General features: G+C 35.8%; 1 protein-coding gene across 1 annotated transcript; it reads right to left on the bottom strand.

Moving 5' to 3' along the window:
* Positions 1-19,913: 19,913 nt before the first annotated feature.
* On the bottom strand, positions 19,914-54,790 carry LOC131078548 (ER lumen protein-retaining receptor). The gene is made up of 6 exons (XM_058016271.2): positions 54,455-54,790; positions 27,770-28,035; positions 26,990-27,105; positions 20,856-20,929; positions 20,642-20,705; positions 19,914-20,331 (listed from the first exon to the last, which is right to left on the bottom strand). The coding sequence occupies exons 1-6, from the start codon at positions 54,543-54,545 to the stop codon at positions 20,295-20,297; spliced, it is 648 nt and encodes a 215-aa protein (XP_057872254.1). The 5' UTR covers positions 54,546-54,790; the 3' UTR covers positions 19,914-20,294.
* Positions 54,791-72,089: the final 17,299 nt, after the last annotated feature.

A 72,089-nucleotide genomic window follows, 5' to 3' on the forward strand; every position in this document is an offset into this window, starting at 1 on the left:
TATTGTAAAACAAATATGATGTGTACATTGTTTGGTTCATACTTCTTTTCTTTGTGGGTAGAAAGTAGAATTTTAATTAATTAATGAGGTTCTCCACTAGCCCATACAGGTCAACTCATATCCCCACTATAGAACCCCACTCCACTATCGAGCCCTCTCCCTATCACCCACCACAATTTTTAGATGTGAGCTTTAAAGTAATCAAACTCATTTCTAAGGTACATTTTAGGATATTCAAATAATAGTGTCTTACTTTGCCCTATTTTTATCATGAGTTTTGAAGTAACATTTTAGGGAATCGCTTTGGAAGAGTAAACCCTATTTATATTACATGATAATGAACTCATTTCAAAATTTAAAAGATGACATGGCGCATTCTATATTTCTAGATTGAACACCTCTTTGTAAGTGACTACCATATAGGGTTTCATCTCACATAACTATTTGTAGAGGAAGTTAGAGGACTCCATATGTGAGCTAACTAAAGTTATGTAAGTGAGAGAAGTGTTACAGAGGATTAGGAAATCATTAAATCAATTTGTAGTCACAAGAATATGAAATAAAATTACATTGGATGATCATAGAAACAAATTAAATGTCCTCAAATTTGTCATAAATGTAATATGTGTGAGCCTACATGAAAATAATTAAATGATGTTTCAAAGGGAGAAAGCATCCTTGCAAGATATTTTTGACTTAAAGAATGTGTTTGGATACCTTTCAAAATCTCATAGGTTTAAAGTTCTCATTTTTTAACTAAAATTTTAATTATATGCATCATATCTTGATACCCCAAAAGATTTGCATCCAAACAAAGAAATTTTTGTGTCATGTTGTTCAAACCAAAAAACCAAGATACTAACATGGGATGCTAATTAGAGACATCAAACATCAAACCCGACCTAAAATTAATAACATATTTGAACCCTTTGAACCCTCAAACAAACCACCCACTATAAGCATAAAGATTGGGAATGATGAGACTCGGACTGATCTAGGAGAAATGAGCAACAAAAGGAGGGGTAATTGGGGCATGTGTGTAAGGAACAACAACATTTTAATTTATTATTTATTATTTATTAGTTATTATTTATTATTTATTATTTATTATTTAAGATCTAAACTTTATACTAAACTAATATATGATATAATATTCCAACATTCCCCCTTTATTACATTGATCTAAATAGAGGATAAAATAGTGTAAGGACTGAATACAGTAGCTCTTCTAGAAACTTTGATAAAGTGTCAAGTTACCCATTCTCCTCACTCACCGAAGGAACACCAAACTAAATCCATCATCGAATCTCTTGATTGTCAAACTTACGAATCTTTTTTATCATTTGAGAGAACATAATCGCACCCTTCATGCACAATGAGAGAATAAATCTTCTTTCAAAGTCCAAAACTCCTCCAAGTGTGTCAAAATCATTCCTCTAGTACTACATATGAGAGAACAACACTCGAGAGTTCAGTTTCCTCTTAAAAGTTCCAAAATCCCTCTTATATAGAACAAACCTATTTGAAGAGTCCACTTTCCTCCAAAAGTGTCATTATTGTTAGAGTATTCGGGTATTTACTTGATTAATTAAACAATATTTATTTAATTATTTAAGTTCCCTTTATCTCTTTTACACTTAAGCTAACTTTAGGTGCATAATAATTAATTCTTTTATTAATTATTATGTGCAAACCTAGGTTTTCCTTTTTAGGGCTTCTTGACCTATTAAAGGTTAAGTTCTTTCTTTTCTTTGTAACAAGAAGAAGGTTTTAGCATATTTTTTGTGTATTTCTTTCTTCTATGATTTGTTTCCTTGCTTCTCCTTGTAGCAGGTTTTTCAGCTTGCAGAGATCATTTGGACTCTTGTGGTGTTGTATTTTCTCAACTCCAACATGGTATCAGAGCTTCAGATATGCAACTATCTGTTCTTGTTTTGAGATTTTCTGCATTGGAAGCAGATCTTGGGTTTCAGAAAGTTTTTTATGCACCTAGGGATAGGCCTTTTTTTCTAAGCACTTTGGGCCTAAATGGACCTCACCATCATGCTCAAAAGGCCCAAAAACCCTTATGGTCATATAAAATTTGACCTTTTTTTGCTTCCTGAGCCTCTAGGAGTACTTTTTTCTCAGATCCAGGCGATACAGCCTTGGCACACAAATCGAGAAAAAAAATTTCAAAAAAAATTTTTTTTTTGCCTTTTTACGACATGCAAACCAAAATTTGATTTTTTTGTTAAAAAAAAGGCGATTGTTTTTTCTGCAAAAAAAAAAAAAAAAATTTTGGGGGTTCCCACGGTACGTAGGGTACCGTGGGGCCCCTACACGTGTCAGTATGGGAGCCCTGATGCTACCCCTGTATCGGGCCCTGCATCGCCATCTTTTGGCCCATTGTAGGCACCGGCCCCTCACCGGCTTTGGCCCCGTCGTCGGCCTCCATGCAACCCCTATTGGCTTCGGCCTCCCACCAGTCTCGATGCGGCCCCCACTGCCTGCTGGCCTCCGTCGGCCCTCGCCAGCAGCTTCGCTTCCCGCCACCAAAACTCCCGTCGCTGCTCCGCCAGCCTCCCCGCCGCCTGGAAAAGTCGCCACCGCCGCTGCTCCCTGCAGCCCCGCCGCCGCCCGGCTCCCTGCAGCTTCGCACAAGTTGCTCCACCAGCGGCTCCCCGCAGCTCCACCCAGGTTGCTCCACCAGCGGCTCCAGCCAACTCTCGGCCCCGTCGGCTACCACCGCCGTCGCCAGAAACCGCCCTAGCCAGTAGTGCCTAGCCACCGGAGCTCCACGAGCCTGCCACCGGAGCGCCGCTCCTTGGCCACCTCCACTTGCCAGAGCCACCATACTACCCCTTCCTCTTGTTTTGAAGGGGGGTTTGGTTTTTTGGTCATATCTTGGGCATACGAAGTCATTTTTTCAAAAATGAATAGGTGTCGAAAAGCTGGTTCCGAGCCGGACCTCTTCATTTAGTAATTTTTTCCAATTTTTCTGTTTGACTATTTTTTTTTCTAGTCAAAGTGAGGTCTATTTTTTGCACTCCGGGAGCCATAGAATGAGCATCCAACCTCCGTTTTTCAAAAAGTTTATATTTTTGGAAAGCATGTGTTGTGTACTTTCCAGCCATATGAGTTTTATTTCCAGATTCTTCTCCATGCATATTTTATTCAATTTTTTTCTTTTCATCACTCTAGTGGATATCTTGGTTGTTTCAGGTCCTGGGATCTCTTCTCTAGGTAGGATGCCTCTATTTTGGTTCTCGTTTCTATTTCTAGTTTTCTTATCATTGTAGCTTGTATTTATGCAAACGCACTGAGATAAAGTGCCATCATGCATTGTTTACTTGGGATCATGCACATCTTGTGCCTTGTTGTACATGCACTATTGATAAAGTGCCATGAGGGGGTTGATGTTTGCCTGTTGTTTGCCATCTTCCTTTGTCCAGTGAATGTTCCTTCCACAACATTTGCCTCATGATGTGTGTCAAGTGAGTGTTCCTTCCACGACACCATGTACTTTTATCAGCACCTTTGATGTTCCCGGTTCTCCGTCATGCAGTTCTTCTTGGTTGTTCTTTTTCAGTGTTCTTGTCTCTCTCCCTCTTCAGCATTATGGGGAGGTTTGTCATGTTGGTTCTAATGCTTCCGTGGTTCGATTGATCACCTCTTCAGTCTTTGGTATTTTCATACCATATGTATCTTCGATTTCAGTTGTTTGCCTTCTGATTTGAGTAGTGTCATTTGAGGGCACTCATACAAATTATAGTCTTCTCTACTTGGTCATGTTCTATTTCAGTGGAGGTTCTTCAGCTCAGCAGTTATTCTTCGACAGAGTTTACAGGTTCTTCATGCTTCAGTGGTATTCTTTTCCATCTCTTTTTGGAGTAGAGTTTTTTCCAAAGTCGTTTTCTCTATTTCTCCAGTTCATAGAGATTTCATTGTATTTGGGTACCTAATCAGGCCTTGTTGTCGGGACCCATCTTTCCTGCTTTCTATAGCTGTTCTAGGTTTTAGCTTCTCCCTAAGTCTAGCTTAAGGGGGGGTGTTAGAGTATTCAGGTATTTACTTGATTAATTAAACAATATTTGTTTAATTATTTAAGTTCCCTTTATCTCTTTTACACATAAGCTAACTTTAGGTGCATAATAATTAATTCTTTTATTAATTATTATGTGCAAACCTAGGTTTTCCTTTTTAGGGCTTCTTGACCTATTAAAGGTTAAGTTCTTTCTTTTCTTTGTAACAAGAAGAAGGTTTTTTACATTACACATTTTGTGAATATTGAACTCTCTCTTTTTGAGCATATTTTCTGTGTATTTCTTTCTTCTGTGATTTGCTTCCTTGCTTCTCCTTGTAACAGGTTTTTCAGCTTGCAGAGATCATTTGGGCTCCTATGGTGTTGTATTTTCTCAACTCCAACAATTATCCCTCCTCTAATGTACAAAAGGAAATGCACCAAGGTATATACAACAATACAAAGGAATCCACAAAAATTATGTTTATGTATGTCATAATAATAGATCAACCATCTCAATATATTAGCATCTCAGTCACTAGCCATGCAATCAACAAATATCATGCCAATCTTCTATGTCCACTCTAAGTTTGATGAGACTGCACCATTATGCAATATTGAATCCTCACCAATGGTTGCAATTTCATTAATTTCAACAAACTCTAATTGAGTTCTTCTTCTCCATGACCAATAATCGCTCTTCTACCATCTTAAAAATGGTATAGCATATGAAGATAACTAAATGTAAAATCTAAACCTAAATAATTGTTATAGAAATATAACACAAAATAATATGAATTTAATATTTTATTTTTAGATAATTTACAACATATTATGCATATGCTTATAAAGCATTGCAGTCCAATGTACAACCACCTTAAAATTCCTTATAGAAATAACTTCCAACTAACTTATTTAAACTATAAACTATTATCCAACCTATTATTATTAGTCGCATAATAATAATTTATAGAAATAACTTCTAGCTAACTTATAGAAATAATTATTTATATTTGATAACTATTATCTAACTTAGCTTTTATTTATAAATCAAGATCTACATGTTAATTTAATAATTATGGTTTAATATAGACTATATACTAAACTAAAATATGATGTAATATCCAACATTATATGCCTGTAATGTGGATGTTTTGTGCCTGCATTCTCCTGTCACCCTTTCGAGGGGAGTTGTTGGTGTTGACTCCATGGTTTTTGGTGATGCGTCTCAGCAGGCTACTCTTGATGCTATTGGTGCTAAGGTTATGCCCAAAACTTCTTTTGCTGGCAGACACAGTTTTTCTCGTGTGGCCAGACCAACTACCCAACCCTCCAAGGGGATTCGTCCTCTTCCCTGTGCCAAATCCTCCCCTATGGTGGTTTGTGGACAAGATGTGTTGGACAACAATGGGTTCTACCAACGTTGTGCTCTAGTGTGCAGATTTTCTAGGCTTTGGACTTCACTACTGGACCTCCATCGTTGGGTGAATGACTCTTGGAGGCCCTTGGTGGCTCACAATATTGAGCTTTTTCCTTGTGCCAAGGGATTTTTGTTGCCTCATTTACATCTTCGGTTGATAGAGATTTGGTTTTGGGAAAATTATGGGCTTGGAGAGTTCACTCCCTCTCTGTTAAGCCTTGGACAACCTCCTTTAACCCTCTCACTGAACCGCTTAATGTGCATCCAGTTTGGGTTCACCTCCCAAATCTCCCTCTTTATTTTTGGGAGCACTCCTGCTATGAGGCTATCAATAACTCTATTGGTCAATTCTTGAAGGTCAATGATGCTACATCTTTTATGGACCATACTACCTTTTCCCGCATCCTTGTGGACATTGACGTCTCTTTGCCTCTCTCGAGAGATGTGGTTCTTATGGTGGGGAATAGACCTTGGTCACAGCTATTGGATTTTGAGGGCCTCCCCTTTCGTTGTCAAAAATGCTTCTCTACGAGTCATCTTGCTTCGGCAAAGGTGTTGCCACTTGGTGGAAGGATGCTACTGCTGACCACTTGACTATCCATGTTGTTGATCTTGATTCGAATGGCTCCTCTCAGGAGGATGAGGTGCCTCATTCTGTTGTTGATGCTACTATTGATTCCACGGTTCCTCTGGTGGACTCTTCTTCCACACCTGTGGTTTCTACTCTGATCACTCCAGGTTCGCTGCCACGATCTACTCCTGTTCGATCTGCTTATGTTTTTGTTGCTCTGCAGCAGCCCCTTGTTGTTCTATTGCAGCACTCTGTTGACACTTCTGAGTGTAACCCTACGGGCTCCCTCCCGTTTGATCTCTCTTTTGATGGTCCTAATGATAGCATTGAATGGACTTTTGTTTCTCGCAAGTGGAAGGGGAAGTCTTCTCCCCTCCCCCAACCCCCTCTTTGTCCGGATTTGGGTGTCTCTCCCATTCCTTGATTGGGGCTTTGGGTGTTTTTTGGTTTGACAGGGTCCTCTTTGGTTGGTCCGACTGTGTTTTGTTTTTTGCCTTCGGGTTGTAGTTCGTGTTGCCAACATCATGACTTTTGATGTTGTTTGTCTGTGGTTGATAGTTTTTGACTATGTTAAGGGTCAGCGCCCTAGTTAACGTTGCTTTACTAATCAAAAACATTATATGCATTCTCTCTCATTATCTCATTCAATAATTACAAATAAGATCATCAAGGATCAAATCACTGACAAAGACATTATTACATGATGCAAAATTATTTGACCAGAATATTTCCAAAGTAAGGTTCGTTCAAATTTCTATAATGATTTTTTGATATTAAAAATCTTCATCACACATAACCTTGTGAAAGATTCGAATTGAATCTTTCCTTAAAATTCAGTAAATGGGAATATTCAATATTTAACATAATTTACCACCAAAGATGTGTTAGAATGAAATCTCATATCAAGTCAACCTAGAGAAAGGGTCCATGAGATTCTCACTCTTGTGGTAGAAGAAACATTCAAATGCTACTAGCAAAGTAATCCTAGTGTCCTAGAGAAAAAATTTAAGGATTCATTTAGAATAAACAACACATCTCACATTAATTGAATTTAGAAACTAACCTTTTCACCCTTTAATTGGATGGACTTAAAGTAGTGTTGAATAGTATCTTTTTCATGTCAATTTCATATATGTTAATATAGATTTTCTATGAGAAAAAAAAAAGAGAAACTTGGAATTTATAAGAATCATCCTCAGTTATATTTAATCTAAATTCAAAAATCTCTGCAATTTTCATATTTGTGTCAATTTTTTGTTGACAAAACTAAAGTATACCACAATAACATGATATTGTCAAACTCTTAGTTAGTTTCAAGCCTCTCCATGGAATATGTTCAAGCTAGGTTGTAGAATCCAAGTACATGTTTTTTATATTAAAAGTAGAAAAACAAGGGTGTTGACCCTATACAAAGACATGTCAAAAAGGCCACAAACAACTCGTCAAGAACAAACCTCTAACAACAGAGGTCAAAACAGACCACTTACAGCTAGTAACCCACGTCAAAGGTGGGTAGAACAAACACCCACAACCTGGGGGAGAGTTTAGGGAGAGGGGGAAGAATGAACTTTCCTCCTTTGACTAACAACAGTCCAAGCAATACTATCATTTGGAGCACCATCACAAGAATGTATGTTCATCCAATGAAAGATGAAAAATATCAAGGCAAAGGTACTTATTAACAAGAGAAAAAAAAAATGCATCTCATTTTTCAAATAAAAATGTGAATTTTGTGGGATATTTGGTTATAATTATATAGATTGTCATTCTGGATCAAGAAAAAAAAGCTCTAAAATAAAGGGAGAGAATCCATCTCTTCATTACTCATTTCTCTTTATGATTCATATCCTAAATAATAGTTGATTGGTTTTAGAGTTAAATGACCAAGCAAAAAAAACGTTCTTGTAAACTATTAGGGCCTTGACCACAGTGAAAAGATCACTATTAGATATCATTCAGGTCCCATTACTTTTGGAAGGGATGATATATTTTAGAGATGCTCAAGCCATGAAAGTATTTTGTTTTTTAGATATGGGTCCAAATGTATTAGTTTTCTATAATATTACTCATACCAAATATGTCATCAAATATATCAATGCCCAATAACATATTTGATTTTTCCATAGTCCATCTAAATGAATTAGTAAGGCTTCTAGAAATAATTGTGTAAAAGGTTTTCATAATTTCTTTATCATAGATTCAACATTATTGCTATATAAGGTATTATGATGAATTAGATCAACTCTATAAGATGTGGATCCATGGTCTAGATATTAATCTACTTGATCTATTACTTTGGTTGCTAAGGCAAATTGTACCAACACTCTGTAGAATCCTTGATTGGTCATATAAACCATGGGTAATGCACCATATAGTAAATAAAATAATGGACGATAAATTTACCCATATATGACCTCCTAGTAGTGTATGTGAAAGTAGTATACTTGGGAAACATCATCAAGAAGAGTTTCCAAAAATGAAACTTATCATGTGTCACAAGCTTAAGATCGCATTAATATAAACATTTATGAACTTAAGAAGAAACTACCTTAAGGTGGGTGAAATAATATGTTACTTTGGTTGTTAATTTTTCTTAAGTTTTATGGATCTTTTGCCTCAAGCACAAGGATCAAGCCTTACCCTAGTGAGAAGGAACTTAAAACACTCATTAGCCTAGCCAATATGACTGATTTATCAAGTATCTTCATTTAAATTGGGGAGGTGCATAGGTTAGCAAAGAATTTCAAAGGTATCTAATAGATAATGGCATTTAATAGTAACAAATGGTCTACTAAACTCTAAAATAAAATCAGGTGGCAAAACAAAAGTATCAAACCATTATGGATATGTCTTATCATATGATTCATTCGAATGGGATGGATCTTAGTTTCTAAGTTGAAGTAATTATTTACACTAGTCATATCATCAACTAATCTCCCTCTCAAACTCCCAATGGTAAGATTCCTTATGAAAGACTCATCGAATATGAACTAAATATTTCTTATATTTATATATTTGAAATGACAGTTAAACTAATATTTATCACAAATAGAGTCAAAAAGTTAGGAACATGTCATTCTTGAATGCAATGAATAATTAAAGACATGTTAACTCTACAACCCCACATCTAAAGATATGATAATTGATTGTGACATTATCTTCCATTTCCTCAATTCTTTTTTGGAAGATGTTCCTCCCTCTTCCACACAAATCTTTCAAACTATTTTCTTCCTCCTGCTTCCCCTCTACCTTCAAATAATCATTTGATTATATATTCCTTGTATTCTTCTAAAGAGAGTTCGATGGATTCTACCTACTATTGGGTAGGGACGGGCTATTACTGTAATGAATCGTTTCTTTCTAACTATGATGGAGTGATCACCGAGCATTACAGTCTCTCATGGATGGATAATATCTTTATCCCCATCCTTTTCCGCCACCCCACGTTCAGCCATTAGTGGTGGGTTCAGTCGATTATGACAGTGATTCGATTGATAATATGATTTCTTCACTCTTGGAAAACTTTGGGTAAGTTATCTTAAGTCACAAGCAATGTTCATCCACTCTCAAAGATGTAGAATCTATCGTTATGAATCTGATAAAGTTCATTCAAAATCCAATATGGTTTTCATTCAAAATCCCTATAAGCAAGCCCACAAGCATCTACATTGGGAGAAGGCTATGAAATTAGAGTATGGAGCTCTCATGAAGGATAATTATGAGTATTTTTCTCCTTTTAAGAGATTAAATATTATTGGTCACATATGGGTGTAAAATAGAGAGTTATATTAAATGGTTGTTAAAGGTATTTTTCTAGAAAGAATGTATTTTCTAATTATATGAATTGATATTGTTTAGTTGGTTATTTCTTTGAAATCAACTTTGAAGGAGAAGGTTCATTAGATTGATGAGAATAGTGCAATTTTTTTTTTTAAAGCTTTATGTGATGTTGAGGATAGTAGGATTTATGTATCCTTTATCAAGGTAATAATCTTTTAATCATAGTTCTCTATGTTGCTAACATGATTATTATTGGGGATAATGAATTCATCTAAGATTCAGGTGATGAGCTTCATGTTTCCTTTGAGATCTCTAGTAGGGACAACTTCATCATTTCTTGAGGGAACTCTCTTGGACTAGTCCATCGTCGTCTGGGTGTTGCTCATTTCCAACACCAACACCCCCCTTAAGCCACACCTCTCATGTGCTTGGGGCTCCTAGCCTGGACTTGGCTCTGATACCATGTTGAGACATGGACCAGCTAGGACTCGAATCGAAGACCTTCCATACGTTGTTGGAGTGCTCTACCACTGAGCTACTGACCCCTCTTGGACTAGTCCATCGTCGGTCCGGGTGTGACTTATTTCCAACACCAACACTAGAAAGGTTTTTTTCAATAGACGTCTTTGTTATATTTATGCTTTTTATATTTGATATTACTTATATTTGCCCATCCATTTTATAAATCTAGTTTATCTTCGTACATCTATTAATTTTCCTAGGATATATCCCTTCATTTATTTTCACTTTACAAATTCATTCTTGCGTGTTTCATGATATTTTATCTTACGTTACTGTTTTCGCATGTTTGTTCCGCTTTTTAACTCTCTCGTTTAATTTTTCGTTGAATGATCACAGTTTTCGGTGTCGTGGCAATGGCAGAGCCTTAAGTGTCACGTCAACTACTTTCCACACGTTTTTTTTTGAAATATATCTCTTCCGCTAACGATGTCATTGGAGTCGTCTGTACAGCATTCCCTGCATTCTTTGTCATGCTGCTCTCCAAATTTGTCAATCGATAAAGCTTTATTCCAATTGAAGAAGTTCATGATTTAAAACCCATCTATTTAAACTTTTTTCAAAACAATAAATCATTAATAAATATATGTAGAGGAGAATAGTATGTAACTTGGGGAGAGAATAAAAGTATTTGTAAATTTAATTATATAATAATTATTAATATTAAAATAGAAAATAAAATTATATATATTAAAAAGATTTATTTTGAAACTTATTTTATTTATTGAAGTACTTTAATGAAATTATAAATAATAATTAAAAATTATAATTAATTTAATTGATTTATCTTATTAAAATTTTATTTATTATGAAATAATTATATTTTGAATTTATATAAAAAAATAAAAAATTGATGAATATAAAGGTGTTTTTTGTAATTAATTGTCTAATAGGTTTTAGTATTAAAATAGAAAATAAAAATTTACTTGTATAATAATTTTAATATTAAATGAAAAATGGAATTTATATAAATTAAAAAATTATGTTTGAAATTTATTTTAATTATTTGTCCTTTTATGAAACTGAAAAATAATAATTACAAATTATTAGAATTAATTTAATTTATAATTATTTATCTCTCTCTATCTATATATTTTCCTCCTTAAGTGTGCAATGGGTACATTGAAGAGGTCTTAGAAGTGAATTATTATATACCCAATCAAATAACATACAACCTTAAGCTTACTTGCTCGAGGACATGCTATTCTTAGATTGTTGGCACAAAATGACTTGTCAAAAGTCAATTTATCTCTCTCATTTTCTCTCCCCATATGTTTCTATCTCTCCCTCTTTCTCTCTACTCTATTTCCACCTATTTCTGCCTCTCTATTTGTCTATTTGTACTTATGTTTATCTCTCTTACTCTCCCCCTCTTTGTATTTCCTTATATCCATATCTCTCTATCACTCTATTTCACCATCTATATCTCCCTCTCTCCATCTTTCCCTCTTCCTTTTTTTCTATATCTCTCTATCTCTTCCTCCCTATCTATCTCTCTATATCTCCTTATCTCTCTTTATCTTTGCTTCTCCATCTACCTCTCTTTATATTTCTATCTATTTATCTACCTCTCCCTCTCTCAGTCTATCTTCATCTCTACCTCCATTTTTCTCTCCCCCCTCTATCTCTAGACATGTCTCCCTCTCTCTATCTATCCATCTCTTTCCCTCTCTTCCCACATTCCCTCCTCCTAGACCTCTCTCCCTCCTTATCTACGTATCATTTTCCTTTGCTTGAACAAGCATGCGACTCTTGGTAATGAGCATCTCGATAGTGGATACATAGTTGATTTGAAGCTATCACTTCTCCATTGAGACTTTTGTTGCACAAACAAAATCATTTTCTAAATAGCTTATCAATTGACCTCATGTATTGCACAAATGTAGGCAAAAAATAGACCAATTTTTTTCCTAATTGACAATCCACACCGTTTTGACGTACCCATTGCACACTAAGGTGCAATTGCTAGTAGAATAAGGTCACCTTTCAAGAACAAGAGATACAAGCATAAGATTACATGAAAATAAATAGCTCAATATAGTACGTATTAATCAAAAGCGCACAAAAGATGAATGAAAATGCAAGGTGAGTAGGTAAATAGATAGAAAATTGGGGCAAATACAACTAATGAGGTATGTAGCTCCAATTATTGAAAAATAGGCAAGAGTTGCCTCTATGTGTGCTTGGTCCACTAACAAGTGACTAGCTTTTGTAAAATTTAAATGGTTCTTTATTTGTCTCAAAAAATGATAGATAGCCATCTAAACTTCATACCAAAACTCGATGAGAATATTTTGAGTCTGAATAGACTTAGTGGCTACATTCATAACACCCTAACACTCAACCTCATTGAAAGATAAAGCAATAAAATGCAAATTTTTATTGACCAATATGTAAGACCTAAACCATGTGAAAATTTGTTGCCCAAAATGGACTGGTGATCCTAATAATCACTTACCTAATCTCAATGAGCATACCTAATAAAGTCAATGTCTATTGCATAATAAATCTCATATAATTATGAGTACCCTACATATAATGGATAATTTTCTTGGCTAGCTTCTAGTGTAGCTCATGGGGCTCCTACATAAAAGGAGAGATGATGCCAATGGAGATAAATTTCAAATTTTGTATGAGTCAAGTATTTGAGGCTACCAATAAGATATAAATACAAAGTAGTATTAATAAAGCGTGAAAAACATTGTGCCTCAAATTTGACTCCTAAAAGAAATGGAAGAAAAGTAGGATTATAGTTAGTCATGTGGAACCATGAGAGTAAATAAAGTGCACACTTGGATTGTGCAATGGTAATCTCATAAGTAGATTAAAATACTTCAATCCTGAAAAATATTGCAACAAGGCCAAGTTGATATTAGAAAATCTATCATGAAGAGTAGTTTTCACTATTGCAATCGAGGATGAAGAACTCCCCATGATTTGTAAGTCATAAACATACAAAACTAAAAGTAGGAAAATCATTTGGTTTCAATATGTATACTTTGGATTAGATTGACATTCAAATAACACATATGTAATAGTGAAGGAATCTATGTTGGTGTACCAAGCCCAAGGGGCTTGTTTCAAGCTATATATAAATTTTGGAAGTTATAAATCTTGGAAGAATCATGTAGAAACCCTTTTATTTTCTTTATATATATCTTCTTCTCAAAGTCTCCATGGAGAAAAACACTCTTTCTGGTCATTTAATGAGCCTTCCAATAATATCTTGCAGTAATAGCAAGTGTGAATCAAATAGAGTTCATATTTGCAATTCAAGCAAAGGTCTCAATGAAGTCAATAATAAGAACCTATAAACCTCCTTTGTGATCAATTATTATTTAAACATATCAAGTTACCCATCTACTAAATATTTTATTTGATTTATCCACTTACATTAAATAGGATTCGTTCCCTTAGGAAGGGGGCCAAATTCTAAGCATGCCTCCTCACTCATGATTGTCAAATCCCTCTCAAAAAGGTTGTAGATCAATATTAGAGGAAATGAAAATGTGTGCATGTACCCATAACAATGATCGCATCTACCTAGTGTCTAAAGGATCCTCAACCTATTAATTTGTAAACTATACATAATGTCTAGGCCAAAGTGCAAGAAAAGTTAGATACCCATGAGAGGATTTCTCAACCTTAAAATGATGACTAGGAGAAAAAGGTTGGTCCTCACCACCATTCTTATCAATTGAAGTAGAGAAAAAATATTCCTTATAATAAAAAATGTTCCTAGGTGGATCTAAATCATCATAATCGTTGTCATCAACCAAAAGTGAATCCGCTATGATTGTGGATAGTGAAGTGTTAAGAGTACAACTTAAAGAGCCCTCCTCAAATTGAACACCCCTTGTAGTTTATATTTCATGTGTGGTAAGGTGGATGAGGTGATATCCCTTAATACTATCTAGTTATCCTATGAAGATGTAAGGCTTACTCTATGGATATGCAACCTTATATTTCTTTACTAGAATATGGCCACATACTAGAGATTCAAGAACCTTAAGTGTTTCACTATAAGTATTTTACTAATATAAGCTTTGAAAGGAGTGACATCCTTCAAGGATTTATGAGGAATGTGGTTAGTAGTGTTAGTAGTGTTAGTAGTGTTAGTAGTGATATTGCCACAAGATGAAAGAGGAAAATTAGTAGTTGTGAAAAGCAAATCGTAGTTGCAAATATGTTGAGTGTGCAAGTAAGGGATGCAGCAATGTCTTCCATTGTCAAACTGTTTTATGCACATGCCATCCGGTTTCATGTGACTCATTCATCTTATTTAAAGCAAATGATCAAAGATGTAACCTCTATTGGCCACTCATTTATACCCCCTAGAAATCATAAACTACACACTACCCTCCTAGAGAATATTGTAAGATTAATTTGCTAATGGAGGAAATGAGACAAACTCGAATCATAATGGATTGTTCTATTGTGATGGATGGGTCGACCGATATTAAACATCAATATCATAGTTGCATGCCAGACTAGCTCTTATTTTCTTAGAGTTGAAAATTGTTCAAGGAAGAGTAAGGATGCAAACTTCTACTTTAGCATTTTGAAAGAGGCCATAGAGGAGATTTGGATCTCAAATGTTGTAGAAGCGATCAATGATTTAGCACGTGTGTGCAAATTGGCTGATATGATGGTAGAGAGTTCTTACAAGCACATCTTTTGGACCCCATGTGTTCATGCATTGAAATACATAAAGAAAATAGAGTGGATGAATCAAGTGGTGGCAACAACTAGAGATATTCAAATGTTCATTTGCAATCACCACACCTCATTTGCTATCTTCATGAGATTTTCAAAGGAGTTCCTTAAACTTGTTGAGACAAGATATGTCAGTTACTTCATTTTGTTATAACAAATGATTGAGGTTCATCACGTGGGCTTGATTTAGTGAACCTGGGTTATATCATGTGCGTTCATGGCATACTAAAGAATCCCCTTATTTTCAAAAAATATTGCCCTACACTCCTTTATTATCACCCCCTCCCAATACACAACGTAAATTAAAAGCCCCCCTATTTTCACCAAATATTCCATTTTTCTTAGCTTGAATTAAAAAAAAAAAACCATGTTCATTGATAAGCAATATATTGTACCCTCATTTTGGGATATTAAACCCCCCAATATGAATGCACATGATATAATATTGCCTAATCAGTGAAGCCCCCATGAGGTGCATGAGCCCCTATAGTTGATAATGGTGAATTTGAAGTAGAGTATGTGGCCTAATTCAAACTCTATTGAAAGAAAATCCATCAAACAAAGGATCATTGATGATAATTGGTGATCCACTACGAGGTAAGATATTTTTTAATTTATTATTTATAAATTGTTTCTTTTATTAAATAATTAATTTTTATTTTAATATTTAAATTTTATTGTTCAATGTTTCAACTTTCAAAGTTTCTAACTCATCAATTAGTTCTTTTGAGCTTTTTATTTGTATTTTGCAAATATGTTTTCTCTTTCATCTCACATGTTATATGTGTCATTAGATGCTATACGAACTCTCCTAATCTTGGAGAGATATATGAGACATTTGACAACATGCTTGAAAAGATAAAACAAACAATTTTGGTAAGGATCTTATTTGGGATTATACAAGCAACATATAAAGCCCATTGTGATACTAAGGTGGAACGCAATGAACACCTTGCTTCATATGGCAATGTTTGCTTTAAATCTCAAAAGTTCAATGCTAGTAGATTTCCACAATCCATCTGATTGATATGAGTAGCTTCTGGATTCAATTGTGTGAATGTTTTTTTTCCATCAACGTTTTGAATCACACTTCATGATTCATCATTAGCTCTTTGCATCCTGATGATGAATCACAAAGTGTGATTCGAAACGTTGATAGAAAAAAAACTTTCACACTATAGAATCCAGAAGCTACTCATATCATCTCAAAAGGTATGCACCAAAGGGTGGAAAGTTGCTTCCTTGTGATGACGAAGAGGTGAAAGAAGACCTAATGAAAGCCTTTAGAAATATGTATTTAGATGAGTAGTCTAAAATACTTCACACATGATTGCTTGCCTTCACAAATCTTCGTAGTCCGACATCCAATAAGTCTAAGGCGAGAATAGATAGACCTACATTAGCTCAAATTAAGCCTATTAGATGGTGGACATGGCATAAGGGTACACCACAATTAAGGATGCTTACCATTCACCTCCTTTCATAGGTTGCTAATTCATCTACTGCATAAAGGAATTAGTCCACATATGACTTTATCCATTCCATCAAGAAGAATAAACTTACCTCTAAATGAGCAAAGAAGCTAGTGGTTGTGCATAGTGCTCTTCAACTTTAGGATCGTCAAACTCCAAAGTATTGACAGACTCCAACTTTACGACAAGTTGTTGATCTCTATTAATTTGAAAAAAAAAAAATTGGCAAATTTTTTTTAAATCACAAATTTCTGATAGAAAATATTGGCGAATCTTAAACAATAATAGGAAAATGCATTAATCACTATGGTGAATCCTTCCATTTTTAAAAAATTAAATTCTTATAGAAAAACATTGGCCTAAAGGTGCAAATCATTGATGGGTTTAAGGGGTAGACTATAATATTTAGTTGTTACCGTTAATTTTAATTATAGTCTAAAAACCCTCATTTGTATTCTATGAGACAAATGTACCTATATTGTGTAATTCTAAAGGGGTCAAAAATTTCTTCAAGCCAAAAGAAATTTTGACCACATAAGTATTACAAATCAAATAGGTACATTTTTACATCGTGGAATACAATGAGGATCATTAGATTATATTTTAAATCAATGGTGACAACTAAAGATTGGTGATATGGCCCTAAAATAACTAATAATAATGATATATTAGTGATAAATTATAAGATCAGTGATATGGCCCTACAGTAACTCATAATAATGAAATATTATTGACAAATTAATTTAGACTTCAACAAGAACTTATAAATTTTAGGTGAATCTAATCTAATCATGTAACAAATATTGTCGTGAATCTTTGAGTTATTTTTTTAATAAAATAATTATTTGGCGATTTAAATAGTACAAAAATAAAATTTTATAAAATTGTGGCCATTTAGGTTGCCTTAAATCTTGAATTATTAGCCAAATTTGAGTTCCCAAATTTCAATTATTAGCCAACTGGCAAATATTAGCCAATAAAAAAGTATTGCTTTTATATAGTCATCCAAAAACTTCGAGTAACGTAGATGTATAGCCATTACGTTGGCTCCAATTTTATAAATTATCAAACAAAGAGGACAACTATATAAAAAGTGGGAAAAATTTTAAATTATATAGAATTATTTTAATTATTCATATGATACACACACTATCAATGATATCATATGAGTAATCAAGAAAATTCTATATATTTTAAATTTTTCCTACTTTTTATATAGTTGTCCTCCTTGTCATCCCCACCCTAAATACTTCAAGTAACATAGATGTGCAGCCATTATGTTGGCTCCTCTTTTTTAGATTATCAAACAAAGGATCCTCGACGATCTATTGTGAGGTAAAATATTGCTGATTTTATTATTTATAAATTGTTGCTTTTATTAAATATAAAATAGTAAAGATTAAATAATTTATTTTCATAATATTTTTTTATTTTAATTTTATCGTTTGATGTTTCAACAAAATGTATGCACCAAAAGTGGTAGGTTGAAAGGTTGCCTCTTGTGATGACAGAGAGGTGAAAGAAAAGCTAATGAAGGCCTTTTGAAAGATTTATTCACTTGAGTCAAAAATACTTCACACACAATGGCTTGCCTTCACTAATCTTCATGTTCCAACATTCAATAAGCCAAAGGCAATGATAGATAGAGCTACATTAGCTCAAACTAAACTTAGATGGTGGACATGGCACAAAAAGGGAACACCATAGTCAATGATGCCTACCATTCACTTCCTTTCATAGGTTGTCAATTTCTCTAGTGCATAGAGGAATTAGCCCACATATGGACTTATGCACTCCATCAATAGGAATAAACTTAACTCTAAACAAGTGGAGAAGCTAATGGTTGTGCATAGTGCTCTTCCAACTTTAAGATTGTCAAACTCCAGAGTATTGACAAACAACTTTACAATGGCATGTTGATCCTAAAAATGTTGCCTAGGTTAATGAGAAGGCACCAAAGGTATTGGTTGGGATTCTATTGTATGAGGCAAACCCTCACAATACCAGTGACTTGGAGGAAGAGATTTTGATGCAATGTTGCAAGATGTAGATCAAGAGCACAACACGCATTTTTTTGCATTTTCATATTGTAATTAAAGTGAAATTTGTAGTTGTTGGTATTTTGTTGTAACTTGTATACTAATTTTTATAATATGCATATTGACAATGAACTATGAAAGCAATTTGAATTAAGTTTTGGCATTATCACATTTACTAATTTGTCTGACTTTGACTCTCATGTGAACTCTCAATCAGCACAAATATTATGTATTAAAGTTCTATAATGTATATATGGATGCTTTATCAATGTTATCATATGATGATTTTAAAAAATTCTATATATATATATATTTTTTTAAATATATATATATAGTCGTCCTCTTTGCTGTCCCCATTCCCAAAGCTTTGGGTTAACATAGATATATAGCCATTTATTTTTTAAATTATCAATTCATGAAGTGCAGAAAAATTCAAACCAACCTAAGAACTTCACATTATTCTAGACTGCAAAATGTAGCATTACTAATATCTAATTTTGTCGACTTAAAGAATTTGATAACTTAGTCTAACAACTCCTTATTGCCTACACATTATGTATTGTGTCAACAACGAAGGCTAACTAACTAATCAGCTGATTTATCAAAACAGTTGTTCATGCACCTTGTTTACTTAAACAAACGTAACTCCTAACAACTGGATAATATCACAGCTGTCTTTTATAGTTCGAATATTCACTTCTGTCCACAATTACTGGAAAAACTCCTAATCACAAATGAGCATAAATTATTTAATGTGTCTTCAAGGCCAAGACTGTTGTGAAGAATTTGAGCGAGCAATTCTTAGGATAAAAACATTAACATATAGGACGAAATTCAAACAAACTATTGTAAAATTGTAAAAAATAATTGAGATATCCCCCAGGGTACGTCTTTGAGATCAAACTGCAGCTGCTTTCTAATATTTGCTACTAAAAAGTTGAAACTTGCGCTTATCACATCTTACCATTTGAGTGACCTCTGAGACTCAATATTTAATTGAACCTTCCATTAGAGAGATGCATGCTTCGAAAATTTTGAAATATTCGATATAAATAATATTTCATGTTTGTCTTTTCTTTGCTACTAATAAGTTAAACTTTTTTATCACATCTCTTACCATTTGAGTAAACTCTAAGACTCGCATTTAATCAAACCTTCCATTACAGAAATGCTTCAGAAATTTCACAAGACCTTTATCTTATACTGCCATTACCCATAAACTTCCTCCACAATGAAAGATCACAAATTTTACTTGAGACTTACTTCCTCCCAATTATACCAGTTTTGTTAAATATACAAGGAATCTAACTTATTTAGGTAGCATATATTTAAGTACAGAGATAATTAACTGATCACTGTAAAATTCCGAAAACTTAAAGCCTGCAAGCAAAAGTAATCCATAAAGCATATTCCTTATATTATAACCTGGAAGTAGCACAATGGAAATAGAGCAATATTTTAAAGAGATTAAGGATATCTTTGGAATCTACCCCCCATAGCATTGCTCCTCGAAGGAGCTCACCATGATAAGGGAGACAACCTCAGGTACAAAATTTTCCTGACTTGACAACTATATGATAATCTATAACCAAAATTGATTAACAATAAAAGCTTGAAGCACTTATCACATGCTAATTTGCATATTTTGGTCATTTGTGTCCTAATTTGAAAGAGAACGGGAGAAGACTAATAAATATATGAATGAGTGTATTTCTCTTGTGCATATGCCACAAATATTTTAGTGGCACTGTTCTCAGTATGCCCAAACAGGAATTTACGAGGGCAACTTCAGTTTTTCATTGTTTTTCCAACTGCAAAAGACAAAGGTTGTACTCAAATTATCAGCTTTACGAATCTGCATTATAGTAATTTGTCCCTACAGTAAGAAAAAAAAAAAATTCCTGGACAATGCAAAAGTTACACCACAGAACCAATTTTATTATTGTTTTAAACTTCAAATTGGTATCTTTACATCAGTACATAGTGATGATCAGTTTATATCTTGAAGCTATTTTAATAAAAACATATCTGAAGTTGGAGAGAAGAGGATAGAAAAAATGAAGAGGAATAACGTATCGTAGAACAACAAAATTGGTTGGAAATTTCTATTTAAGGTCATACCTCTTAATATAGTAATAGAAGAAGTCGGCATAGAGAGCTGTCTGGACTAAACCAGATATCCAAGCTGCAAATCATAAATACAAACCCAACAAAAAGATAAATCTGAGACATCATCTTATATCTGACAGACTGTGTAAGCTTAACCACGTCAAAAGACTCTGCATTAGCATTCAAATAAAAGCCAAACTATAAACATGATAAAATGCAGACTTACGTATCCATCGAAAACCATGGGTTTCAGTCATGTAACGGTATATCCAGTTGCAGAGATAGAGCGCCCTATATGCCCTGCAAAACCACATCTATTTACTATCAATACATGCAACATGTTAGCCTGGGGTGATAAGTAATACAGATGCTAAAAGGTGGCAAAAGTAACAGGGAAGGGGGTGGAGAAGAACTGGGGTTGAGATGGGCTGATTTTCTTGAGCGTCGGTGCAGGTCCTTAACAGGCTGCAAGGGGGCAGAGTAGTTACAGTAGTGCTAGCTCCGCATGGGATTGTGATGTGGGTATGGATGAACCATAATGCGTGTCTGATCTGGCCCGTGTTAACCTGAAAAGCGGTAGCAATCTAGCCCAGTTTGTGGTTTTGAGGGTGAGTATACATTTACGGTGTGCATTAAAATGCATGCTTAACGTAATTATCGTTTGGTAATATAGCTCTATCTGGAGGTTGTAATTTGAACCAACTCTGGTTCTTTTCGATATGTAAGGGCTCCAATAGATCCCTTGTTATGAAAAACAAGAAAAAACATGCAACATATTACCATACAACTTCTGTTTCCATCGTTCTCTTATTTCCTACATTAGTGAATCGGTAGTAATCCAGGATGATTCTGGGTACAAAACAACCAGAAATCGAATTTTGAAACAATGCACTTGACGGTTCAGGCAGTGTTCGCAAATTTCCCGACGAAATCAGTTGAAAAACGGCAGCAGAGTAGTTATGGTAGTGCTAGCTCCGCATGAGATTGTGATGTGGGTATGGATGAACCATAATGCGTGTCTGATCTGGCCCGTGTTAACCTGAGAAGTGCTACCCCAGTTTGTGGTTTTGAGGTGAGTATAAACTTACGGTGTACGAAAAAAATGCATGCTTAATGTAATTATCGTTTGATAATATGGCTCTATCTGGAGTTTGTATTTTGAACCAACTCTGGTCTTTTTCGATATGTAAGGACCCCAATAGATCTCTTGTTATGAAAAACAAGAAAAAAACATGCAACATGTTACTATACAACTTCTGTTTACATCGTTCTCTTATTTCCTACATTAGTGAATCGGTAGTAATCCAGGATGATTCTGGGTACAAAACAAACAGAAATCGAATTTTGAAACGATGCACTTGAGGATTCAGGCAGCGTTCGCAAATTTACCGATGAAATTAGTTGAAAACGGCAGCTAACATATCCGAGGAATTCCATGTCAGACGTGGTTATTCCATTACGTTTCCATCGCAATTGCAGAGGCCGGCGTGAATTTCAATGGGTTTTTTGACCAGCAGAAAACCCTAAACCACAGCATTTCATTCATTCGGGAGTTTTACGCTCCGCAGCAACAGTAAACAGCGGGAACGAACAGGATACAAACTGGAAACTCAATTAACATTTTCGACAAATTTCCTTTGGTTCACAGCCAAAAGCAAACAACAAAGGAGTAACAAGCAACTAGCAAAAGAGTCGCAGCAAACAAAGAAGATTTTCTGCGTGCATCTATCTGCTGCTTAAACCAGACTTATCCATATCAGCTGGTCAAATCACCCACTGTTTGAATTATCTGCTACGTCCCTAATAAATTGTTTGTTTTAGGATTGCATTATACAATTGTTTAAATTCCAAGGGTTATATTTGTATTACTTTTTTATTAATCTGAAATTGAATATTACAATGCCCTTTATAACATTCATGATTTTAGTATGATATTTAGAGATGTTCTAATTATGTATAAATATTTATAATTTTATTTATATTATAATAATTTAATTTTATGTCAGTATAGCTATTATTATTTTTATTAAAATATATTCAAATAGATATTTTTAATTGTATAGAATATTTTATAAATAAAATAATATTAATTTATCATATTTTAACATATTAATATTGAATTCGTCAGATTTCCAGAGTCAACAGTTCGTGATGTTTATTGTGTTTGCATTATCTGAATATTACCATATAAATAATGGCTTTTATATATTTTTTATAAGGATGTTGCAAACGGTATACCGCACCCATACACGATTCCTATTTGGTAAGTTACATCTCAAGCCTTTTTCCTGCTTCTAAGAATTTTCGGTCTCACTAAAACATTCTACAAAATAAATTGGCATTTACACATCAGAACCAAGCAAAATAAGATCTATAAAGGGCTGAATACTAGTATACCAATAACAGATTTTTTAAATCATCACCAGCTTAAATACTAAAACCAATAACTTGAAACTAATACGATTAAGAACAGAACTAAATCAGCTAAACTTCGAGTCCAAAACTTTGTATCTTGAAAAAATGAACTGAAATGGATCATATCCATGATATTTAGACTAGAGATGTTACGAATGGAAATGAGAAACCTAGCAGATAAATAGGCAAAATTAGACTGGAGATGTTACGAATGGAAATGAGAACCCTAGCAGATAAACAGGCAAAATAAAATACATTGGGCCAAAAAACTAGTACTGCACTATACATCTTTATAGTGCCCATCTATAAAGTTCTAAAATATACTCAAGGTGCATCACAGCAAGCTCCAGAGGCAACACAACTATTAAGTGAGACAATACAAAACTTGTAATAAAACCATCCTCATGCAGAAGATAGTTTCAGTAAGTCCCCAGTGATTGGATTAGTTGGCTAATAGATCACTGGATTCTCCATGCCTCGCTAAGAGCAGGGTCCTTGAGACTTCTTCTGTTGGCCATCTACCTTTAAATGATTACCATATTCGATGAAGCACTTAGGTACTTATGGGCAGCTTAGGCCTCTTGAATGCTTGAGAAGAATAAGGCAGTTTAGTTTATAGCACTTAGAGTGTGTTTAGCTAAGACCTTGAGCTCATCCTTCTTGACTGCTTCATCTAGAACTTTCAACAGAACCTACTGATGCTGGCCCTAAGTTTGGCTCAGGCATCAAATAGGTTCTTGAATGGACCTGCTTTCCATAGCCCAAGTATCTAATTTATTACGGAAATTCTTAATGTGCACTTCCCAATGCTGGATGACACGGCAAGGATTAGATCCAGGCAGTACTGAATAGGCAGAGATTGGAAGATTCTCGAGTGAGAACGGGATTTGATTGTTGAGAGTTTCTAGTTCTACAATCCACCTTTGTCAGATAAACATCTCAGTCGTGAATGTTGGCAGGATGGGTTTGTTTGTTGGTTTAGGTGACCAATGGATTAGGTGACCAAATTAACATCATGCCAGGAATAACTAGCTGCAGTGTAATACCCAGATTGTTAAAGAGTCCCTGGATCAGATGTATGAAAGGATTGCTTTTTCCTGAGCTTGAGATAACACACAGGACGGGCCAACAGCATAGTTACCACACATGAAGAATTTGATTTGTTCACAAGGCAAAAAAAATGGTAAAATTTATATAGGAATTGAAGAGTCTGAACCTGAGTGACCGGGTTTGGCTGTTCCAAGCCCAGTGCCCAGACCGGGTCCATGCAGGTTCGGGTCCACGCCTGGGTACGCACCGGGTGCAGCCCAGGTACGCCCCAGGGGCCCTGTCTGTGGGTCCGTGTACGCAGACCCACAGAGAACGCGGGGCCCCTAGGTTGCACCAGGGCCACACCTGGGTGAACCTGGTAGCCTTGCCGGCAGTCACTCAAAAAGTGACTTAAAAAACATTAAAAACTACCTTTCTTGCCCTTTTTTTAATAAAACTCTAATATTGTATATTTCTTTAAATTTTTGCATATCTATATATATATACGAACAAACCCAACCCACGAACCCAAAGGGCAAAATAAATTTTGCCCAAACCCGAACCGGTAACTTAGGTCTGAACCAAATTGGACAAACATGACTACTCCAAAAAATCCAGATCCAGATGGATTTGAACCAGATCTGGCCAGACTTGGAACTATGCCTAACAGGGGAAGAGAAAAGAGAATCTTCCAAAATGGAACCTCCATTACAGTTGTGCATAGAGGAGTTGTTCTGAAGCTCGGAATAAGACTGGAAGTTTAAGACAAAAATGGTAAAGACCAAAGATGGAGAAGCAGATGCAGAGGGTTGGATTGCAAGTGCTTTCTTAGGAGATTTCTCAGGAAGTACAATAGAATGTCCTCTCCTAATGACATGAACGACCTCCTGGCTGATGCAATCTTTCAAAAGGTATTAGCATTGGATGAACTGAAGAGATTTTCAGACTCCTTTAGCAAAAATTTTAATTCCCAATTTTTAGAATTCTTCTGCTAACACTGAACAAGCATTTAGTCTGGGCATTGCAATTTACAGAAGATTTGGAACCTATTTAAAGTGTTTCAGAAGGCATTAGCTGCAGCAAGGAGTAAATGAAGAAATTGCCATGATGAATTTGCATAAGGCAAAATCAAGCAAAATCAAAGGCTCCTCAGTCCACAGCAAACAAAACTGAATTTGATGAGTGTCTAGGACTAGAGATTTTTCAATTGAAATTTCTGACAATCAAAAAGTGCAGTGAGGGTGCAATGCGGGAATAATAATGAGCCAGGAGAATGATAAAGTATTCAGGTCTTTAATCCACTTTAATGAAACCCTACGCTTTAATTGATCAGACAGAATATAAAATCACCATCCACATTAACTTCCAGTTATCAGGGATTAAATGTTTATGGCTCTTCAGCAAACGATGACTTTTGGATGCAAATATTTTGCTAGATCCCTTTAATATGGCTGTCCTCCTGTAATACCCTTTTGGGGTATACCTGATTTTTGCCCAAAATCAACAATTCCAACAATACAACTTATTTTCAAAGAGTATTCTATAACTAGATTACATAATAGCTATTGAACTTAAAAGAGAAATAATCAATTCATCCCTTAAATGCTAGCCTTGCTAGGTTACTGGGTTCGGGCCCTGGAGCCTAGATGCGGATCCTGGTCCGCTTCGGGTCACCCTCTTGTCGCCAGGAAAATGTAGACATCCCTTGACCATCCCGAGGATAGCAGAATGTCCTCTACATCCATAAAAAATGATTCATGTTAATTTAAAATATTTAAACCAAACCTAAAACCCTGAGCTTCAAGGGATGCCTACCAAAGCCCCCAACCCTAAAAAACCTATAAATATGTTACCATATATTCTATTGCAATTGCCAGAAGAGGATGACAGGAAGAGAGCGTCTCCTACCAACTGTAAAAAAACAGCTATTTTGCATTAAAAAATATATATGAAATAACAAAAAGGGCAGAGGCGCCATAAGGTCCTTCCTTGTGGCCTTGAAGGCTTTAGTTTGGGCAGTCCCTCAACACTGTTAGAGGATGTCATTCCTAGACCCCTATTTTGGTTTTAAAAACAAAAAATATAAATTGTTTTGCACTGAACCAGATTAAATGAATTCCATTTATCCTTTTGGTTTGCCAAGTCAATCTTGATTCCAAGTGATGCTCATATACTTATAGTCGAATGATTTTGAAAGTATGATTCGTGATCTTAGTGAAGATGCTTTTGGTTTGCCAAGTCAATCTTGATTCCAAGTGATGCTCGTATATTTATAGTCAAATGATTTTGAAAGTATGATTCATGATCTTAGTGAAGATGCTTGGATTTCTAGGACGTGCAGTAATACTGCAACTTATTGTGAACCTCTTTTTCAAATTCTATTCTCTAGTGAATCTCTTGGTAACATGTTAAACCTCACGATCCATTGAAGATTTGGTTGGCACTTATGTATCTATTTTTATTGTTTGATGAATAATGTTGTAGCTTGGTACTCTTTTTATATAGTAAGACTGGTGTACCTACTCAAGATAAGACATATTAATCTGTTGTCTCTGATGCTAAATGTTGTACAACAATATTACTTTGTATAAATTTCAACTTTTACTACTCACATTGTTTACAGAAATAATAAACTGCAACTCCTTTTTCTATTTTCGGTAATAGAAATTTTTTTAATATTAATTTTTATATATTATTTTGATAGCCGTCCCCAAAATCTGGAAAAGAATTTGCCATCCACAAAACCCACCCCTTCCATCCAGTAAACACAGAGAAACACAAGAACAAAATGAGTATTTAGGTAAATGTGTGGACTGTTTGTTTCTACATGTTATGTGCAGACTTGTCAATAACATACAAAATAACTTTTTAAAATTAATTTTAATCAACAGTTAAAACTGAAACAGAGTAACATACCCAAGAAAGAAGACATAGTTCCCAGTCAGGTTATCAATATTCCGTGATCTCTGTAGTAATACAAGCTGGGGAAGAATAGCCACTGCTTCAAGATATAATGAAAATGTCCATAAAACCTACGACAATGGTTACACTCTGTTAGTTCAAGGAATAATCATTGACGATTTATGAAAATGAGATCTGTACTATTCTATGAGTTTTAATTTTGCAGGAAGATGATTTCCAACACAATTCATCTATTCAGAAACACAGAATTTCTATCGATGAAGACCAAATTGCTAACTATCCTCCAGAGTCCACATTATTGAGTCATACTCGGTGTTTGATTAGACAACTGAAAACAGCAGTGCAACTGACAACGTAAAGTTTTGCATTCTCTTATAAAGAGAAACCTCTAACATTGTATGGTTCGATCTTCTTAACTGCATGATCTGTCCAACTCATATACAGATTCTTTCATATCCCCAAAGCAGGCAAAGCTTGAAAACTAAAATTTACTAAATGCAATCATGGACTTGGATTTTTGCAAAACTAACAAAATATAAATAAAATGACTAACATGATGTATTCTGTAAGAACTGAAGTCTAACCAATAATCTATTGTGGACAAATGACTAGAGAAACCTTTCCAGAATTCACAATACTGGCATATCCTCCATGTGGTGCTTCTTTGCAAAAATTCAGTTTTTTAACCATTTCGCATGAATAAATGTCAATCAAGAGAATTGCTGGACTAAGAAGAATTGCTGGACTAAGAAAGGAAGACAAGCAAAGTCGCACCTCCTGTACAGTAAAATTACGGTGGATCAGAAGCGCCAGCACAAAGCATGGTATGACCAGAAGATAATGTCGAAAAGTATCTTGATCTTTGTTATATGTCTGTCGAACAACCTTATGAAACCTCATATACCACAAAATCGAGAAGGATGTAACCAAGAAAACAATCTTCATGATTGTATTGTATAAGGAATAATAATTTGTGAAAATGTCCAGATATCGCGTAGCAAAGACAAGAGCATATAGTTCTTGTGTTTTCAGTGAGATTCCTGATAGACAAGAAAACCATAACACAATGTTCTCAGAAAATTAAAATTGGAAAGCAAGTATAGACTTCACTTTTTTGTTATAAATTTCTCAAGTAAAAACAGTTTTCACTACAACATAAGAAGTTCCTACAGTATCTCAGTTACAGTAATCTTGATTGAATGTAGCCATAAGACGTTCACACTTCACAGTAATGCATATTAATGGCTATTAATCAAACTAACATTTTTATAAGGAATGTATTTCCATTTACTTTTACACCAAACAACATGAAAGTTTCAGCTCAGTAACATTATCAAACTCTGAATTGCATAATCAAGGATGACTCTAATGACCCTCAACTACCAATCATCTATCCAACTTCTAATGCGGACTAGAGATCTCAATTGTATATCTTAAGAACTGTTTTAATATATTTATTTCTATATATTCTTACACTTTCTTAGGATTCCTGGGTTTATATTTTCTTGTTAACCTCACTTTTACGTTTATTTTCTGCTGATGGTGGTGCTTTAGGCACCTCCTTCTGTTTCTTCTGCTAGCTGCACTTTCAGTCCCATTGACTTGAGTCGCTTATGAACATCAACGTTATAGTATTTCATTTCATTTCTCTTATCTCTATCCTCCACCTGGATAGGAGATAGTGCTCTGCATGTATCAGGGATTCTAAGATAGCACTTCTTCTATAAGAATTTTTTAGAAACTCACCAAATAACATCATTAAAATTCGATTCAACCCAAGTTTAGATGCATGTTTGGCTTCAGCGGCTGACCATACAAAACTTCCCAGGTTTCGTACAGCTTAAGTCTGGACACACACAAATATATATAATTTGAACAAATGTACATACTTAAATACAAAACAATGCTGATGATTTAAAACTCAATGTTGATTGTCAAATGTTAAAGCTAAATCAAAGTGCTTTATATATGTAAAACTGCACAAGAAAAATCAAAACTGTTGAACACATCACAAGACTGAGAGGGGGTAGTGAATCAGTCCCGACCTTCAAACACTTAAATTCTGGTTTTCAATCTTTAAATCACAAACATATAATCCCAGCAATAGCAAACCATGAAAGTATGAAACACAACAAACACATGAACTCCAAAATACATGGAAAACCCAATCAAGGAAAAACCACGGTGAGAATCAAACTCACAATATAAATATAATCTGTTACAATATTGCCTCCAGAACACCCTGCTCCTAAGAGGACTTGCAAAACTAAGGTGCACAACCTTAGGGCAAGATAAAAGTGACTTGCAAGACTGAAACTCACTGTTTCAAGGCAAGATACAGAAAGCTGCCAAGAGACTCACTATCTTCTGGCAGAGAACAAATAGCTGAATTGGAATGAACAATATCTCCAGATCATGAACTTAATCTTGAACCACTATGTCAAGCAAATCAATATCATAGCAAACTCTTCAACTTTCAATATACAATCTCTGAACTCTGTCACATTGAGGATATTATCATCAAAGCTCTTCACAACAATCTTTCACACATCTCCAATTCGAAATCTGCTTGTAAATCATTCACACCTTCGACAAATCAATTCACATCCATTCCACACTCACTAATGCATTAGCACTCCTTTATATACAAGATTAATCATCAAAACCTTTTACTAGGTCAACCACAGATAGAATATACTTATTACATAAATTCGGCCATCCGGACCTAAAATAATAAAGGTGGTCCACCTTAGGAGATAGAGAGGACCCAAAAACATTGCAATACAATATTTCCAAACGATTCCAAAGAACCACAAACACTAGCTCATCCTCCAAGGTTAGTATCAAATGAAACGTCTAGATGAATAATGAAGCACACCAACCAGTCGACCTAAAACATTCTCCAATGCATGAAAATCAATGCAGATCTACACACACAATGGTCAGACCCCAAACATTAGCCACACACATCTTCCAAAGCGAACCCGGACCATAGGAATATGATCCAAGTAGAATACAACATCACAATCAGTCAGAGACCAAAATAGCTAACACCTAGAACTAAGAATGGTGAGACCCAAAACATTAGCCATACACATCTTCCAAAGCGAACCCAGACCATAGGAATATGATCCAAGTAAAATACAACATCACAGTCAGTCGGAGACCAAAATAGCTAACACCTAGAAATAAGAACATTGTAACTTCACTTGCCAACTGAACTGGAACACTGCACAAACCACATGAACACATCCTTCAAACTGCAGTACCTAAATCCACATATCCGGAAGCCACCAAACCTTTTCCGGACCTATCCTAACAAACAGCCTTACTATCAGAAACAACAGTAATCAACTTAGCCAACTGAGCCATAGAGCAACTGCAAACCTAATAGAGTAATACACATAGAACATAAGCATTATATTCTGAACCATAGCACATAGTCTTCACAATTCGGAGGAATGCAAGACATTCTTCCACTAAGACATTCAATATCCTACATAAAGAAACTTCCACTATACCAAACTTCTGGGAACACCACATCTTCATCAATAGCAAAATACTCAACACTGATCATAAGTACTTTATCCTGCATATAGAAACTTTTGTTAAATTTTGATCAGATTATAAAAGGTAGGCAATTAGGTAATTTTAAATTTTAACTTTGATCTCAGTTTGATATTAATTCAACCTATGTAAGATTCAAATTCAATCTGCAGAATATAGATTGAATTTAATGTGAGTAAACTCTCAAACTCATATGTATATGAGTCACACTTGAATGTGATTCTATCTGTTGTAATCACTCAAACTATAGATCACGCACTGTTGTAATCACACAAACTATAGTATATAATCATGAACTGTGTCGAACTGTATATCTATATTCACCAACTGCAGAATATTATCACGCACTAGTACATTGAGTCGAACTGTATCTCTATATTTCTTATTGTATTGCTATCACTGTCTGCTTGTTATATCTCCGCCTTATCGTATCCTATATATATCGGTGTCTGTAGTGGGCATTGTCATTTCTCTTAACACTATGACTGGGTATAATATATTTTTCTGATGACTCATACAAATGCAATATATATATCAAACTTCTGATTTGAAAGGTTGTATGATATAGGATACCCAAGGTCGTGACTCTACACGTAGGGATATGATACTTTGGAGGCAAACCGATACATTAATGTAATTGGTATTTATAACTAAACTAATTTAAACATAATCAGTTATGTGCAATAACACACATCACCGATAATTAGACAATATGGTGATAATAAAGATCGATAATGTAATATAAATATCGATAGTCGATTATACATATCGACAACAATCATTTGCTATTGTTTTTCATATCGATTATATATAGAGACATTAACTAATATCGACTTTAATATTGTTTAACATATTAGGCATATAATATCGGTTTTCATTAATAGCTGGTATATGTAATTGTCTAATTTTAGACAATTACATTGTCTTTGTTGGTCCTAATAGATCCCGATCATAGCTATTCTATCATCAACACTCCCTCTTAGCTAGGGAGGAATCCTTCTTAACCTTTATAAGTTGCATCACCTCTTGTGATGATATAAGTAGCCTCACTATATGTGTAAGAGGAAGATATCACCTCACTATGATATCAAGTATTTATGGCATGTCCATGGATATCAAGTCACATGATATCCACCATAAATGTTTCTTTAGATCATATTCACCATTATGGTTTGTCCACGGATATCACGTCTCATGATATCCACCATCATGGTACAACTAAAGAAATTACTACATGGCATGTCCACGAATTTCACGTCACATGAAATCCACCATGAATATCTCTTTATGTAATATCCACTATTATGGCTTGTCCACAAATATCACGTCTCGTGATATCCACCATTGGCATATCCATAGATATTACTACTTGAGATGTAAACCATTATGACATATCCATAGATATCACATCTCATCATATCCATCATAATGGTATGATCAATCAATATCGTAAGATCGTCACCTTACGATAATGATCAGATTTACAAATGTTCACTATTGAGAGATCGTCACCTCACAATAATGTTCACGGGGGCTCATCAAGCACTGAACCAAAATTGTCATGGAGTCACACACATGACATCTACCATGAACCATATCAGAGGGTGTAGATAAGGGCTTTCTCCTTAAGTCTCTCTCAAAGAGAAATGCAATCACAAGAGTTTACACTTTAAAACATCTTTTGAAAAGAAGAATATATTAGTGAATAGCATACCTTTCCACCATGTCTCTAACTTAGTGATACTTGATCTCCACATGCTTTGACCTTTCATGAAATACAAGGTTGGAGTCTGCATCACTCTTGGTGTATTCCAAGCTCACCAAGTATTCATCTATCCAAGAATATCATGACCTAGAAGTCAGCATAAAGACCTTCCAGCCTACATAAATGGGACTCCATCTCATGAATCATAGTCCTTTGACTGATCACTAGAGAAACCATCTTGACATGGTCCACTCCCTCTGAACCAATATAACCAAGATCCTCGGATATCAATAGAAGCATATCTTCTCAGTTGCTCCCTCTGTCACAGAAGCATCCCCTACTCGCATGGACCCATTAATGGGAGATATCATGCTTCAGAAGACTCTCATTTTCTGGTATGATCCTCATACGTGTAAAAGTGCTAGATCCAAACCACCGTGGATCTACTGTCATAAGATCGAGCCCTGCACAAATGACTTGAAATCTTTTCCAAAACTGTTGCACTTCTGTAAGTAAATATTGTTTCATAAAAATGGAAATTCAAAATCTCAAAAAAAAAACTTCACTAAAGTCCTCTGCATATTCCTCCTGAATTTCAATCTCTTCATCACAAATAGAACTCTAAAATTCCACAAGTTGTGCTTCTAAGGATGTCCTGTATGTAAGGGATAAGTATCTCATAGTAAATTGAAGAAATTTAACCACAGGATATCCGGATGCAACTTGTCGTAAACAAATGTCTACTAACAATGTTGATTCACAAGTAACACGCATAATGTAATCGCATGAATTAATAACTACATATGAAATTCATGAACATTATTCAATCGTAAAAAAAAACTTATCTCTTTCAAGTCAGAATATGAATCCATCTGAATCCTTTTGTGGAAGAGTTTCACCAACAGGTGCAATGGAAGCTTGAGGCATAGTCCTGGTAGGACATTGCATTGCATAGTGACCATATTTGTCACATCTAAAGCATTGGATTTCTGAAATATCCTTCCTTCTTTTGAATGTAGGAGCACCATTAGATTCCTTATCTTTCTTCCTTTTGAAATGTCATTTCTTACCTTTCATCTTTGTGGAGTGGGAAGCAAGAACATGAATGTCTTCATTTATGGAGCTTTGGCCAATGCCTCTTATAGCCAATCTAGACTCTTCTTGAATGCAATCTTGCTTTAATCGATCAAACTTAGGAAGTTTTGATCTTGAGCTTATCCCTTGAATAAATGCCTCCCATGATGGGGGAGACCATTTAGTGCCAGCATGGTTAATTCTTTGCTCTCTATTGTGTGACCTATAGTAGAGAGTTGATCTTTCAATTCAATAATCCTCATGAAGTATGAGGTAATGAATTCGTCTTTTGTCATTTTGACATGGAGTTGTTGCTTTAGAGCAAGAGCTCGGCTTGTGTTGTTTATCTCATACATGTTCTCTAATGATTTGAACATGCCATAGGCAGTCTCCATCTTGGAGATAATTGGCACAATATGATCTTTCACTGAGTCAACTAACATCTTCATGGCTTTATTGTTCTTCCTTATCCATTGAAGCTTTTCATCTTCTTCTGGTTCCGATATGGCTTTCTTCACAAATCCATCTAATTCGTTTTCACTCAAGGCAAGCATCATTCTGAACTTCCAAGATACAAAATTAGATGCTCCCTCGAGTCTGTCTTCAACTCTAATCCCATTCACCATCTTGATGTTGATAGGAGATGATGATTTTGAAGATGGTAGTAGAAGAATAATCTCGCTTTTGTAAATCTGATCTGATCTTTTCCTTAACTTGGCTCTGATACCATGTTAAGTTTTGATCAGATTATAATAGGTAGGTAATCAAGTAATTTTAAATTTTAACTTTGATCTCAGTTTGATATTAATTCAACCTATGTAAGATTCAAATCCAATCTGCAGAATATAGATTGAATTTAATGTGAGTGAAACTCTCGAACTAATATGTATATGAGTCACACTTGAATGTGATTCTATCTGTTGTAATCACTCAGATTATAAATCATGCACTGTTGTAATCACACAGACTATAGTACATAATCATGAACTGTGTCGAACTGTATATCTATATTCACCGACTGCAGAATGTTATCACGCACTGTTACATTGAGTCGAACTGTATCTCTATATTTCTTATTGTATTGCTATCACTGTCTGCTGTGGGCACTGTCATTTCTCTTAACACTGTGACTAGGTATAATATATTTTTCTGATGACTCGTACAAATGCAATATATATATCATACTTCTGATTTGATAGGTTGTATGATATAGGATACCCGAGGTCGTGACTCTACACATAGAGATATGATACTTTGGAGGCAAACCAATACATTAATGTAATCGGTATTTATAACTAAACTAATTTAAACATAATCAGTTATGTGCAATAACACACATCACCGATAATTAGACAATACAGTGATAATAGAGATCGATAATGTAATATAGATATCGATAGTCGATTATACATATCGACAACAATCATTTGCTAATGTTTTTCATATCGATTATATATATAGACATTAACTAATATCAATTTTAATATTGTTTAATATATTAGGCATATAATATCGGTTTTCATTAATAGCTGGTATACGTAATTGTCTAAGGCCGATAAGCCAATTAGACAATTTCGTTGCCTCTGTCGGTCCTAATAGATTCTGACCATAGCTATTCTATCATCAACAACTTCTAATCTACTATCCTTCCAGAAATACAACAGCGTCTGTATCAGATAATTCTAGAATATCAGAACACATAAATGGTCTTTCCCGCATCTAGAAACATCTATTGTGCTATCCTTACTTCCATATCAATACAAGATAGAACTGCACATAAATACACTTTCCTACATACAAAAACATCTGTTGTACTATTCTCACTTCCATATCAATACAAGACAAATTGACATCAATGACAACAACTCAAGTTTCAACAAATCTCAATGATTACATGGAAGCTCAACCATAACAAGGGTTGTGTTGGGAGACGTGATGAGGTGCTCCAAGTATCCTCTACCCTAGGCCCAACAATAGGCCCTCATCCTTCGTGGCCTCATGTGGTCCTTAGCCATCATCATGAGGTGGTGTACCTAGTGAGGGATTTACACCATTTCACTCCATCATGTCAACCTCTCACTTCTTATGATTGATTCACTTCAACAATTGATCAATGTTGAGATAGTAGGGGAGTTGCAATAGGGTGCCCTTGACGCTCAACCCTAGGCCCAATGTCAAGACCTTATCCTCCTTGGCCTCATGTGGTCCTTAACTGATGGTCCTCAACCATCACCATGAGGTGGCCTTGTGGTCCTTAACCATCTTTACAAGGTTCCATACCTAGTGAGGAATCTTTCACCATTCCTCCCTTCTTGCAATCCCTCCCTTCCACATGATCGATAGGTGTATGGATATTTAGATTCAAGCATATTTCTGATTGCATAAATAAGCAGTATTACTTCTACATACCACAGTAATCTAATAGATTATAACAGATAGCCTTGTTGTAGATATGACTGCATTTGCTGATGCAGATGTAATTCTGGTTTGATTACTGCCATAAACCTTCAAATTTGGCTCACAAGTCTGCTATATATCTGCTCATAAGTCTGCCATAATGATCCTCAAATCTGCACATAAATCTCCTTCAGAAATCTGCTATAATTTACATTCAGATCTTGCCTAAACAAAATCTCCTCCAAGGTTGACTATTAGAGTCTGATTCTTCATTGCTTCACATCTGCTCATGTATGACAGGATAACCCCGAATTGCTGCTGTTGTTTGTTTGATTGTCTCTGCTATATGAGTGCTGCTGGATGATCGATTGTGTCCTCTTGCCCTCCCTTCCTTCCAATAGAGTGTTTCTGTATATATTCTTCGATTAGGAAGGAAAGGTTGTGCCCTTTCCAGCAGTCATGGTCATTGAAAAGAGGTGCACTTTCACATTGTCTTTTCTACTTCTTAACTAATAGCTGTTTGTATTTAATCGCTGCTAATATAGACAAATTCATGCTATTTCTATTTATGGTTTATTTCTGCTTATGTCTGCTCTTACAACTCAGAATGATATTCCAATGGATGGATCCCAAATGAGTCTCAAATACCTCTCTTTATACCTTCCAAGAGGCACCTCTTCATCAAACAATACAACTCATCAAATTTGGTGCGCATATAATATTTAATTTGCATTTAAATACGTCACCAAGGGTCACAACCAGGTCGGCCAGCAATATGAACAAATGTTTATTACATATTTTTTAATTTACATCCTTAAGATGGATGCCCATCTCTAGGGGGTCAGCCCTTTTGTGAATTATATTTATTTTTTCCCTTAATAATTAGTCAGTCCTAACCCTAGTCAGCCCTCATTATTTAATGACCTTAAGTGAGGGTTGCAATCTATGCCAGTGCTTTTCTCCTAACATGGCGAGGCCATGACACACAAATCTGACCTAAGAGACCATGATCACTCTAAAACCACATAGGTGACCTATGGTGCGCACTACCATCTCCACTAAGGTAGTTGTTTGGAAGATTGGATTTTGCAGTACTAACCTCCAACTTGTGCTTCCAAACTCTAAATTGCACTACAAAACTACAACAAATGGTCTCATATTTTGCTTGTGCACCTCTAAAAGTTTCTAGAGCTTTGTGTGTAATGTCCCGTTTTAGACAATTTGCTATTAAGAAACAATTACTTAATTTCTCAAAATTATTATATCTGATTTAGTGGAATTACAAGCAGATTGTTGATCTTGATATCACTCGATGGTGATATGTTGCCTTTCCTAATGATGACTTTATGCACTTGCAACTTAAATGGTGTTGCCTCTGATTTGTGATTGTATTTCTTATGCACCCAATATTGTGCCTACAGCATTTGCTCACTGAGAAAATAAAGATACAGAGCTCCACAACGTCTGAAAATGAAGATGGGTTCCATATTAAATACCTCCTAATCCTAATCAGTTGCATCTCTTCAAATTTATAGGATACATCTCTTTCTCTCATTTCTCTTCATAACAAGGATGGATTAGTTTATAATATCGATCATGTCTCTGACTGCATTAATGTGGATTTGTCCTTATTGTCTAATCGCTGTCATTCATACATGTTTAACACGATTGCTGATTAGTATTTGTCTCTAAATCATGATCTAATTAGTCTATCTTCATAACCAATTCAGTTTTGGTATACTGAACTCCTTGTTCAATTATTCATTTTCGATGGCATGACTAATCATTAGATTTCCTTTGATTATCACTTGATTCTTTAACAAGATGCTTTCTAGACTCATTGATGTCATTATTCTCCTTCAATGCATATGCCTGAGTCAACTGATTACCAACCCCAACCTGTATTTCAATTGATATTATATTGGCTTGATATCTTGAGTTTATTATGTGCTGCCTTCCCTTGGGGATATCGAAGAGGACTTGCTCTTATCAGCGACAGACACCTATTACTCCTTATTCAAGTGGCTATCTTCTCCATTGATCGATGCTTAATAGGATAGATCTTCAATTGGGATAGATCTTTTTATTCAGTGAAGGTCTGTTGATACATTGAAGCCATGTTATTCTTAATCCATGTCTACCCCTTTGATTAGAAACTGTAATGTCCCCTACTAGGAGGCTGCCAATTCCTGTAACTTAAGAACAGTTCTGATCTGATCTGATCAATGGTCATGTCACTGGATGCTTTTGATTCCTTTCCTTTATATCTCTCAATGTGAGGGAGAGGTCACACCTCTTCATTATGGATGCCCTATGGCAAGAGACACACCCTTTCACCATTAGCACCCTTTGAAAGAGTGCAACTCTTCATCACTTAGGCACTTTGAGAGGGACACAACCTTTCACAATCAGATCTTCACTTCTGATTCCCCCAAATTATCCCCCTCAAATGAGGTTCTCTTCTCCCTTTCATATCTCATGTTTGAAGGAGTCACAACTTTTCATTTCATGTCTTTTGACCATTCATTAACTTAATTAAAATTTAATTATACTTGTATATTTTTATTTTAAAATTTATTATTGTTATTTACCATTAACTTGTATTTCAAAGTGGGGACATTACATTGTGCTTTGTCCTCACCTTCCTTGTTGTGCTCACAAAATCTGGAATCACCTTTTAATATGAAGATATTTGCAGTTAAACATGTAGGAGGAAAAATTAGGGTTATTGTTTTTAAGGGAAATTGCCTCAGTCAATCCCATTGGTAGTATATTGCACTCTCAATAGTATAAAGATTGACATTTGTGGTTCTTTATAGTGCAGAAGTCGAGTGCTTCAACGAGTGTAGTAAAATCCTATGGAGATTTTGCTATTGTGCATGGCAGTGCTTCTATAAAATATAATATTTGTGGGAAATGGATTCAACAAGATGTCTGAGAAGAGGATAGTGAATAATATGCAAGGTCTTCGCTATTGAAGAAATGATATACAGGTTTTGATAATGGAGGAAGAGTAAAAGAGTCGCAATACTAGTGGAGAAAAGTATTGGTAATAGCTAAAAGGCAAAGAAGGAGATTAAAAAGAAGCTGCAAACAATTCAAAATAATTAAGAGTGCGAAGATCTTAAAAATCCTTAAATGATGTATACAATGAATTTTTATAAAAGTTGATGGTGAGTTAACCATTTGAAAAACACAAAAAGGCCAAAGGAATCAGTTTTTAACTATTCTAAAATTGGTTTGCACTTGCAAACACAACTACAATTTTGCTAGTGACTAAGTTCACTTTTGAAATCACACTAGTGTGTAATGTCCCTGATTGGGAATGCCCTAAATTTGCCTTAATTCTCAATTTCCAAATAAACAAGTAGGGTTAGAGAATATCTTTCCTAATTGAAGTCCTGCAAACAGATTAGAGAACATTTACAACAATAATTTCAATAAGCAGATTTATCATAATTAAGCATTATTAAACTCATGGCAGAATTGTTAATTCAATCATTAAACATCTAAATATATTTGGAAGGTGTTGTGACGTTTCAACACATCACCCCATTGCAAATGGGGACTGTTGACGTGTGTTTTGTGACCATGCGCAACACAAAATAAAGATTTCCAATGGTCACTTTACTCTCTCTTGATCAAAGTTCAATTGTATGCTAAGATCGCAAATAAGTTCAAACTATTGACTCCAAGGTTCCAGTTATGCAATGGATGTGACTCAGTTGGCTTGATGTGATATGCTGGTAGTCCAAGGGGACTTGTGTTTGGATCATTCTTTCACTTTTTTGCTGTGGCTAGAACTTCATCATCAGATATAGCAATTTTGTGATGCTTCTGCTTCAAATAAACTGAACTGGAATGGACTGAAATTAAAGGGGAAAGGATCAGAAGGATCTAGATCTAATCCTAAGGGCAGTGATAGCAATGGATAATGCTCTAATGGACGAATTCCAAATAAACCAAGTTCTGCCTCGCCAAGATTAACTACAACTCCACAAGAATTGGTGCAATCTTCCAAGGATGTTGAAGGATTTTCACATCAAGAAAGTGCATTTGAATACCCAAAACGGCGCAATACAAACAACTATCCACAATCAAACTTAGCACAAATTTAGTGGCTCAAGCTAACTTTACATTGCAACTTATAATCAACAAGATGCAAAAAGTATGAACCATGAAATTCATCAAACACCATTACATTCTCCATTGAAACCAAAGCACTACTCCACTTCTATTCTAAGCGAGGAAGGTGAAACCATGCAAGTTTTGAAAAATAACTTAAGTGGACACATCAGAGAACAATGTTTCACTGTTATAATCTCAAAAACTTATCGCAACAATTTCATACAAATCCCCTTTTTTTACAAATGAAGGGGTCACCCCCTTATATAGGCCTCCAGCCTTAATTACATGCAAACCCTAATTAGGGTTTGACCCAAAAGATTCCACACACATGATGCAACAAGGTGGGAATAAACATTAATAACCCATCATGCCCATTATCCATTAATTACATTCTGCCAAAAATGGTGTTCATTGTGCATTAAATGCACCACCTCTTTCAAATTCGCCCTATGTATAATAAATGCACCATCACCTCCAAAATCGGTTACATGCAAAGGATGCTCCACCACTGCATTAAGTACGACGGCTGCCATGCAATGAATTAGCCGCCACCTTGGTCAAATATTCCAGCAATGAATGTGCCACTATGCCTTCATGTACTCAATAGATTCTCGCCATGCAATGGACCCCGCCGTCATTTATAATTTTCCTAGTTGTGCTTTATTAATATAGAATATTCTCTTTGCATGTCACCAACTCATCCTTTACAAGAATCTTTCCATTCTGGGCTCACAAAAGACATTTTGGAAGATTTTCTTGCCTTAGAAAAATTTTAACAAATCTATCCACTCCTGGAAGAATCCTATTCATCTAGAATTTCTAGAGAGAGAAAATTCTCTCATTTGGCCAATTTTAACCTTTGCCTCAAAATTTCTCCAACCTTGGCGAACTTTCTTCCTCGTCTGGAATTCCATTCTCTTGGAAGGAAATTCCTTCCTTGTCTTGCTTTGGTGCCATGATTCCAACTTGGGCGGAATTTCTCTGTCATGGAGGAATTTTAGTCTTGGGAGGAAGAAAATTCTTCATGCCTTAGTCAATTTTTCATGATTCCCAAGAATTCTGTCCTAAAGGAAAGAATTACCAACACTTAGTCAATTTTTTTCACGTTTCTAGAATTTTGTCCTGAAGGAAGGAATTTCCAACACTTAGTCAATTTTCACTTTTTTTCAAGAATTTCTTCATCTTGGGTGCATTTCTTCCTTGGGAAAGGAATTCTTTGAATTCTTTAAGTTTTCTTTCTGAATCTTGATTTTCATGTCTTGCTTCCAACCTCGGGCACATTTCAGAACTGGAGAAGAAATTTTAGAAATTTGTTCCTCGAGGAAGGAATTTTTTTTTGCTTTTTGAGTTCATATTGATCCAAGGAAAGTTTTTTCATCAATTTGCTACATTTCCTATTTTTGAGGAATTTTTCAAATTTGAGTTCCAGGGCCCAGGAGAAAGAAAATTCCTTCCCTATCCAATTTTGCCATCGCCTCGAAATTTCTTCAACATTTGGGCAAATTTTCATGCTTGAGAAGGATTTTTTGATTCTCTTTCCTGAGGGGATTTTCCTTTTGCATTCTTATCCTTGACTTAATTTCCATGCCCCTCTTTCCAACTTCTTCCTTGGGCGTGGAATTGACCTTGTGGAGGAAAGTCTATCTGGAAGGAAAATTCCTTCCTTACACTTATCCAACGCTCCCCCTCTAATTTGGGCGCTAATTGCATATAGTGGAGGAATTTTGGATGTGGAGGAAAATTCCTCCACAACCCCATTCTAGCGCTCCTGGCTTGATGTTGAGTGCTAAACTCCATGCCTTGGAGGAATTTTACTTTCAATTGCTTTTCCTGAATCATCCCATTCCAATGCTCTTCCTCTAATTTGGACGTTGAAACCATATGATGAAGGAAAATTGGTCGAGGAAAATTCCTCCTGACCCTCAGTTTGGTGCCCAACTGCCTCACCTAGGCGTTGAATCCATAAAGTGCAGGAAAATGTGGTGTGGAGAAAAACCTCCACCACCTAGTTCTAGAGCTTGCCTTGATTCCTCCATGACCCCAATCTAGTGCCCAATCTTTGACATGAGCGCCAAAACTACCTAGTCATGGAATTTTGGGGGTGGAGGAAAAATCCTCCATGACCCCAATTTGGCACCCACCTACTTTTGAAAGCCATTCACTGCCAAGGTAAGGATTCTCTTGGATTTTGCCAAACTTAGCCAATTTTGCCATTTTTCAGACTTGGGATGCCATCTTGGATTGAAGCGGATGCTCTGCCAAACTTGAAGATTTTTCAATGCCTTTCCACTTCTAGAATGAATTCCGACTTAGTCATTTTTCGATCAACTGCTTGCTTTTTCACACTTTCTAGATATAGACAAATATTTTGGAATACTCAGTCTTCAATGCCAAGACCCTTGCCTATGAAGAACCTGCCAATAAGTACTCCAAAATGTGAAAATTAGGACAAATCATGGCAAGATGACACTTACTAAAAATAGAAACTAGTAAAAATAGTAAGTTTGATTTTTGGCAAAATAAAGACAATCCGAGAGGCAATGAAATCCCTAAAAAATAGGAACCTTTTTAAAATAGAAAGTTCCTCAGAATTCACTCAAATTTCACTGGTAGGTTCCTTGAAGGGTCTTGATTCCGATGCGATGTTCAAGTTTTTCAAAACCCTAAGGAAAAGACCTCAAATCCAAGTCTAAAGAGCGAAACACTAAAATAGACCAAATGAGTTCCATACTTAGCCAAATTTGCTCAAATGACTTGCAGACTTGATCAAATTCACACAAAACACTTGCAAACCAAGGAGACCAAAGAGACTATTGCAAAAAGACCCAAAGAACCAAAACCAAAAGACCCCAAGGACCTAAAAAGTAGGGAGCCCCCAATTGCAATGGAGCGATGTGTGAAAACGTCACAACAAGGACCCCCACTTTTTGCTTTTTGTCTTAGGTGATTTGTTTAGTTGTCTTAGTTTGGCAATAATTTTAGTCCTTTAACCTTTGTTTTTCAGGAGGATGAGTCTTGTCATTGGGGTAAGTCATTGTTTGAGTCAGAAATTCATGGTGAGTGTTGGGATTGAGATTTAAGGGTGAGATCACGTTTAGTGCAAAATGTTGTCATGGTTGTCAGATTGCAAAAAAATGTTGCAAAGTTGATTCAAGAATGCGAAGTGTTGATCAAAGTTGAAAATTCAGGGTTTCAATGTTTTGACAAGGAAAATGGTCAGATTTTCCGACCTTGACAGGATGAAGTGAGGGGAATGAGGAAAATCCTTGTCTATGTTTTGGAATTTCAAGGATGGAATACACTTTTTATCCTTGATTGACCCTCACATGCGCTCAACAATTTGTCCTTGTCCAATAGGGAAGTGCACCCTTGATCATCATGACCTTGTCCTTGTACCTTGTGAAAATCTGCCTAGGGATTTTGTCCTTTGCCACCCTCAATTCGCGCCCTTAGGTCCATGTGTACAATGAGAGAATGCCTCCACCCATCTTCCACTCAAGGTTGTTGTCCTCATCTAGCTTTTACATGCGCTCATCCTAACCAATGCGAGGGTTGCTTTGCCTAGCTCAACATAATCCTTGGAACCTGCATGAAACTTTTGTCCCTTGTTGCCTTCAAAATCCAACCTATATTAGTCCTTCCATGCTTCAAGATACCAACCAGCACATGAAACTTTTGTCCTTGAGCACATCTAAAATCCACTCTTGATTTGTGCTTGACATAGGTGGATTTGTGACCCTTCAAGTTGTCCTTGATAATCATGTATTCCCACTTAGCATATTATCCTCATCACGCAAGGAATTGCTTTATCCCTTTGCACCTAGAATTGTCAACCTGCATTTATCCCTGCATCATATAAAATTGTGCCCTTAACTTTGTCCATAAGCAAATGTCCTTGACACCACCTTAATCCTGCCCTACCTTGGGATCAGTCCTTGACCACCTTCCTAAGGTGCCCTTGTCATTGGAACATCTTGAAATCAGTCCTTCTGCCCTAAAGAATCCCACCTTGGATAGAAGGTGATCAACAAAGTAAATTAGGTCAAGTGATCGAGTCTAAAATCAGAACGAATAAGATAAATCAGACCTTAAGAAAATGGAAATCGGAATGGAGAAGAGCAGAAAATTGGTCCTAAGATCCTAAAAAGAAATCAGACCTAAAAGGCCCTAATTCGCAGGTGCCAACCCAATCCTAATATGCAAAGCAGAGCAGAAATAATGTAAGTGTGAATTGTGTTGGAAAGTCATTGTTCAACTATGATTTATACCTTGCAATAAGGCAAAATTGGTAATTCTCTTCTGCTGGCCGACCTGAGGGTAAGGATTCAAAAACAAATGTGAAGAAGAGGTTAGCCAACTAGCCTCTTTGTCTTAATGCACATGCAATCAGCGCTCAAACATGTCCTTAAGCCCCCCTTAACTGCGCTCAATAAATGCCCTTACACCCCTCTAAAACCCGCCCATGAGAAGTAGCTTCAAGTTGGCCTTCTTAAAAGAGGAAAAAAATTCAATTTTTTTAAAATAACAATTAATAGGTCCAATCCAGCCGACTTGGTATTATTTGCAAGCAATTCAAATTTAAACATTTATAAGGGCAGGTCAGCTAGGTTTGAAGAGGCATCATTTCAAGGGTGAGGAAACATATTTAAGGGAAAATCAAATCATCCATTCAAAACATCAATCCAGTTTGATTCAAGGCAAATAATAGGAGGAGCAGACCTGGGCAAATTATAAGGAGCAGACCCGAGATAAATTTCATCAGATTTCAAGTAATTCCACATTGGAGCAAATTCTATCAGCTTGAAGGAGATAATTCAGGTCAAATTGAGAAGCAATTTCAAGGCAGATCTAATCCTGCCCTAATGTGCAAGAGAAGAGAATCATGGGTAACAACTTCACTGATGTACAATGTAAAGGATGAACATTCAAGGAGACATGAAGGATAAGCATCAAGGACTTCACCATGATAGTGAACATAGGATGATTGCAAAATGTAGGTCAAGAACTACACCAAGGAACTCAACAATTCAAAGAAAGGAACTCTACATCAAGGAAATTCCAAGACAAAGCTTACATTCCAAGGAGAGAAGAAGTTCAAATTTCCGAAACATGAGAATGAAAGTGAAATGTGATCAAGGAATAGACTAGTTTTAGAAGAGTTCAGCAGAGTTAGAAATTTGATCACAATAATGATGCAATTTGGGAATATGTCCCATCATCATCACACCGGGCTTGGAAATGTTGAGTATCAAGAGACATTGCTCAAACACAAACACTTTGTGATGATCCACAAGGTGCAAGCATGCTGAGTTGGCACCCATTCATCATCAAACTAATCACGAGATGCCACATCAACTCATCCAAGTTCAGTGTACTTGACTCATCCCACAGAGAGGATAACTACACATGTGGAATGCACAAAGTTCCATGTACCTAACCTATTTTCCTATTGGTTCACATTTCCTAGGTATTGTAATTTTCTCATTGGCCAGAAGGAGTTAATTGAAACTAACCCTAATTAGGGTTGTATTGTTAAATCTTGACCATTGATCTTGAATCAATCGAAGCCTTTAAATTGTAATGAGACCTCTATATAAGGCTCAACTTTCTAATTTGTAAAGATCAATGCTTAATAGTTGTTAGATAGCAGTTAGCAATAGAGTAGGACAAGGAAACTCGAAGTTGTTGCCAAGACCTGTGAAATTAATACATGATTTTCATTGAAGCATGGTGGATCCTTATGTGTTATTTCTACAATTTGCATGGTTTCTTATTACTTCTCAAATTTAGATAAAGTTTATTGATTATAATGGAGAAATGTGATGATACATGTTGGAATTCCAGTTCATACCATTTGTAATTTGCTGATTGTAAGTTGCAGTGTACAATTAGTCTAAACCTCATTAAGCACAAGTTCAATTGTGGATCTTCATTTGAATTGCGCCAATCTTGGGTATTTGATGAATGTCTACAATATGAAAATCCTTCATTATCCTTTGGAGATTGCATCAGTTTTGTGTAGTTGTTCTTGCATGGCGAAGCAAGGCTTGATAACGGAATTTGTCTATCAAAGCATCATCCTTTATCATCATTGTTCTTAGAATTAAATTAGATCTCTTAACTATTTCCTTTTGCCTTTTATTTTCCAAGTCAGTTAGTTCCACATTCCAACTGAGTTCATAAGCTTAAGTCCCTTTGTGATTACTAGTAAGATCACATCATACCCTGAGTCTATCCACAACTTAAAGTCGATTGTTCGCATTGTAAACCTTGGAGTTGTCTCATTTGATCATGTTCTTTAGTATATGAGATTTATTTGTTCAAGTGAGGATAAAATAATTAGTATTTTATTCTGTGTTTGAGGTGTCATAAAAAACACATCAACAAAAGGCCCAACCATAAGAGAGCATGGGGAAAGAGTGACTTTGATGGGGTGTCTCAAACCCTCTACCCTAGACCCAAGAGCGGATATACTATCCCTCTTGGCCTCATGTGGCCTATGCCATCCATATGAGGTGGTCTACCCAGTGAAGCGTCCACTTTCCATTATCCCTTCATCTTGCCAACCTTTTCCTTCTCTCTATGATTGGTCTCCTTGTATTGATGCACCATGACAAGGGAAAGAGGTTACAACAGGGTGCCCCGGAAGTCATCTCCTCTAGGCCCAAGGGCAGTACCCTCTGTACCCCCTTGGCTTCATGGAACCATCTAGCCCCCTCATAGAGGTGGTATACCATACAGGAGTGCCCCAACACTGCACCCCTCTTGCAAGCCCACTTTCCTTCTATCATGGTTGGAAGTACTCAGAAAACATGAAAGATTCCAGTATCATACATATACTTAACATATAATAAATAAATTAAAGAATTTCACAAATCAGATGCAATTACTGTGATATAACAGCTATATTATTCAATCGATTGTGCACAGGGGTATACTCGTTAATACGATGTTTATTCTGTCATGCAATATGGAGCTCATACCAAACGGTAATACTCAATCGAACTGCCAAATGTTCAATGTATTATCCAATACCAAGTCAGATGCTTCGATCTGCTGCGATCTGATTTTTAATCCATTCTTGATTATACTTCATTGAATGCAGGTCCACAATAAATATCCCTCAATGGTTGGTGGAGGGTTATGTCTTTTTCCAAGGACACAACTCATCCTAAGAGTGGTGCCTCTTTGCAATCATTTAACTAACAATTTGCTACCTTCAAATTAATTACCGTTTCTAAACTGATTGCCCCCTTTTCCAAATGCTACCCCTTTATATATATGATTAGCTTTGGGCACCAAAATAATTGGGGTCGGCTTGATTTTATCTTGCATTAAATTTGGCAAGTTTGATGACCCTGAGTCAGTCTCTATTACATATTTTTTATTTCCTTGTTTTTAAGTTTTATTATTTAATGCTGTGATTTGTTATTTATTAAGCCCTAACCTCAAGTGGGGCATAATAGTCTGCCCTTCCCAAAATTGCTCGTCCTCAAGCAATGATCATTTTAACTAAATTTTGTCAATGCAAGGATTCCTAACTAACCGTAATTTTAAGACGAGTTTTCTCTCATCAGTTGTAATCGTAAGAACAGTGTTTGGTTGCTTCCTTGAGACAAACAAAGGCGAACTCCCCATTCATTAAGACGAGGATTAGAACCATGACACACATCTATGACCTCCATATCCCTTTTGGTTCACTCTTGTTATTCTCATATTCTGGATACAGCCGAACACGGAGCATACACTTAAGAATACAGTGTATACTTATGAATGTATGAAGAAACAGAGCATACACAAAGCATACACATAAATTACATATTGTTAGACCCTTCTTATTGGCTAGGATGCATTGACCAATATATATTCCCCCTCCAGGCTAGCAGGATCATGCTCCAATACCATTTGCAATGTCCCTAATTGTGAATGCCCTAATTCTCAATTTCAAAATAAACAAGGTTAGAGAATACCTCATGATTGAAGTCCTGCAAACAGATTAGAAAAAGTTTACAGCAATAATTTCAATAAGCAGATTTATCATAATTAAGCATTATTAAACTCATGGCAGAATTATTAATTCAATCATTAAACATCTAAATATATTTGGAAGGACCATAAGAGAGCATGGGGAAAGAGTTACTTTGATGGGGTGTCTCGGACCCTTTACCCTAGGCCCAAGAGCGGATATACCATCCCTCTTGGCCTCATGTGGCCTATGCCATCCATATGAGGTGGTCTACCCAGTGAAGTGTCCACTTTCCGTTCTCCCCTCATCTTGCCAACCTTTTCCTTCTCTATATGATTGGTCTCCTTGTATTGATGCACCATGCCAAGGGAAAGAGGTTACAACAGGGTGCCCCCAAAGCCATCTCCTCTAGGCCCAAGGGCAGTACCCTTTGTACCCCCTTGGCCTCATGGAACCATCTAGTCCCCTCATAGAGATGGTGTACCATAGAGGAGTGCCCCATCACCGTACCCCTCTTGCAAGCCCACTTTCCTTCTATCATGGCTGGAAGTACTCAGAAAACATGAAAGGCTCCAGTATCATACATGTACGTAACATATAATAAATAAATTAAAGAATTTCACAAATCAGATGCAGTTACAGTAATATAATCATAACAGCAATATATTATTCAGTCGATTGTGCACAGGGGTATATTCATTAATGCAGTATTTATTCTGTTATGCACAATGGAGCTCATACCAAACATTAATATTCAATCGAACTGCTGAATGTTCAATGTATTATCCAATACCAAGACAGATGCTTCAATCTGCTCTGATCTGACGTTTAATCCTTTCTTGATTATCCTTCATTGAATACAGGTTTGCAGAATATACCCCTCAATGATTGGTGGAGGGTTATGTCTTTTTCCAAGGACACGACTCATCCTAAGAGTGGTGCCTCTTTCCAACCATTTAACTAACAATTTGCTGCCTTTAAATTAATTACCATTTCTAAACTGATTGCCCCCTTTTCCAAATGCTACCTACCCCTTTATATATATGATTAGCTTTGGGCGCCAAAATAATTGGGGTCGGCTTGATTTTATCTTGCATTAAATTTGGCAAGTTTGATGACCCTGAGTCGTCGTCTATTACCACTGCCTTAGGTCGGCCTTCATTTTAAAATAATTATTGCTAGAAGTGTTTTATTTATTCCTCTAGTCATCCCTAACCTTTTAGAGGCTTATTTAATAATTATTATTATTGGGGTCAGTTTGATTTTATCTTGCATTAAATTTGGCAAGTTTGATGACCCTGAGTCGTCCTCTATTAAAACTGCTTTAGGTCAGCCATCATTTTAAAATAATTATTGCTAGTATTGTTTTATTTATTCCTCTAGTCGGCCCTAACCTTTTAGAAGCTTATTTAATAATAATTATTATTACTATTATTAATATATTTTATTTATTCCTCTAGTCAGCCCTAAACTTTCAAAGGCTTATTTAATAATTATTATTACTATTATAGTGTGTGTCTATGTGTTTGTGTCTCTTGTGTGTGTGTTTGTATGTGTGTCTCTATCTGTTTGTACACTAAATGAGTGTGCATGCATGTGCGTGTGTGTGGGTGTGTGCGTGAGTGTGCGTATGTGTGTGTGTGTGCATGTGTGAGCATGTGTGTGTGCGTGTGCGTGTGCGTGTGCGAGCATGTGTGTGTGTGTTATGTGTGCATGTACGTGTGCACATGTGTGCGCGTGTATGCCCACACATGTGTTTGTGTGCGTGTGTGTATGTGAGTGCGTGTGTGTGTGTGCATGTGTGTATTACTTCCTTGTTTCTGAGTTTTAATATTTAATGCTGTGATAAAATCATTAAAACATATTAATCTCACAATTGTTATGTTGTCCCCTAGAAATTTTGTGGTTCCATATCACATAAGCTTGATCAATTCATTTTGAATAGAGCACCTTCACGCCCATGTCTAGTCCTCACAATGCAACCCTTTGGAGCCCCAAATTCAAGCTGCTAATTTCTAAGTGAAAACCTTTATTGCCTTACCTATAGAACAGACTGCCATTTTTCTTTTGGTTAGAAATCCATCAAGGAAACAAGCTCCTTTGAGGTTGTGCAAACATCATGAGCCTTAATTTCCTTGGCTAAAACATGCAATAAGAAATTTTCAATTGCTCTAGCTAGAGAGAATGGCGTTCTTCCCAATTGCCCTAGATCTAATATATATAATTTTTTTATTGTCCTAGCTAGAAAATTACACATTTTTTCAATTGCCCTAGGTAAAAAAGAAAACTTCTTATTTTCTTAATCGCCCTAGCTACAATGTGTTTGTCTTTTTTCTGCTAGCACCAGCTAATCCATTAGAAACATTTTGAGAAAATAAGCCACCTAGAGGCTGCAAAAAAAAAAATATTTCCTTTGGACATAGATGCCAAGGACTAAGCAATAGCTATTTTGCAAAATTCAACAAGAAGTTGCAAAAATGTGCATCTTGGAATTGCTTCTAAAACTAAAAAGACATCATATCATATCCTATTGTGCATTGGTGTTATATTTATATTTTCTACTTGGCAAATTTCCCTCTTGCTTGCCATGACCAAGGAGTGTATCTCTTCAACAGGAAATCTCCCTCTTATTTTCTATTGGATTTCCCTCTCCCACTAGTGTCCACTCTAAGCATACTAGCCAATTTAATACCTTATAAAACATCAACAATGTTGGTATTATATTGGCTAGGAAATTCAATCAGCAGGAAATTTTAATTCAAATTGACTTTGAGAAAGCCTATGATAGAATAGAATGGTCCTTCATTGTGGCCATGATTGTGCTCTTGGCTTTGGTACCACGTCTTTTCAGTTAGTTAAGATGTTTGCTAATGCTTCCACTTGCCTAACCATTAATAAAATTCAATCTAAGCAATTTGAGCTTTTCAAAAATCTGTTAGTTAAGATTATCCTCTTGCACATTCACTTTATGTTTTGGTTGATGAAGGATTTTGCTACCTTCTTGTTAATGCAATTCCACAAAGATAGGTCAAAAGGATATTCCACTAGAGCAATAATCCTTGTCAACTTGTCAATGGTCATTTTGTTCATGGTCTTTCCTCGCCCTTCTTGAGGCTAACAACAATATCAAGCAAGCTTTTACTGTCTTAACACTTTCTGTTTGGTTCCTAGTTCTAGTATTGAATAGAACAAAACCCAATATTATAGGTAATCTATTTATCCTCATCTTAGTTCAAACCTTTGGGTGGAAATGGATTGACCATGCAAAGATTTTCGAATTGGAGGGTGTTTATTTTGTTTTTCAAGCCTGCCTATCCACACTATGACAATATGTGGTTGACAGAGTGGAAAAGAAGTTGGCATACTACATTACGAAGCCGCTTTCTCTGGCCACCAAAATCCAAATATGCTCCAAAGTTCTTGTGGCCACAACATTTATTGTTCCTCCTCCTAGATACCTTATATGATGTCCTACTACAATTTGGAAAAGGTCCTACAAGATATCCTTCAGGACAATTCTGACCATAGCAAATACTTTCATGGAATGTCTTCGGATTTCTATTTTCTTCCCAAACAATCCTGCAATCTAGGGCTTATTGATGTGAATAAATAGGGAATTGCACCTTAAGCTAAATGGATTGTGAGAACTTGTGCTAGCAAGGAACCTTATGGGAAATCAGCTTGGAAAGGCCTTGATTTTCACTCCCTTGTTATCTCTCATGTTCTTGGAAAAATTACAAGAGCTTTTATTGCCAAAAGCATCTAGAAAGCTTGGGAAATCATAAGGAATTGACATTATTTCAAAGATTTGTGAGTGCAGAGCTCTAAGGAAGTTGAATGGTCATCTGCCATTTATGCTTTTTGAAGCTTTGCGTTCACAACAAGAACTCTAATTGGTGCTCTTCATCAGTCTTGGTTACCTTGAATCTCTCGTGTTACTCTTTTGTGTTCTTTGATCGTTTCTTTGTTGGATTTTGGACTTGTATTAATTGGTTTTTATGTATATTGTGTAGACCAAGTTTTTGAATTTATGCTTGGCTTATTTCCCGCCCTAGTTCTTTTGGGGTTCGTGCCGTATTTTTCCCCCAAGCCCATACAATCTGGTCATTAATTGCTTTGTAAGTGCTTGTAGAAGCCAACTCCCTCTCCCAGGCCAATTGCAGATGGGAGATGATACCACCACTAGTAAGGACGGGGTCACATTGAATGAACAAGTTAACATCCCTTGTGTGCATTTTAATTTGGAGGAAAGGAATGGGGACAAGAATTTCCAATTATACAGGGATGTGTTGAACGTGGATATTGTTGCTGAGGTTATTCCTTGTCTGCAGAGTTTATAGCAATAATGGCAAACTTCTCATTGCCAACTCAGCCAAAGTGGGCGAAGAAGGATTATTGGGGTCCACAACAGATGGAGTGGGAGGGGGAGGCATCGTCAGTGGAAGAGATGGCCAACAAGGAGACAATGGTAAGACACCTCCTATTCCCAAAGTTCTCTCCGCAAATTCTGATGTGCTACAAGCAATTAACTCTAAGGAAAACAAACTTAAGAGTATTGCTATATTTTTTGTCTGTTTAGACTCCAAATTCTTGCCTTCTAGAAAAAAAATCAATGTTTGGATAGCCACAATGTGGGGGAAAAAATGAGAATTTATGTTTCTTTTTTTTTAAATGATCCACAAGGGATTGTTCATTGTGTTTTTCAAAAACCATGCTATGCAAGATAGACATGTAAAGAAGGAATTTTGGATTCTTGGGCAATCCATGTTTAGAGCTTTGCCTTGGTCACCCAATGAGAATTTTGAGCAGGTGGTTGCAAAATCCACCCCAAGCTAGTTAGAGATAAAGAATGTGCCTACCCAACTCTGGAAATTCATCCCTAAATTGCTAAAACCAATAGGGAATGTACGCCAAATTGAAGAATCGAGAGTTACCCTCCCTCATCTAAATGCTAGGGTTTTGATCTCAGTTGCTCCAAAGGCTGAAATCCCAAATGTTTTGTCAGTTCCAATAGAGAATAAAACTGTAATCTGTGATATTGAATTATTGGGGTCTCTAAACTCTTGCTTCTTCTGTAAGAGGAACAGACATCTTAGGAAGGATTGCCCTCGAGCCAGGGCTAAACCAGAAGGGGCTTTTGAACCTAATAAAGAAAAACTTGAGACTGGTCACCCCTCAGGTGGGGAAAATGATATGACAAAAGGCATAGAGGAAAAGGAAAATAATGCTAAGAGTGGGGATAAGGATCTCTCCCTTCCCAATTTGGGAAAACAAGATGCGAATATGCCAAAAAAAGAAAGTGTGTCTTTAAGTTTAAGCCACTTTGAACAAAGCCCTATACCTAAAACAATATCTTTCTAGAAGATAATGCTGGGTTTCTGACTAAATTCGCTCGGCTGTGACATGCATTCAGATTGGAAATTCTTTTTAGTATTTGGAAAGATAAAAATGCTTCTCTCTTTATTCATATTTCAGTTGATTCCAAATGTTCTACTCACACCAAGTCACTAGTGGTGTTTATTGCTCTCACGCAAAACCAAGATCAGGCCAACAAAGTTGCCTTGGAGGTGATGCACCTCCAAACTCTATTGTGATCACTAAGGGAATGCCCCTTGTACAGTAGCCAATGTACCACCCACCTCTACCTATGCCAAATCGCCCATCGAGGTCAGAGGCATGGGCATTCTGATTTTGCTTGCCGTCACTTGCAGAGACATCGAAGGGGATCTTCCCCTTTGTTGGCTAGGGAACCTTTTGGTTGGCCACCACCAGCTAGATAGCATTCAAGTTGTTTACCACCTGCACACCACTCGTTTGCATCCTCTCTATGATGCAAGAGGGTACAAGTGAGCCCCTCTCAGAGGAAAGGACAAGTTCCCTCACCTGGCTCTAACCATTTTACTTTACAGGAATGTTTCTCACACTCAACTGTAGAATGATAGAATGAAGTTCCAGACTCACAAGAAATGAAGACAATTTCTCTCACTAATTGATAGCCGATTGATGATGGAAAAGATTTACCTAACAAAGAGAAGGCAACCTACACGATCGGGACTCTCCTCCAAGGGCAGGTATTATGTTGACTCTTAACCTTTTCTTTTGGTCTCCTGGGTTCTACCTAACATGAGTGGCATTGGGACATGATCCTCTTCTGTCGATCTTTTTTAAGGATAGGCTGTATCTACCTCATTTTAAAATTTATATATACGTGAATCTATTTCATCCAAAAAAAATTAAAATACGGGTAAAGTATGTCATGAATAGGAGATTATTAATTAGAAGAATAAATAATTAAGGACAGAGTATTCGTAGCCACCCCTTTGAAGTTGTTCATAACAGTAACATTTTTTCTGTCAGAAATATTCTCATTGTGTACAGAGCGTGTAAACTTTTTCATCTCAATATTAAAAAAATTAATGAGTACTTTAAGGGAAAAGGTTTACCAAGAACCCTAAAATAGCTGTCAAAAACACTCTATAATTACGGAATTTTGGTTGATATATGTACTGGAATGTCATTTTCTCTTTTCTTTGCAGATAAAACTAAATCTTTAGTCAACGAAGCAAATTCTGTTGGTGGAATTCGATAAACATAAATGAACCAGAAAAAAAATCAAAAATACCTGCACATGATTTCATTGAATGTATTTTGAGAAGCAACACCACAATGCTAAGCAGGTGGGTCATATCCCCTGCTAGCCTGAACACATTCATTTTTTATCGCCTTATTCTTAAACCCTGTAAAATTCTTAAATAGCCTTCCAATAATCCACTCAATTGCGAACGGGACTTCAGATCTGAGAATATTGTTTTCCTCTATATCTCCGACTGCAACTGAAATTTGAATTAAAAAAAAACAAGATTTTCGAAGTTCCCTGCCCTGCCCTGCCCTGCCCGGGTAAATACGGTGGTATAGAAGTGATGTCTAGATATTAACTCCTGACTTGTCAAGTCAATCAAGATCACTTATTTTTCCAGTCAATGTTTGATTTCTATTTGAATGCTCAATGTAGGGGAAGCGATAGTGGACATAGCTAATTTTGGTGATTTTTAACTTTGAAATCATAGTGGGATTTTAAATTTTTAGGGGTTGTCTTATATAATTTAACTATTTATATCTAAGGATTTGGTTTTTGGATACTTACTGTAGAAATTGTTACATGTGAAAAGGTCAAAAAGTGGTCATTTAAAAGTGTCGTTCCATACATAAACACCTTTGCATCAATTGTAGATAACTCAAAATTTGCAATAGTAGTGAACAAATGCCCCAATAGAAGATCACCTTTTTTGACTATAATTAGCACATTTATGCATCACTACTGGCCCATTTGTGCAAGATTATCCACTATTTGTTCATGTGATATTCATTAATGAACTTTTCATTATTAATTTTTTTGGGCTCCTTTACAATCTAGTAACGGGGGTTGGGTTGACAAAAAGTTGTCCACTACTGGTACCCTTCCCCTAAATATATTAATTCAAAGTTATTATATAATGATATACTAAAATTGTGATTGGCAATTTGGTTCAATGTTTTGTAACTTTATTACAATTTTCATATTTCTTATGCAAATAATTTATTGTTGTTTAGCAATTTTTTGTTCAAGGTTCAAGGTTCAAATTTTCAAATATGTAAGGTGTAGTAAGAGAGAGCTTAATGTTTAATTGATCATATGTATATTTATTATTTTACGATCATCTTTTTCAATAGTTGATCTTGATTTTGTGTATCCAAATGTGTGATGCAAATCCATTCAGAGTCTTGGATGTATTTCATAAGAATTGTGAGTGCATATATATTGTTCTATGTAATATGTATGATAAGAAATTTACTTAGTGAACACCAATAAATAGGACCATCAATCTTATACTTTTCATTCAAAGTATGGATATTATTTCTCAAGGTTCTAGTGTCTTCGATTCTTTCTCTTTCAAAATATTTTTAACAAAAGAAGATAAATACTCATTACACATGTTAGCTTCAAACATATGATAGCATATAGACAATTTTGAAGTGAGTTATTACAAAGTGACAAGTATATAAGCCTATTTTATAAGTAGCATATGTAAGGTATGCAACCATTAAGTATATCACAAAATCAAATATATAACACAATTTTATATTATTAAGGAAATGAAATGAAACATCTTCAATATATATATGGCATAGTACATCTCACATGTAAAAGTGTCAAAACCAAATCATAAGTATATGAAATGTGATGTATAAAAATACAACTTATGCTCTGTTAGCAACAATCAAGAAGGAAGACTAAGAGGGGAGGGGGGTGAGGGGGGTGAATCAGTCTTCACCGGATCATAGAAAATTAAACTTCAAAACATAAACTAATAGATTGCAACAATAACACATAAGCAAATTAACAACACGGCACACAACACCAAGATTTTTGATGTGGAAAACCCGGTTAAGGGAAAAACCACGGTGGGAACCTACCCACAGTAAGATGATACTCTGTAGTAGTGTGTGAAAATATTACAATGGGGAATGCACGTGCATTCAGGCACACTGCCTAGAGCTCACTACTCAAAAGATATTTGCCTAGAAGGCTACAACCCTCAGGGAAGTCTCACTGACTTACAATATGATTCGGACTACAATTTGGAAGGAATGAACTGCAATGATAGCATCTACAAATGCTTGATGACAGTTTCGATTAAGCACAATTGTCTGCTCTGCAACACCAATCTCACCACAACACTTCACTGAATGATAAAAATCTTTTCCACACATTCACCTCTCTCTGATGATGCAGACATAATACAAACACCTAAATTACATAAGCATCTCACCTATATATACAAATCATCAACCTTGATAACAAGGTCGGCTAAACCCTCAACCCTCAACTCACAATTACAAAAATTGCATTGCACGATACAAAGATCAATCACCGGACCAATATTATGATTTACATTATATAGCATGGACCTAATTCAAATTCTCAAACAATTACATCCACCAGAAATCCAGCCAAGATCAACCGCAACACACTACACCACCAAAAATACCGCATAACACAAAAATCATCACCAGTTCATAAAAATCATCAAAACTCACACAATGATCAATGTGGATCACCAAAAAAAAAATAGGACACAACTAGGAAACACCAGCAAGCACATTAGAATCATCTGGAACAATTGCACCAACACCTCTTTTCAAATCTTCATCGGTCAATGTCTCAAAGCTCAAACACAACCAATCAGCAACTGTCACAAGGAAAGATAACTTGTGGAGCACCAAATCACGAACCATCTCAAATGAAGATACACGAGATCATCCCAAACAATAATCCAAAGTCTCAGCACAAGATCTAATCACATCGAAATATACTGAAGGAAATACCAGATTCTGCAAAACAATGATCAGCAAAACCAAACTACTAAAAATCAAATCAGAAAATCTTCCCAAAATCACCGAAATAACTCATAGGAATATGTTGACATCAATGACAACAACATATCCTAGCAGTAGCAATGAACAACCAAATCCAACAATCTCCCCAATAATCCAACAATCTCCCCCTTTGGCATTGATGGCAACATATGGATGTGAAAAATAGTCAATGCAAAGAAAGAAGATATTACTAGGGTGAACTCACAATAATGGTTCCCACTTTTTTGCCACTTTTGACACTGAGATGTACATTTTTAAAATAATCTTCAACTTCCGAGAACTATAACTTTTAAACTATTAAAAATTTGAAGATGATGTAAATTAGTGATTTGTAGCATTTTGTTTGTAGATTCTATATACATTTTTTTCAAATTTTTTTGAAGGATTTTTTTTAAAATTTCCATCTCCCTCGAAAAGTAGTTTTTTACAACAAACTACATTTTTTAAGAGTGACATGCCTCCCGAAATGCATAACTTTTTTTTCTATAAATAATAAAAACTCAATTCTTTCGAATTTTGGTTTGTAACATCAATATCCAGGGCTTGCATTTGGTTTGATAGTGATATGTTCAATATTTTTCATTTTATAAAGTTTTGAAGTCCGACCAGTCATAATTCAGACATAGGTTTAAGTTTGAACACATATCTTGTTCTATATATATCGAAATTCAATTTTATTTTTTTTGTTAGAAAGAAGACATCAATGCCAGGGGCTTAGATATTTTTCAGAATTTTTTTGAATTAGTTTCTTATTTTTCCCAATGCGTTGAACAGAGAAGTTCATGTTCGGTGAAAAACCAATTTTCCATAAAATTAAAAAACAAGAACATAATAAATTCAAAATATAACAAAATGGGCTTCGACCCTAGCTCGCCCGGTCGTGGATCGCAACTTAAGGCGTGGGTATGCTCCCCATGGTCTTGAGTTCAAGTCCCCTGCTGTGTTAACTTTGTGTGTGTTGCTACCTTGTGAGCGGGTCGTACACACTAGGGGATTAGTCTCGCTTCGGCGAGGACACCTCCAAATTCCACGATAGTGAATATAACAAAGTTATACTCGTTGGAAAGCTTGCTCCGAGTACTACCATCTAATATTTTTGGGTTATCAAGATTATTTCATTTGTGCTTTGAAGCAGAGCTACGAAGTCATAAATTCTTTAGAACTCTGAAAATTTTTAGGAGAAACCTCTAACAAGAGGGTTTGAATGAACAGTACTTTGATCGAATTGGGTTCGCTTGAACCCACGGGCTTGATTTTGGCCTGTACTTTTTCGTAATGGCCAGGTTCAAACGAACGCGATCATTTTTAACTGTCGGGTTTCGTTCGAACTCTGGCCGATGCAAATTTTATTTTTTTTCATTTGTGGAGTCGTATAAATGTCCATAATTTTTTTCATTTTTTATCACACAAATGATTAAAATAATTCGCATTTTTGGATGAGAGAAGACATTTGAAAATTATTTTGAGGGCAGTAATTTGAAGGTTTTTTTAAAAGCATGGGGAACAAGAAGAGAAGGCAAAATAAGACTTCAATGAATTATTCTCCCAAAACGGAAGAAAGATATCGAGAACAAAGAAGACAAAGATATCATGATGCAAGTATGTATTTTTAATATTATTTCTATTTAATTTAATATGTATTACGCACCAAAAATAGTGTTTATTTGTTAGTATTAATTAGTTCAATATTTTTTATCTAATATTTTTAATGAAAATTAATTTAAAAAATCTTAATTAAATTAATTGGAAATAATAGGATTAAAAATAATCTTGTTTTAATTGGAAAGCATAATTAATTTGAGATAATACATGTGTATTTGCAAATTTCAAATTCCATCAACTTGCTTGTTGTGTAATTGCATTTTTCTCCTATATAATTAAGTCCATTTATAATAGATAAGACCTATTAAGTCATAAAATTAATAAGACCTATTATGTCATAATTTAGGTTCTAAATTATATATATTGAATATTTAAGACATGTATTTAATTTCATGTGATAGGTCCTTTAATATCACATAATATATTTGTCTTAAGGGGAGTTAAGTATATTAATTGTGAAATGTTTTTGCATACGTGGTCATATTGATTTTAATAATAAGGCCTATTAGGACTATTACATTGATTATAGGTCTTAAATGTGGCATAAATTTATAACCTATTACATGTTGAATAATTTAGGTTCTATTTATATGACTTCATGTATGCAAAAACATTTCAGATTAGGAGGTATATTATGCAATAATAGGTCTTAAATATACATGAACATGTGACAAATTATAGTCCACCTACATTATGGTCCATAACGAATTAATATGAGGTCACTTTATCGTATGCATGCATCAAAATATTTGTACTTTTAATTTTCAAAATTGGAATTTCTAATTTATCAAAATTTTATTTTATGTGTTAAATTAGTGCTCAAAATTAGAGATTGAGGTTTTCAAAATAACTCATCAATATTTATTTCCACTTTATATGTTTATGTTTATTTGTTATATTAGCGCAAAACAAAATTTAACCTTAACACTATACGTAAGGAATAACATAAATTAAACGATAATAATAAACTAATTATGATTCTTCATGTGTAAATCTAGAATTAAACATCAGAAAAGAAATTAAATTAAAATAATTATCATCTTCTTGAAATATTAAAATTACTGAACAAAATTTAACTCTAACTCTAAACCTACTTGCACAAGTTAATTTTAAATTTGAGCCCTAATCCTAACCTGAGAACAAATTGAACTTTAAACCTAAACAAGTAATTTAATTAGAGTTATAACAGTAAGGTCCTAAAAGTAATTAAATTTTTTAACCAAATTGAGTGGGCTAAATTTAACACAAAGCTTTAAGCCAAATTCACCCTGTTCTTAAACCTAATTGAATAATCTAGATTAATTTGAACCTTACACAAACTCTTAAATTATGTGCAGAACGGGCTCGAGAAGAAGGGAGTTCTGAAGCGAGAGTTGAGGCAAACGAACCTGTTGAAGAACACAATATAGTTGATGAACATAGGGAGGAGATTGTCCAAGTTGAACCAATGGAGACCTTTGAAGGAGAGGGGTCAGACTCCTTGCATCCTACCACTGATATGGATGAGCATATTGTGGATCTAGCTAAACAGGTGAAGAGAAATATTTCTTATAAAAATTTAGATCATTTACTTGAAATGGATGTGGATGAGTTAAAACATCTTAGTGAAGAACCTAAACATACTAAAAGGAGGTCAATGAATAAAAGTGGAAAAGAAATAATGTCTCATTTCAACAATCTTGATACTACACTAGAAAAAGCTCAATTGTAATCAATTGTACTTACTCATAAAGACTTAATAGATCCAATGAAATTGTTGGGTATAGATACAACAAGTCAAAAGAGGAAAACTTCTTAGGTACAAAAATCTATTGATGATAATGTTAAGAAAGGTTTGGTGAACATTGGTAAAAAATCTCGAAAACTAGATAAGACCATTTCAAGAAGAGTGATGTTGACATCTTTAGTAAATGAAAGATTGCCTCAAAAAAGACAAATCTCTTCATTGTCCTCTGAGTTTGGTTTTAGTAGAAGGACAATATCTAAATATGTTAAAAGGAGAAAGATTTTGGATGATACTACCTCAGAAGGGAATTGGGAAATTATGTGTAGAGCTCCTCGTTCTGATAGAATTGAAGATGTTGTTAGGAACTTTGTGACAAGTTTTTGGAATGATAATACTCATCCTTCATCAAATAGTAGAGATGTTATCAAGCAAAGGATTGGTCCTTATCGTTATGATCTCCATGTAAAACATTGGATAGACACAACAAAACATGAATTGTATGTGTTGTTTACTAAAACAAACCCTCATATAAAGATTGGACAAACCATGTTTGAATGGTTAAGGCCATATTATGTGAAGTTAAACAAAGTTTTCGAAACTTGTTGTTGTCGTTATCACATCGAATTTGACTTGTACTATCAGGTGTTTCGAAAGATTAGAGAAGATAGTGATGGTTATGAAAATGCTCCTCCTAAACAAACAAGTCAATTCATAGCATCCATCTTATGTGATAAATCAGATGATAATGCAACCGGTCAAATAAATTGCATAAGAGGAATTTGTGGAACATGTGGAGACTTGGCTAAATTGCATTTGAGAGATGAAGATACTGACATGAGGAAGATGGTAAATTGCAAGAGTTACAAGTACAAAAAATTTGAAACAAAATTTGGAAAGGAATCTACAAGGCTAGATTATGTAGAAGAGGAAATACCTATTGGAACATTTATGGAAAATTTTCGTAAGTTGATAAAACCATACATATGCCATGGTTTTTTTGCCAAGTGGCAAGCAGAACAATTTAAAAGATTAAGAGACACTTTCCCACTTGGAACTATTCTATCTGTAGTTGACTTCGCAGAGAATTACTCTTTTGCACATCAAAAAGAGATTCAATTAGAGTATTACTTTTCAAAGCAAATCACTATTTGGGTGCATGTATATTATCGACATGCACAGATGAATTTGGATGGTGTTGATAGTACATTTAAAAATTGTGTCATAAAGAAAGAGTACCACTTCTATAGCAGTGATGATAAGGAGCATGACACACTTTTTGTACAACATTGCTTTAAGAAGTTTTTTGAATATTCGAAAGATAGAGGCATAACATTATTTAAACATTTTGTTTGGTCTGATGGATGTGCGGCATAATTCAAATCTTTGAGGCCATTTTATGCACTATGTAGATATCATTGAAATGACAAAATACCACATGTTTGGAGTTTTTTTTAGAGTGGTCACGGAAAGGGTGAACATGATGGTGCAGGAGCTTGTATCAAACATGCTCTAAGAAAGCATCAAATAAAGTACACAAGAGATCGTATAGAAGATGCACATGATGTTGTTGAATGGTTTGAGAAACACTTTGAGCAACCTAATTATCCTGGGGAATCATCATCGAGAACATACAGACCCATTCCATATAGAGTGTTTTGGGAGATAACTGGTACGTGTTCTCTTTTAGTGTTTTATTTAATTTTTTTTAATATTTTAAAAAATACATGTTCCTAGTTCAAATGTTCCAATTTAACAACTTGATCTACATGTACATTCTTGTACACATGTATATTTTGCAGATGTGGATAGAAAATCAATGCATGGATGCAAGAGCGTGGAGAGGACAAGATCTTTGCATTGTGTCATGAGTACAGATAATCGCCCATGGACATTATACGCTAGGGATTATTCATGTTTTTGTTCTGAATGCATTTTCGAAAACTATGTTGATTGCAAGAACCAAGAGCTTGGATATGTTAGTGAATGGAAAATGGTGCCACTAGATGTTTCTGACACATACAAGGATTCAAATGAGGACAAAAAATTTGAAGACGTTCCTTTGATTTCTGGTGATACGATCATATTTCAGGATTGATTAAAAAAGGTACATATGACGTACACATGTAAATATTTCCTTAAAAATGACATGTAACTTAGAATTTATTTAACTTGTGTCAAATTGCAGGAGATATTTTTGCAGTCATAGCAGAAAATGGAAATATAGAAGGTGTTAGTTATTATTTATTGCGTTGCATAGAAGAGAGAAAGAAGTTATCGAAATCTGAGATGAGTGATGGAATGTCATTTCCCACAGGTTTGAGTTCTGATTTGAATATGTACATGTACAAATCGCTTACGTGGAAATTTTTAATTTCTCACGTTTCTTATATACATGTACATGCAGGCTCAGTTGTAGTGCAAGGGACATATTTCAAACAAGTTAAAATTGTTCAACATGGGATTCATTTCACTGAATACCAAATTGACAACAAGGTATATCAGTATAGTCACTTGGTCATTATTGTTGGCCTAATTCTTCAAACAATTCCACGTCGAGGGTGGTCTCAAAAGTGGAGACTAGATAGTGAAGATCATGACAAAATATTAAGTGTTATTGAAGAGCATTCTGAACCACTTGATGTGGTATGAACTATATATATTTAGTAATCCAAAGTAAATTCAAGTACATGTACATGTTTAAATGCATGTTTAATTTGTATGTATAAGGTACTGTATCTAATTCTAAATGCATTTAATTTGTAAGGACCACTGGTTAAAATAATTTAATTAAAAAATGCATATTTAAATTAGAATGTAATATGTACATTTGTAAAATTGATATAATATGGAATTAGGACATGTGTAATTAGGACCTATTAAGTTTAGTTTGTTCATTTGACACACTCTTTTGTTTGAACATGTGCACGTGATATATATATATATATATATATAATCCAGTCCAGTCCATCGAACATAAAGTACATATATAATCTAACATGTATGTACATGTGCACATGGAATATATAATCTAACACATGTACATGTGCATGAAATATATAATCTCTAGTCTAAACTTCATATCACATGATGCAGCAAATATATATAATCCGATCAAACACAACGGAGATATGAAGTATAATCTAGTCTAAACTTCATACATGCATGAAATATACAATCTAATCAAACATGTAACCAAGGTATTTAAAGAATATAATCTAGTCTAAACTTCATACATGATGCATGAAATATATATAATCCATATAAAACACAAACCAGGTATAAAGTATAATCTACTCTAAACTGCATGCATGCATGATATATATATATATATATATATATATATATATATATAATCTGATCAAACACAAACAAGGTATAAAGTATATAATCCTGTCTAAACTTCATGTACATGCATGAAATATATATAATCTGATCAAACACAAACCAGGTATAAAGTATAATCTAGTCTAAACTCCATGTACGTACATGAATATATATAATATGAAAGTCTATAAAAAGATAAATGTAAATGAGCTATAAAGTATGCAGCAAATCAACAGGGATCATGTCGGCTACGAACTGAGCGACCATCTGAGGGAGAGTCCTGCAAAAGTAGAATTTATTTAAATATTAAATATAATATATCTATCTCTCTAGACGTGCATGTACATCAAATCCAAGTAGAGTTAAATAAAAATTTAAATATAAATTGTAACGTGCATGTATACATACATGTACATATATGTACCAAAAACCATAACTAACATGTCCACTAACAGCATCTAAAGAATCTCTCCTACGCACACGCTCAGAGCTCAAGGAAGGAGTGACATGAGCTAACTATCAATTTAAGGATTAGTCCACGATCAATTTAAATGATCTACAAATTAAAACTTAGAACTAGATTATTTATTAAACATGATCTATATATATATAGATTTATCCTACAAATTTACAACATGTATACATATCTTCTAAAAATTTAAACGCACATGTACATGTACATACCTATGTATCACCTGGAGTAGGTTGTATAGTCTGATCATGTCCCGTGATCATATCAACAACATCACTTGTGCCTGCATATCTCTCTCTAGCTGTACGTATCACTGAGGAGTGCAAGGGGCTAACTAGATGAGTGGGCATTGTGGATGAAGTGTCTGACTGTAGTAGCATGTCCATAAACCCAGTATGGCTCAAATCTCTCAGTTGCTCCTCAAATGAGTCCAAACCCTCATCTGTGATATGGACCTGATCAGCTCGTATCTCCTCCTTAAATGAATCCAAGCGGCCCTCATCTGTGATATGGACCTGATCAGCTCGTAGCTCATCCTCTGTAGCAACAGAGTGATCTGTAGGTGGGTCAGTGCCTAGAGTATGCGTAGAGTGATGAGAATGTTGTGACTGCCTTAGGGTATGCGTCGATGCTGCTATAGCCTGACCATATCTGAGAATCTCCTCTCTAACAGCAGCCAATGGTATCCCAAGCTGAGATGAAATAAAACTATAAGCATGTAGTAGGTTCTCGGCTAAATACTGTGACATCTGTACATGTCTACTACCTTCGACTATAGCTGCTACCTCATATGGGGAGGGGATGCTAGTAGTAATATACCGATCATTTGAATCTGAAGCCCGCCCATGACTACAAGATGCATGATCTATGGATGATCGCGAACATGGTCGACTCATCATATATCTGCCCAACCTGTCAGAAGATATGGTGGCTGTTGTTGATGCATTCTGTCGAATCCTATCAATTGCTTCTCTCTGAGAAGCAATCATAATGTGATCTGCTATGGGGGCCATGGCTGGGACTACTGCAGGAAATCTCTAGCCAACAAGGTCCCTGTGTCTAGGTGGAGCTCTATCACGCCTACGATATGCATCTCTATCAACAATCATGCCCCTCCCCTGTCCATAATATCCTAGAATATCAAGGTAGTTTGGTTTCATCTGATAATGAACCTCAACAAATACTTGTTGTGCAAAGTATAATGGTATCTGGTCGTTATTAGGATAATGACCATGGGCAGCTAAGAAGCGTGGGTAAATCAATGATGCAACCTGTGGGTCGATACATCTGGTAACCCGATATCCCATCACCTTACTCTTCTCCTGATATTGTGGAAAGCATCTCTCCTTGATGGTCTCCTTCGAGACCACCCCCACCACATTAGCAAAAGAATGGGGACCCCTCACCTCACTCCTCAACTGTCTATATATATCCTTTATAACCTCAGGTGAGAATGAAGTGTGAGAAACTAAGCGGTCCCTCAATGTCCACAAACTATCAAAAATGGACGTGCATGTACTCTTGTACACACCATCAGTACGGGGGTCATCTAATATGGCCTCAACCTATGCAACTCACGATCACTATACTAAAAAATAGTAGCAATGTCGAGCAAGGGGGGATCCTACTGTGGAGGATCAACATCATCAATGTGTGGCTCCTGATCAGGAGCCTGCGCAAGTGGATCCTGATCAAGAGCCTGCGAAGGTATATCCTGGGATGCCATCTATCTAGGTACATGTCATAAAGTTAAAATAAATACGTAAGCAGAGAGAGAGAGAGAGAGAGAGAGAGAGAGAGAGAGAGAGAGAGAGAGAGAGAGAGAGAGAGAGAGAGAGAGAGAGAGATAAATCTTCATGAGAGAGAGAGAGAGAGATTATTTTCATTTTCAAAAAATACATAAAAAATTCAAATATTTCAGAGAGAGAGAGATAACATATATTTCAGAGAGATAGAGAGATCTAACATGTGTATATTTAAATCTTTGGAATACATAAAAAAAATCAAGAACATGATATATAACATGGAATGCAACAAGTCTCTAAATTTTTTGACAATTTTTTTGTAATTGAACTAAATATCTAAAAAAAAAAGAGGTCATTGTATTTTTGTAATTTGGGCCCATATGATTATAAAACTATTAAATATGCAATATGTGATCTTAAGGGGAATGTCATACGACCCCTTAAGACACTATGTGATGGACTAAGGGGTATTTCGTTCACATATGACCCCTTAAGACACTATGTGATGGACTAAAGGGTATGTCGTTCACACTAGGATTTTATAAGGGGTTGTAAAGCGGAAAAATCGCGATCGAACCCTAGTTGTTCTCCCCTCTTCCGACTCCGAGGAGAGAGAAGGGAGGTTCGCTAGGATTCGATGGTTTTTCACTTAGGGGAGAGACTTTACATTCAAAAGAGGGGTTGAAACTCATAAGATCCAATCCCACGCAATGCAAGATTGGATGCTAAATGAATTTCAAGGGTTAGGAAAGCAAAGCTACCCTCTTTTGTAAAGAATGTTGTTAAGGAAATTAAGCTAAGCATGCATAGAAAGTCATAAAGATTCACTTATAAACTGAGTTTGGGTTATAGGATGAAGCTGCGGACCTGGAATTAGCAGTAAAATGTCGATACGGCGCTGTCCTGCAAATTTGAGCAAAAGTTGTCGGGACGATGGCGCCCAGCGCCACGGTCCTCCGAAAAATCCGCGAAACGAAGGGGGATCTGTTTGTCTCTGCACAAGGATTCCAGATCTTCAATTTCAGCCGCGTACCTGCAACCTACACACAGAAAAGCGAAGACGATTGGGGGGTTAGGGATTGGGGGTTTGCCTTTAGGTCAAACCCCGGTTTTGGAATTAACCAAGAAATGAGCAAGAGCTGTAAATGTAAATGACTGTAAAACAAGTACTAATACCTTGTTCTAAGGATGTTTGTATCCTTATGTGCGAAGGTTTAGATGTTGTATGTTGTAGCATGTAGTATGTGATCTCCTCTTCAATGGTTGAATCCTTGTCTTGAATGCAACACTTAGCCTTGAATGGAGACTTGAGATGATCAATTGCTTGAAGGAATGCTTGAATGCTTGAGTATAATTTCCACGCCTTGTACACATATCCTCTTCATATCCCAAATGAGAGAGAAAAATGTAGTTTATATACTTGTCATTTAGGGCTGATAGACTGATTTTCCCGACCTTATGCCGACCAGGGAAAGTTAATTTCCAAATTGCAAACAAAAAGACCCGAGCCCCTCAGGAGACCGGGCCCAAAATAGGACCCAGGGACCAAGGCGTTGGGCGCCATGGTCCTGGGGACCAGGGCGCTGGGCGCCCTGGTCCTGAGGGACCAGGGCGCTGGGCGCTCTAGTCCCACCTCCCGGGACATCAGGGTGCAAGGAGGTTCAGGCCAGGGTGCTTGAAAAATGCAGTTTTCAGTGTCGTGAGCAAGTTTTGGGGTCTCCATTCAGGTTGCATGTTGCGTCGCCATCGTGAAGACCGAAATGCAGTCGAAATTGCAAGTGTCGCAATTTTAGGACGCTACATTTAGCCCCCACTTTAGCGGGAGTATGTATGCTCATACTTCCGGTAAAGTACAAGGAAACAACATTGAAAGACTTTCACCACGTCAAGGAGGCAAGATACACCGAGCCCCCAGTGGACTAAGGATCTTACGACTTCGATTGACAAAGTAAAAGGGAAGATCACGAGGAAGAACCATGACTGTCAGTAGTAAGGTTCCCTCACTATGAGTCATGCAAGAAAGATATCAAAAATTTTCAAGGCAAGGTTAAATTTACCAAGAAATTTTCAAGTATCTTGAAAAGATATGAACGGGATGTATGCCCCCCTACGTTAAAGCGATCACACACGCCTCACCGGGGGTGATTGTTTTAACATAGTGATACATATAAGAAATGAGAAAGGAGCACGTTATCGCAAGGATTTAGCCCCCAAGTGTGAGATAAACCCAAGGATAATAGACACAAAACACAAAGAACAAGGTGACTTCGCTTTCCTCGGGGTCAGTATGCTGTATGATAAATCATGTATATATCATATGTATGTATGCATAATTGTTCTTCATTCCCCAATCAAGGAAGGTCACCTAGAAGAAGGGAACACATGTGTCTTTTGAGTCAACATGAGAGAGATCGAGAGATCTCAATGCTTTGCATCGTCCTCAAGTAGACAACACCAAGGACAACAAATAGAAGAATGAGAATAACATATAGAAGAAGTAACAAAAGAGAGGGGGAGAGAGCCTACTATGCTAATGTAACTAGTCTAGCACGTCATCTACCCCCCGATTTTGCTGATCAATGTTTCGGGAAGGCAGGGAACACGCTAGAGGAGGAACATCTAACACAGCAGATGGAGCTATCACAAGATCCAAACAAGGGCTATGTTCATGTTCCGAGCCACATTGTTCTTGTCTAGGAGCTAGGATAAGTGCTTTAGAAAATTCGTTAGATAAATGGTTATCAACATCAACAAGTTCATATTCACTATCAGAAGCAAGAGGAGTAACATTTTCATCTATATCATCATCAAGATTTATAAAAATAGGATCTTTAACTCGCACAGGATCAAGACCATCATGCATCTTATGTTTAGGAGATTTAGGCTCAATGTCCGACTGAGGAGAAAATGGAATAATGCTTGTTGAAGGTGTTTTTGGAGATTGCAAAGTTTGAGAAGCAGCTGCCTGAGCTCTAAGACGACGCTTTCGTCGGCGTTCACGTGCAGAACGATTTCGTCTAGTCTTAGTAGGAAGTTGCGAAGACTGAGGAGGAGGAATGTTCTCATCCTTAGCACTTGGGTGTTTAGGTTGTGGTCTCTTAGGCTGGATAATAGGAGAAGAAGAAGGTCTCTTCTCTCTATAAAAAGAAGGAGGAGGAACTGCTCCATATAAAGGAGGAATTTTTGGTTTAGGGAGAAGACCAAGTCCATCATGATGAGGAGGTATAGGTCTACTCTTAGGAAGTTTATTAGGCATAGACATAGTCACATCCATAGGGATGGGTTGGGAATCTTCTTGAGGAAAGACATTAGTTTTATCTTTCAAAGGAAGAACTTCCTTCTCAAGAATGATAGGAATGTCAAGTTTAGGTGTTCTAGGTTCACTTAGAGATAGGATCATATCTGTTTTCCACTTTTGATAAGATTTGAAAAGATGATCACTTCGCGGAGGAAGAGATTGGAATTGTTTAGGCCAAAAGTAATCAAGAGGAACACTAGAGGTTCTTTCAGTTGGTTTAAAGAGACTATGATTGACAGTAACAACTTCACCATTGTGGAGAAATTTCAAACACTTATGAATAGGAGAAGCAATAGCTTTCATGGAAGATAGCCAAGGATAGCCAAGCTTCACACGAAATTGTTCGGAAGATGGAATAATAGCAAAGTTCACATCAAGAGATTTGTTATGGACCTCAATAGGCAATGTAATAGAACCAATTGCAGGAGAAGAAAATGCATCAAATAATTTCACAATCACATCTGTTTTGTCATAGATCACTTGATTCAATTGCAAAGTAAAAAGAAATTCTTCAGTAATAACATTAACCATGCACGAAGGATCAATAAGCACTCCACGGCAAGGTGTATTCTTGACTTTTGCAACTATGTATAAAGGACCATCAGGTGCCCTAATGGTTTCGCTAGAATCAAATGTGATGGAAGGTTCTTCAGGGATTTCTTGCTGCTCTACAAAGTTAATCACATTCGGAGTCATAGACACAAGACCATCAGATGAGAGAGAGGAATCATTAGTCTCAATCGCATTAGAGGTATGAGAAGGCAATGGATCAGTGAAAATCTGAAGATTTTGGTTAGGAGGAGCTACAGATGTGTTGCCTTTATCATTCACTCCAGAAACAGAGATAGTATTATTATCAATCAAATCTTGAATTTTACCCTTTAAAGAAAAACATTTTTCAGTATCATGCCCAGGCTGACGATGAAATTGACAAAAGGCTTTGTTATCAAAATAAGGTGAAGTAATCTTTGCAGGATCAATTTGTCTTATAGGAGGAAGAGTAAGCACATTTTGTTCCAATAACTTATTCATAATACTATGCAATGATTCATTCAAAGGAGTATACTTTCTTTCTTTCTTGAAAAATTTAGAAATAGGAGGCACACTTGATGCTGCATTCACATTGTTGTTGATGATGTTTTCATTGAATTTGATGGAATCTCTGTTCGGTTTAAACTTCCCAAATGGTTGTTGACTGCTATCACCCTTATCACTCGGAGCCATAGGATGTGATTCTTCCATTTGACTCACAGTCAGTTGATAATTGTGAAGAGTGGCGCACAACTGTTGGAAAGAAGTAAACTCAAAAAACAGAAGTTTGTCTCGAATATCTTTTTGTAAATTAGAAATAAAGATTCTTTGAATATCATTGTCAGGCACTGGAAAAGAAATTTGAGCATACAAATGCTTATATCTACCAATGAAATCAGTCACTTTTTCTTTAACACCTTGTTTACAATGCATTAAATCAATCAAAGTAACTTTAGGACTTATATTGTTTTGAAATTGTTGAATGAAAGCATTTGCAAGTTGTTCGAAAGAAGTAATAGAATAGGAAGGCAACGAGCAATACCATTGTAGGGCTTTGTCTCTTAATGTTCTAGTGAATAGTTTTGCAAGCAACCTTTGGTCATAAGCAAAATCAGTACAAATTGTTTGAAAAGTCTTAACATGTGTTAGAGGATCTCCTTTACCATTATAAAGTTCCAAATGCGGGATTTCAACATGTTTAGGAGGAATAGCTCGGACAATGTCAAGAGAAAGTGGGCTCGCAACATCAAATGTGGGCACACTAAACTTAGATTGATTCATAGAGGCAATTTGTTGCTGTAAAGAAGAGACAGTTTGTGCTAGATTGTTAATGGTCGCTTCAGTCGAAGAATTCATATTGGATGTGTTAGATTGAGATGGAGGTGTTATGTTATTGAAAGAAGGTAGAGAGTAAGGTGGTGGGATCCTATGATAATTAGTCATAGGAGATGATTGGACAGGAGGAACACTACAAGGAGGAATAGAATGATTAAATGAATTGCCCCCTTGCGTCATGTTCATTTGTGATGATATAATAGGCACACTCATTGGAGGAATGAATGAAGAAGTCGGATTGAATGAAGGAATAGGGTTAATTGAAGAAGAAGGGTTGCCCCCATGACTGGTGATCACAGGAGGAATGTCTTGTATAGAGGTAGCCATGATGTTTGATGTAAAGGTAGGTATACTAGCAATAGGAGTTGTCAAAGGAATAGAATTAGGAGGTTGTGTATAATCTAAGGTTTCGGCACAACTCTTCATAGGCATCACATTTGAATCCACAATGTGTGCAATACCACACAAAATATCAATTCCATTCTTATCACTTTGAAGCATACGTTTTAGACCCTCAATTAAAGGAAGAGCTTGACTATCAGGGTATTCTTGAGACATCCATTGTCGAAAATCGTCAAATTGGTTATCCAATTTCGAAAGTTGTTCTTCAGAAACCTCATGGAGAGCTTCTTCATCATTAGGAGGATTAGAGGAATTACCCATGTCCTCGTTAAAAAGGCCATTCAAATTAGGTTCCATCTCCTCAGTAGTTAAACCTCGGAAAGACTTAATTCTACGGCTTCGTCTAACGGGAATAGTGTAAGTAGGGCTTATTGTTGTAAAACTCATGCACTAGAGAAGGAGAGA

Source organism: Cryptomeria japonica, chromosome 8 (assembly GCF_030272615.1).
Source record: "Cryptomeria japonica chromosome 8, Sugi_1.0, whole genome shotgun sequence".
Lineage (NCBI taxonomy): Eukaryota > Viridiplantae > Streptophyta > Pinopsida > Cupressales > Cupressaceae > Cryptomeria > Cryptomeria japonica.

Excerpts from the sequence above, each read along its gene's own strand:
- LOC131078548 (XM_058016271.2), bottom strand. The coding sequence starts at position 54,545 with ATGAATGTGTTCAGGCTAGCAGGGGATATGACCCACCTGCTTAGCATT. Across the intron at positions 28,036-54,454 it reads TTCAATGAAATCATGTGCAG|GAATCTCACTGAAAACACAA; the intron begins GTATTTTTGATT and ends CTTGTCTATCAG. Across the intron at positions 20,706-20,855 it reads CCATGGTTTTCGATGGATAC|CTTGGATATCTGGTTTAGTC; the intron begins GTAAGTCTGCAT and ends TATGATTTGCAG.